The sequence below is a fragment of the Bos indicus x Bos taurus genome, chromosome 6, assembly GCF_003369695.1.
Source record: "Bos indicus x Bos taurus breed Angus x Brahman F1 hybrid chromosome 6, Bos_hybrid_MaternalHap_v2.0, whole genome shotgun sequence".
Lineage (NCBI taxonomy): Eukaryota > Metazoa > Chordata > Mammalia > Artiodactyla > Bovidae > Bos > Bos indicus x Bos taurus.
The window spans coordinates 75479626-75551714 of record NC_040081.1 but is presented as its reverse complement, the minus strand read 5'-3'; positions in this window follow the sequence as shown (position 1 = coordinate 75551714).

Here is a 72089-nt window from a genome sequence, read left to right as displayed (position 1 = left end):
TATGCCCCACCTCCCAGAGTAATGGAAATAAAAGCAAAAACAAACAAATGGGACCTAATTAAAATTAAAAACTTTTGCACAATGAAGGAAAGTATAAGCAAGGTGAAAAGACAGTCTTAAGAATGGGAGAAAATAATAGTGAATGAGGCAATTGACAAAGAATTAATCTCAAAAATATACATGCAACTCCTGCAGCTCAATTCCAGAAAAATAAGTGACACAATAAAAAAAATGGGCCAAAGAACTTAATAGACATTTCTCCAAAGAAGACATAAAAATGGCTAACAAACATGAAAAGAGCCTCAACATCACTTATTATTAGAGAAATTCAAATCAAAACCACAACGAGGTATCATCTCATGTCAGTCAGAATGACTCTTATCAAAAAGTCTACAAACAATAAATGCTGGAAGAGGGTGTGGAGAAAATGGAACCCTCTTACACTGTTTGTGGGAATGCAATTAGTACAGCCACTATGGAGAACAGTGTGGAGATTCCTTAAAAAGCTGGAACTAGAACTGACATACAACCCAGAAATCCCACACAGAGGAAACCAGAATTGAAAGAGACATGTGTACCCCAGTGTTCATTGCAGCACTGTTTACAATAGCCAGGACATGGAAGCAACCTAAATGTCCATCAGCAGACAAATGGATAAGAAAGCTGTGGTACATTTACACAATGGAATATTACTCAGCTATTAAAAAGAATGCATTTGAATCAGTTCTAATGAGGTGGATGAAGCTGGAGCCTATCATACAGAGCAAAGTAAGTCAGAAACAAAAACACCAATACAGTATATTAATACATATATACAAAATTTAGAAAGATGGTAGTGATGACCCTCGGAAAGGCAATGGCACCCCACTTCAGTACTTTTGCCTAGAAAATCCCACGGACGGAGGAGCCTGGTAGGCTGCAGTCCATGGGGTCGCTAGAGTAGGACACGACTGAGCGACTTCCCTTTCACTTTTCACTTTCATGTATTGGAGAAGGTAATGTCAACCCACTCCAGTGTTCTTGCCTGGAGAATCCCAGGGACGGGGGATCCTGGTGGGCTGCCGTCTATGGGGTCGCACAGAGTCAGACACGACTGAAGCGACTTAGCAGCAGCAGCAGCAGCGATGACCCTATATGCAAGACAGCAAAAGAGACACAGATGTAAAGAACAGGCTGTTGTACTCTGTGGGAGAAGGCGAGGGTGGGATGATTTGAGAGAATAGCACTGAAACATGTATATTAACATGCTTAATATTAACAGATCACCAATCCAGGTTCGATGCATGAGGCAGGGAGCTCAGGGCTGGTGCACTGGGATTACCCTGAGTGATGGGATGGGGAGGGAAGGAGGGTCAGAATGGGGAACACATGTACACCCATGACTGATTCATGTAAATGTATGGAAAAACCACCACAATATTGTAAGGTAATTAGCCTCCAATTAAAATAGAAAAAAAAAAAAAAAAAAAGAGGAAAAAGAAAAAAGAGAGGAGAGTGAGCAAAGAAGGATTCAGCAGGTAAATCATCATTTCAGTCCAGGAACCAAAATAGAGGCACTGACATATTACAAAACCCAAATGTCAAGAATCTGCATGTTATCTTGAGAATCATTAGAAATGTATTAATACTTGGAGAACTCTCCACTGAAAGCAAGGTTATTTGCCCAGACAGGGCCACCTGCAGCTCTGCCTTGTAATGTTTTCTCACAGAAGCCAGAAACTTGGGTTCTGAACCAGTGCAGAGGCTCACAGGCCTCTTTCTGAGCCACTGCTTTGTAAGACAACACTGTGATTTTCTCTGGAACATGTCCACTGGGGCACTGACCAGGATGTAACCTGTTTAGCTCATAAGTCCTGACAGTTTCGTAGCCAAAAGGTGGGTTAAAATGCAGTTCATCAAAGTTCAAATCATGGTAAGAGCCCTAGCATGGGAGGCTGGACTTGCCATAAAGAGAGGTATTATTTTGGGAAAGGTTGGCATGTTTATGATTCTTGAGGCTATGTGAGCTCAACTTTCCCCCTTAAACGTCTGCCACAGGTGCTGGGGAAACACTGCTTGTATTTTGGTATGAACATGGTGTAAATAATGCCCACTTTCAATAAACCTTTAAATCCCCACCCAAATAAATAAATAAAAAACTGTATAATAAACCCATATCAATAAGAAAATATACTATTATGACTCATAAACCATATTGTTAAAGTATTTTACCAATGTTCTTGATGAAATTTAATATAACAATATGTCTTACATAAAATGCCCAAATATGATTTGCTCACAAAAACAAAGGTGATATTATGCAAATCATTTATGATATGAATCCAAGTTTCTTAGTTTTGTAAACTCTCTTCATTTTTTTGCACAATTTTTGGTGGATGTGAGAATTTGATTAGAGGAAAGCTTACTTATAAATTTCCCATTGTATTGTTCAGTTAATTTGGCAACATGATCTCAAGGGAAAAGAATGAAAAAGAAAAGGAAGAAAAGGCAAGACTCCAGAGAGTTACCCAGCTGGCCCCCATCAGCCAGAGGGCCACAGAAATACCTGCTGGAAAGAGAAAAGGGAAGCAGTTATCCCCTGGTTCCTGTTCTTTTTGATCCAGTGGTAGACCATGGAGTGTTTACTCTTTAGAACTTACCAGTGCATGAGTGACTATCGAGTGGTTTTTCAGGTGTCCAAAGGCCTGCCATTGGAAATAGCCTTAGATAGAAATCAAGTGACTGATAGTATACAGTTTAGTATACTAGATGGTATACTATCTAGTAAATCTGTGTGAAGGTGTTTACTGCACCATTGGCTGGTTGTGAGCTGAGCGGCAGGTGCAAACAATGTCTCACGGAAGTGCCCATTCCATGAGATGTACAGGGTACCGATGTTTAAAAATCTGCATGGCTTCATAAAAATTAAGATCCTTAGCACAGCATTCAAGAGTTTTCTGGGAAACTGTATATATTCTGAATACAAACAAATCTGAATCAGGTTTCTTTTTAAATGATCCTGTGGCTTCTATAATCTTTGGAGTAGACACACACGAGAATTCCTTATTATCAAAGAATGATTAGGACAGGAAAAAGACACTTAAAATAATCTATTTAAAATTGGAATACATATTTTATAGAAAATGGAGGCAATAATATAGTGGGATGGGGCATAGCTGATAGAATTATAATGAAACTAAAAAATACAAACTTGGTTTGTTTCCTATTATATATTATCAAGTTTTACCATATACAGACACTGTATTCTCATTCTCAAATATATTTTCAAAGTGTGACTTTTTAGAATATAATTTTTCTGATATTTTATAATATAGAGAAGTTATACTCTTTATCACATAAGTTTTACAGAAAGATCATAAAGAATGTCACTTTTACTGAAATGTTTTTATCCATTTCACTAATGGGGAAACAGTGGAAAGAGTGTCAGACTTTATTTTTTGGGCTCCAAAATCACTGCAGATGATGACTGCAGCCATGAAATTAAAAGACGCTTACTCCTTGGAAGGAAATTTATGACCAATCTGGATAGCATATTCAAAAGCAGAGACGTTACTTTGCCAACAAAGATTCGTCTAGTCAAGGCTGTGGTTTTTCCTGTGGTCATGTATGGATGTGAGAGTTGGACTGTGAAGAAGGCTGAGGGCCGAAGAATTGATGCTTTTGAACTGTGGTGTTGGAGAAGACTCTTGAGAGTTCCTTTGACTGCAAGGAGATCCAACCAGTCCATTCTGAAGGAGATCAGCCCTGGGATTTCTTTGGAAGGAATGATGCTAAAGCTGAAACCCCAGTTAGTACTTTGGCCACGTCATGCGAAGAGTTGACTCATTGGAAAAGACTCTGATGCTGGGAGGGATTGGGGGCAGGAGGAGAAGGGGACGACAGAGGATGAGATGGCTGGATGGTATCACTGACTTGATGGACATGAGTCTGAGTGAACTCCGGGAGTTGGTGATGGACAGGGAGGCCTGGCGTGCTGTGATTCATGGGGTCTCAAAGAGTCGGACACGACTGAGTGACTGAACTGAACTGAACTAAAAGTCTATCTTAAATCTTGATTTCTAAAACATTTATAAAAATAAGGAACATAACTTTTATCAATATTTCCTTCATTTTGTTGCTAAACTTTTTAAGGTCTCCATTTGGCAATGGCTTTGTATGTGAAAGGAATAGTCAACAAACACAATTTTATTGATGTATTGAAAATGTGATTTTTACAAGATGTGCACTTTCACTTTCTAATTAATTTCAGTATGTTTTAATTTCATTGACTAATATTTACAGGACACTATTATTAGCAAACAGAATTACTGATAAAGAACTTGAGGAGAGGAGCAGGGATAGTCAGTAATGTTAAGTGGTCAACAAGGGAGCAATGGAAAAAATTTACTAGAGAATAATTTTATAAACTGTCAGTTCTTGATTGATTATTTTCATGTCATAGCAAATTTGTTTATCTCTGCAACCTCATAACCATGGGAATTCAGAGAATGAATGGACAATAAGAATACACTGTATATTTATTTTTTATTCATTTATTATTTTCATAGGAGCTTTTCTAGTCTATTAAAATTGTTAGTACACCACTTCTCCTTCTCCAATTAGGGTCTAAATTCTGTAAGGTTAGCTGACTTTTAATATCAAAAAAAGCATTAACAATAGCAGATAATTATTGATTATAAGATTTACTTTTGAGCAACCGTTTTGTTGAGATCTCTACGTGAGTTATCTCATTGACCTTTTCATGACAACCCTAAAAGACACTGTGCATTTGAGTTGCTAATTATTATCCCATTTTACATGTTATGAAACCAAAGTACAGAAAGTTAAATGCAAAAAGCAAAGTCATTTTTTCAAGCTCATGCATAAAAGTGGTATAGTGGAATTAAAATTTATATTGGGCATCAGAGTCCCTATATTCCTTTTAAACTGGCAATAAAACACAAAGACCCTGAGCCGAGTTGAAAGAAGTCGCCCCTTTTTCTTTTTTTTAAGAATTTCCCATTGGTGATTCTCTGTACTTTTTTTTTTTTTTTTTAAGCATATTGAGGGACTCAAAATGTCTGGTCGTCTCTTTCTTATTGATGTTCACTTTGACCGGTATGTTGAGTATATTCACCTCAGTTGCTCTCTTATATTCTTTCACCTAATGATTTGTGCAACTGTTACTGTCAGATCCATTATTCCATCAGTGACTCCAAAATAGTGAACGTCTAATTCTGTTACTATTTATGCATGTATTAGATAAAATTCTTTTGTGGCATTGAAACATGTAAAATATCATGTATGAAACGAGATGCCAGTCCAGGTTCGATGCACGATACTGGACGCTTGGGGCTAGTGCACTGGGATGACCCAGAGGGATGGTATGGGGAGGGAGGAGGGAGGAGGGTTCAGGATGGGGAACACATGTATACCTGTGGTGGATTCATTTTGATATTTGGCAAAACTAATACAATTATGTAAAGTTTAAAAATTAAATAAAATTAAAAAAAAAAACAAATTAAAAGAAAAAAAAAACAACCTCATGAACTACAAGAATAATAGGACAAATATTAAACTATGTCCCTTATTTAGTGAGTTTTAACTTTTTACATACTCCTTTCTTCCTTATGTTCATATAACTCCTCATGGAAGAGAATACTAAGTTGATGTCTCTCCTAGGAAGCTTCCTCTGACTTCTCATCTAACCCCCATTTAGTAATTTTTCTCTATATTCCATTTTATCCTCATCCCATGTATCTTATAATATGATAGTTTCTGAGTGATAATTTTCCTGTCTCACTTCCTAAATGACATACTACCTAAAGACAGGGTAGTATATCATAGGCCTATTTTCTTCTAAGTCTTGATACCCTGCTTTCTAAGTGGTAGATGAAGGAAAAATTGACAAAAATAATGAAATTAAAAGGAAAAACTCAGATCATGCATTGTAATTTCCACCAATTCTTAACAACACGTTTTACAAGTATTGAATGAAAGAATGAATTAATATTGAAATAATAAAATTAGAGGTAAGTATTCGGTTACATAATCTGAGGCAATACCTGTAGTCCTGGTCCTCAGAACATAAAGTAGATGCAATTTGCTTGTATAAATTACCATCTGTCTTTAAAATATTGCAGTGAGGAAAGACATTTACCTGAAATTAAACTTATGTCAGTTCTCTCTAACTCTATAAAGTGTATGCAAGAAAATTTTTATTATAACAGTACTCGCATGTATGATATAAAAGTGAATATTGTGTTTCATGTAGCTCAATCAGTAAAGCATCTGCCTGCAAAGCAGCAGATCTGGGTTCACTTCCTGCGATGAGAAATTCCCTGGAGTAGGAAATGGCAACCCACTCCCGTATTCTTGTCTAGAGAATCCCATGGACAGAGGAGCCTGGCGGGCTACAGTTCATAGGATTGCAAGAGTGGGACATGACTTAATGCTATGTTTCTTTTCTTTACTCCTGGATCTAATCAACTGAAACTGTTAAAGAACTCAACTATGAATTAATTCAGTACACCAAACTATTATTGCATCTGTCTTGAGACATTTTCCTGATCAATAAACAATAGGATTTGTTTTAATCAACTGGATACATATCTGTGGACCTATTTTGTCCTTTCTGAATGCTAGTTTCCAATCCTTAATTAGCATTACCACCCTGACTACTGTGTCCCTTTCTAGCACTTAAGGAAACAAAACCTTACCTTTCCCTGACAATGGGCTACTTAGTGTATTGCTTCACTAGAGGTGAGTCAATAAACTTGGCTTTGCATTTTTCTTTTTGCTTTTTATTCTTTGACATCAGAAATGTGATAGAAACAATGGAGTATAGCTAACTTACTTGATAGAAGTCATATTCTTCACTCTACCCCTCTTAATTCCTTTTTTTTTTTTTTAAGGTTTGGAATAGTAAGTCAGATCACTCTCTTTTATTTTTAGTATTGAATTATGTCTTCAAGGTTCTGACTTAAGATTTGGGAAGTGCTTTGGGAAGTTCTTATTTTTTTGTGTGGGTTCAGCTTAGATTGGTGTTAACTTTGAAATAGTACACCAAGGCTTTTGACTGATTTCTGAGGAATGAGTAGAATATAGCATAGTTTATGATCTCAAATTCTGAAGACAAACTTTTGAATCTTGGTTCTGCCACTTTCTGGATTAGTGGACATGTAATGTAAACTCTCTGTTTCAGTTAACTAATATAGCTATTGTAAGAAATAAGTTAATAGATGTTAAGTACCTACAGTCATGCTGGACACATAGTAAGCACTTAACAAAATGGTTAGCTAATTACTATTATCTTCTTGAATGAATGCACCCTACTATATTTACAATGCTGCCACATTTCCTACTGGATATGACTAGTCTTTCTTCATGAACAGTTGCAGTTCAAGCAAAATGAGAAACACAGACAGAAAATAAATATTTGAGGAAGCAAAGGATATAAATTGAAGAAATTTGCAATTGTTCACAGTTAGGATAATCTCAAAGAAATGATGGCAATGTGATGTTCCTTTCAAAGAGTAAGGTCCTAAAGAAACTGAAAGTTTTAGTTGCCCAGTCGTGTCTGACTCTGTGGTCCCATGGACTGCAGCCAGGCTCCTCTGTCCATGAAGTTCTCCAGGCAGAATACTGAAGTAGGTAGCCATTCCCTTTTCCAGGCTATCTTCCTGACCCAGGAATTGAATCTGGGTCTCCTGCATTGCAGGCAGGTTCTTTGTCCTCTGAGGCACCAGGGAAACCCTGAGGCCCTAAAGTGTGTCTCAAAGATTTTGTACACAAATCCATTGCTAGCTAAATTGTGTTTTGAGGTATTTGATAGTAGTGTTAGGGTTTGATGTAACAGATGATGTAATTTAAACAGTAATACCTTGGAGATTGGAAAATTAACACCCAAGGGATATACCACATTATGTTCACTAGCATAATGTAAGGAAATATAACCTTGTATCTACTATAACTTAAATAATAACATTCACTTTTAATTGTTATAAATTCCCTAATATAAAATAAGGCATAGCCAAAATAAGTATAAAGTCTTGTATGTACTAAATACATGTTATTTATTTTACTATATATTTTTAGTTTAGTACATTTTTTTGGAAAAGGAAATGGCAACCCACTCCAGTATTCTTGCCTGGAAAAGCCCATGGACAGAGGAGCCTGGTGAGCTATAGTCCATGAGGATTGCAAAGAACTGGACACAACTTAGCAACTAAACCACCACCACATATTTTTAGCTTTATTTAATATGTCTGTAATCTTTAGTTCAGTTCAGTTCAGTTGCTCAGTCATGTCTGACTCTTTGCTACCCAATGAACCGCAGCATACCAGTCTTCCCTGTCCAGCACCAACTCCTGGAGTCTACCCAAACCCATGTGCATTGACTCAGTGATGCCATCCAACCATCTCATCCTCTATCATCCATTTCTCCTCCTGTCCTCAGTCTTTCCCAGCATCAGGGTCTTTTCAAATGAGACAGCTCTTTTCATCAGGTGGCCAAAGTATTGGAGTTTCACCTTTTAGCATCAGTCCTTCCAATGAACACCGAGGACTGATCTCCCTTAGGATGGAGTGGCTGGATCTCCTTGCAGTCCAAGGGACCCTCAAGAGTCTTTCCAACACTGAGTCCAAAAGCATCAATTCTTCAGTACTAAGCTTTCTTTATAGTCCAACTCTCACATCCATACATGACTACTGGGAAAACCATAGCCTTGACTAGACAGAATTTTGTTGACAAAGTAATGTCTCTGCTTTTTAATATGCTGTCTAGGTTGGTCATAACTTTCCTTCCAAGGAATAAGCGTCTTTTAATTTCATGGCTGCAATCACCATCTCCAGTGATTTTGGAGTCCCAAAATATAAAGTTAGCCATTGTTTCCACTGTTTCCCTGTCTGTTTGCCATGAAGTGATGGGACTGAATGCCATGATCTTAGTTTTCTGAATGTTGAGCTTTAAGCCAACTTTTTCACTCTCCTCTTTCACTTTCATCAAGAGGCTCTTTAGTTCTTCTTCACTTTCTGCCATAAGGGTGGTGTAACCTTAAAATTTCTTTTATAGCTTTTGCTTTAGAAAGCCTTTGATTGTGTGGATCACAATAAACTGTGGAAAATTCTGAAAGAGATGGGAATACCAGACCACCTGACCTGCCTCTTGAGAAACCTATATGCAGGTCAGGAAGCAACAGCTAGAATTGGACATGGAACAGACTGGTTCCAAATATGAAAAGGAGTACATCAAGGCTGTATATTGTCACCTTGCTTATTTAACTTATATGCAGAGTACATCATAAGAAACCATGGTCTGGAAGAAGCACAAGCTGGAATCAAGATTGCTGGGAGAAATATCAATAACCTCAGGTATGCAGATGACACCACCCTTATGGCAGAAAGTGAAGAGGAACTAAAGAACCTGTTGATGAAAGTGAAAGAGCAGAGTGAAAAAGTTGGCTTAAAGCTCAACATTCAGAAAACTAAGATCATGGCATCCGGTCCCATCACTTCATGGGAAATAGATGGGGAAACAGTGGAAACAGTGTCAGACTTTATTTTGGGGGGCTCCAGAATCACTGCAGATGGTGACTGCAGCCATGAAATCAAAAGATGCTTACTCCTTGGAAGGAAAGTTATGAGCGACCTAGACAGCATATTAAAAAGCAGAGACATTACTTTGTCGACAAAGTTCCATCTAGTCAAGTCTGTGGTTTTTCTAGTGGTCATGTATGGATGTGAGAGTTGGACTGTGAAGAAAGCTGAGCACCGAAGAATTCATTCTTTGAACTGTGGTGTTGGAGAAGACTCTTGAGAGTCCCTTGGACTGCAAGGACATCCAACCAGTCCATTCTAAAGGAGATCAGTCCTGGGTGTTCTTTGGAAGGGCTGATGCTAAAGGTGAAACTCCAATACTTTGGCCACCTCATATGAAGAGTTGACTCATTTCAATAGACTCTGATGCTGGGAGGGATTAAGAAGGGGACAACAGAAGATGAAATGGCTGGATGGCATCACCGACTTGAGGCACATGAATTTGGGTGAACTCCGGGAGTTGGTGATGGACAGAGAGGCCTGGAGTTTTGCAATTCATGGGGTCACAAAGAGTCCGGACAGGACTGAGATACTGAACTGAACTGAACTTAGAAACAAAGTAACACAAATTCCATTGTTGAAATGAAACAACTTCCTTATGCCTAGGGTATCTCTTTCCTAGGAAAGCAGCTTGAGGGACTTCCCTGACAGTCCTGTAATTAAGACTCTGCACTTCCACTGAAAGTAGCATGGGTTCAATCTCTAGTCTAGAATGTAAGATCCCACATGCCATGCTGTGTGGGCAAAAAATAAAATAAAATAAAAAGAGAGAAGAATTTCAAATGCACTTGGTCCCATGCTTACTTGTTTTTATAACAACAGTCCCATCTACATTTAAGACTAAACTATCCTGTCTGGAATTCACTTTCTTCTTTAGATCAACCTCTTTTCTAAACTAATCTCATTTGTTTTTTGCTTTTCTAGTAGTGGCATATGATGATTATATGTCTGCCCAGCTGTTTCTAATTTAATGATTGGTTGTCTTTGGGAAATGACTTGGCAAATTTACTCTTTTGATTAAATAGAGACAGAATGTGTTACTATATGATCACTATATATTAAACAAAGTTTCCCCATCCTACATTATATGGTAAGACAAATACACACATATTTTCACAGTTGGATAATGAGATGAGAGAAGCATTACAATGTAAAACTCTGTTCTATTGTGTGAAAGAGAATAAGTTTTATAATTACATACATCCAATGAAAACACAAAGAGATTTTTTCTTTCTATCTAAAAATTTTTAAGAACATGCATAAGTTGCTCAGTCATGTCCTACTGTTTGTGACTCCATGAACTGTAGCCCGCCAGGCTCATCTGCCCATGGGATTTTCCTGGCAAGAATCCTGGAGTGGTTGCCATTTTCTTCTCCAGGGGACCTTCCTGACCCAGAGATTGAGCCCCCATCTCTTGCATCTTCTGAGTTGGCAGGTGGATTCTTTACCACTGAGCCACTGGGGAAGCCCAGTTTTTGGGTAGTTTTATCTATTAATATATTAACACTTGTAAATAATATCAAATACTAAAGTCATGTGCTTTCAAGATATGTGATCATTTCTCTTATCTAAAATATTAATTGATATATGACACAAATTCAATCCCTGGTTTGGGAAGATCCTATGGAGAAGGAAGGCAACTCACTTCAGTATTCTTGCCTGGGAAATCTCTTGGACAGAGGAGCCTGGTGAGCTACAGTACATAAAATCACAAAAGAGTTGGACATGACTTAGTGAGTAAATAACCACAAAGTGTCATTCCAGTTAGTTTTATTTAATTAAGAAGTTAAGGCACTCGTTAGTTCCTAAAATTACCATTGGGTTATAGAGACTGTATATGTGTTATAAAGTGATTAAAGCAGTGGATCCATTTAAAAATAACATATTTTTATCACTGTTGTTCAGTCACTAAGTGTCTTGTCTGACTCTGCCACCCCGTGGACTGCAGCAGGTCAGGGTCCTCTCTCCTCCATAGTTTCCCAGAATTTGCTCTAATTCATGTCAGTTGAATCTGTAATGCTATCCAACCATCTCATCCTCTTCTGCTCCCTTCTCCTTTTGCCTTCAAACTTTCTCAGTATTTAGGTTTTCCCCAATGAGTTAGCTCTTCACACGGGCGGCCAAAGTATTATAGCTGCAGCATCAATCCTTCCAATGAATATTCAGAGTTGATTTCCTGTAGGATTGACTGGTTTGATCTCCTTGCTCTCCAAGGGACTCTCAAGAGTTTTCTCGAAAGAATCCGTTCTCTGGGCCTCAGCCTTCTTTAATGGACCAACCCTCACATCCATATGACTACTGGAAAAACCATAGATTTGACTATACAGATATTTGTTGGGAAAGTGATGTCTCTGATTTTGAATATGCTGTCTAGGTTTATCATAGCTTTCATTCAAAGGGGCAAGCATCTTTTAATTTCATGGCTGTAGTCACTGTCCGCAGTTGATTTTGTAGCTCTAGAAAATGAAATCTGTCATTGCTTCAAATTTTCCTTTTTTATTTGCCAGGAAGTGATGGGACCGGATACCATGATCTTAGTTATTTTACTTGAGTTCAATCCAGCTTTTTCACTCTCCTCTTTCAACTTAATCAAGAAGCTGCTATTTCCTCTTCAGTTTCTTCCATTAAGGTGGTGTTATCTGCATATTTGAGGTTATTTGTATTTCTCCCAGCAATCTTGATTCCAGCTTGTGCTTCATCCAGCCTGGTATTTTGCATGATGTACTCTGCATATAAATTAAATAAGCAAGGTGAAAATATGTAGTGTTGTCGTACTCCTTTCCTGATTATGAACCAGTCCATTGTGCCGTGTTTGGTTCTAATTCTTGCTCCGTGACTTGCATACAGGTTTCTTCAGACACGTAAGGTGATCTGGTCTTGCCATCTCTTTAATAACTTTCCACAGTTTGTTGTCATCTACACAATCAAAGAATTTAGCATAGTCAATGAAGCAGAAGTAGATTTTTTTTTTTCTGAAATTCCCTTGCTATCTCCATGATCCAACAAATGTTGACAATTTGATCTCTGGTTCCTCTGCCTTTTCTAAAACCAACTTGTACATTTGGAAGTTCTCAATTCATGTACTGCTGAAGCCTAACTTTAAGGATTTTGAGCATTACCTTGTTAGTATGTGAAATGAGTGGAATTCTGTAGTATTTAATTGTCATTCTTTCAGTTTGGGTTGAAAACTGACCTTTTCCAGTCCTGTGGCCACTGCTGGGTTTTCTAAATTTGCTAACATATTGACTGCAGCACTTTACCAGCATCATCTTTTAGTATTTGAAACAGCTTAGCTGGAATTTCATCACCTCCACTAGCTTTGTTTCTAGTAATGCTTGCTTCCTAAGGCCCACTTGACTTCAAACTCTAGGATATCTGGCTGTGGGTGAGTGAACACACCATTATGGTTATTGAGGCAATTAACACCTTTTTTATATAGTTCTGTGTATTTTTATCATATCTTCTTAATCTCTTCTGCTTCTGTTAGGTCTACCATTTCTTTCCTTTATGGTGCCTATCCTTGCATGAAATGTTTCATTGATAGGTCCAATTTTCTTGAAGAGATCTCTAATCTTTCCCATTCTACTGCTTTCTTCTGTATAAAAGGAAAGCAATATGAATTACAAATCATCAACACTAGATGCTAAAACTCCATAAAGCAATGTTTTTAAAGTTGGGTTCAGTGATTTGAATCTAGAATGTACAGCCAGTCTCACTTAAGAATGAATGAAAATACTACAATTTCAGATTTGCTAACTTTACTGAAAAACATTTCCTTTTTTTTTCAAATTTAATTAGACATATCTTGTAAAATATGCAAAAATGAAAGTGAAAGTGTTAGTTGATCAGTCATGTCCAACTCTTTGTGACCCAGTGGACTATATATCCCTCCAGGCACCTCTGTCCATGGGATTCTCCAAGCAAGAATACTGGAGTGGGTTGCCATGCCCTTCTCCAAGGTATCTTCTCGACCTAGGGATCAAACCTGGGTCTCCCATATTGCAGGCAGATTCTTTACCATCAGAACCACAAAAAATAGTAAATTAGAAATACAGAACTAAGAAAGCAATAAAACAAAATTAGAACAGGATATCAGGGAGTTTTTTGAAAAATGATTTCAGAAAAAATTATATTGATAAATCATCTCATGAGCTAAATGAACAACAATGTGGAAGTACAAATAAGTAATATATTAATGAAATTAGGGTACATGAATCTTCTGATGTATTAAAGTGTATACTTAAGAAGGAAATAAAAATCTTGGGAAGAAATGCAGAATAGTCATGGTGACTGATAGTGCTATTTAGGTCAACTATACTTTATTGATAGCTTTCCTACTTCATCTGTCAATTACCGAAAAAAGGGGCACTGAAGAATCCATATATAATAATGGATTCATTTATTTCTCTTTGACGTTTTTCAGTTTTGATCACAGATTTTAATACTCTGTTGTTTAATGCATATATGTTTAGGATTATTATTCTTGTTGGAGAATTGATGTCTTAATCATTTTGTAATGCTCCTTTTTATCCCTGAAGGTTTTTTCTTGCTCCTAAGTCTACTTTATCTAAAACTGATATAGCTACTCTAGATTATTTTTGATTGTTAGCTTAATATAGTTTTCTTTATCCCTTTTACTTTAATGTATCTGAATCTTGATAATTAAAGTGGATTTCAGTTGTCTTATTTCTTTATCCACTGTGACAATATGTCTTTATTTGTGTATGTAGGCCATTTTTTTTCTCCTCTTGTTTTTTCCCTTCTCTGGTTTTCATTGAGCATTATATTAGTTGGATTAGTTGGGTTACTATAATAAAATCACAAAGGCTATGTTGTTTAAATGACAGAAATTAATTTTCTCACATTTTGGAGGCTAGAAGTCCCAAGGTTAAGATGTGGACAATATTGGTTTGTTCTGATGGTCTCCGTGGTCTGCATATGGACACCTTAATGCTGTTGTCTTCACATTCTTTCCATAGCACAGCATCCCTAGTATCTCTTTCTGTGTCCAAATATTCTCTTCTTAGAAGGACGTCATCAGATTGGAAGACAATCTACCCTAACAATGTCACTTTAAGTTAATCATCTCTTTAAAAGCACTATCTTCAAATGCGATCACATTCTGAGTTATTGGGGTTTGTACTTCAATAAATGTATGCATTTTGGGAGAATAACAATTCAGCCCATAAGAAACATATGTTTATATTTTCTTCTCTCTCTCTCTATTTTATATATATATATATATATATATTTATTTATTATTATTATTAGAACATATTTTAGTAGTTGCTTTGGAGTTTGAAACATATATATATATGTATGTAAATTATTATTTAAAATATTTTAGTAGTTGCTCTGGAGTTCGATATATATATATATACACATATACAAATTTTAAATAAGCGAATCTCACCTTCAAATAACACTATACCACTTCACTTAAGTGCAAGTAGCTGATAACAAAGTTATTATGACTTTAAATGAACCATTACATTTAATATCAATTGTGTGCATGCTAAATCTCTTCAGTTGTGTCCAACTCTTTGTGACCCTATGGACTGTAGCCCACCAGTCTCCTCTGTCCATGGGATTCTCCATTCAAGAATACTGTAGTGGGTTGCCATTCCTTCCTCCAGGGGATCTTCCCAACTGAAGGATGGAACTCGAGTCTATTATGTTTCCTGCATTGACAGGCAGGTTCTTTACCCCTAGCACCACTTGGGAAGCCCTAATATCACTTAATAATAATAAATCAAATAGATTTTATTTTACCTTCAGTTATTCCTACTTTATATTACTCCTTTCTTTTTTTTTTTCTTCCCCCAGGAACCAATGCAAAACTCTCCCTTAAATTCCATTTTTCTAGAATCACTCCTTATAATAGTGGACTCATGACATTATTCAATATTCCTAACATGAATTCTTATACAGCAATGTCAATGAGTGCTGTACAACATTATGCAAACTTTAAATTCACAAACAACATAAGAAGTGTAAAAAGTCTATACAAAACAGTATATGTACCTAATTTCTTTTTCTTAAAGATTTCTTATGTGGACCATTTTTAAAGTATTTATTGCTTCTGTTACAATATTGCTTCTGTTTCACATTTTGCTTTTTGTCCACAAGGGATGTGGGATCTTGGCTCCCTTTCCAGGGATCAAACTGCACCGCTTGCACTAGGAGGCGAAGTCTTAACCACAGCACCACCAGGGAAGTTCCAGGTTCTCTCTCTCTCTCTCTCTCTCTCTCTCTCTCTTTTTTTAAATGAACCCCAGCTAAAGGCTTATCAGTTGTATGTATCTTTTCAAAAAACCACCTCTTGGTTTCATTGACTTGTTCTGTTGGTGTTTTAATCTCTGATTTTTAAAATACTCTTTGATTTATATCATTTCCTCTGTCTCCTATCTTGGACATTTTATGTAATTCCTTTTATAATTTCTTTAGATGGTGGGTTAGGTTGTTTATTTGAAATTTTTCTTGTTTCTTCAGGTAGGCTTTTATCTTTCTCAGTTTCTCTTAGAATTGCCTTTTCTATTTCTTGATTTTTAAAGTTTCTGTTTTATTTTTATTTGCTTCAAGGTAATTTCTGATTTTCTTTTTATTTCCCATTGATCCACTGGTTTTTAGCAGTATTTTATTTAGTCTCTAGGTTTGATCCTCCTGAATTAATTGCTCAGACTATTGAGCCACCAGATCTAGATGATTTTATTTAAGAACTACTCTTTTTGAACCCTCTCTTTGTTTCTATACATTTGTTCTGCATCCCATTCTTATCACCAACAGAATTAAATAAGAATAAAGTGTATTTTCTGACAAGATTTCCTTCATAATTGCCATGAAATTATGAAAATGAGTCTAAATCAATTGATTTTATTTGTGCTAATGATTCATATAATGAGTTCTCCCATGTTCCTCCTTTCCCTTTTATCTCTTTGAATATACCTCCCAGGTAATTGGACTCATTCCATTTCTCCACCAATATTTTAATTGATGGTTCAGATTAGTGGAATGTAGAGAAACATCTCATGGAAGTGAAGAATCCAGAGAGACCCAAATAGTTACCTCAATCATGTGTGTATTTCAGTATTTCTTACACTCTTCCATGTGAGACCCTGTCTGCCATTAGTGGTCAGGGAAAATAAGAAGGCTCTTGGAAACATTCCTTTAGTCTCCTAAAGGTACTAACTAGAAACTTGTAATTGTTTCCAGTAATTAACAACTGAGAGAAATTTTTCCAGAAATGTTCTCAGATCCCAGGCCTGCACTCCCATTGCTGCTGCAGGTGAAATGATAATTGCAGCTCTGATGGGAGGAGTGGGGAAGACACAGCATCTCAAACCTATATATCAGGGTCTGGCTGCCTCCCTCCTACACACATACTGGGTATAATGACCATCAGGGAGCCCACTCTACTGGGAGCAGGAAGGTGCCAGGTAACAATGTTCTGTTTCAATCTGAGAGTCAGAGTCTGTACAAGAAAGGCAGATCAGGACGCTGAGTAAGCGATTATATCGGAAAGGCACAGTCTTCTGTGTAGTAACTGGATTCAGAGCCAACTCCAGGTGGGAACATGGGAATATTGTGAAGCATGAGCTACTCCTTTCTTAATGAAAATCAAAGTTTCTAATGATTTTTCCTTTCCTTTAAGACATCTTTGATCTTTGCTTGTAGGAAAGATCTGCCTATGAAACCTCAGCTTTTTTTTCTCTGAGAAAGATTTTTTTGTTTTGTTTTGTTTTGTTTTGTTTTCTGAGAAAGTCTTTATTTCTCCTTCAGCACTGAAGAAAACTTCTGTTGTAAATAAGATTCTAGGTCAATAGTATTTTTCAACATTTTCAATATTTTCAGTATTTCACTCCACTTTCTTCTTGCTTGCATGATTTGTGATGAAAAGTCTACTATAATTCTTATTTTTGTTCATCTGTAGGTGACCTTGTTTTTTGTGCTTTCGGATACAACACCAAAGCACTTTCTGAAAAGAAAAAACAAATGTAGTACTTATTAAAATTTAAAAGTTCTACTATGTGAAATACTGTTGAAAGAATCAAAAGACAAGCCATAGAATAGAAGAAAGTATTTGAAAAACAGAAATTTAATACTTGTCTCCAAAGTACACAAAGAACTCTTAAAGCTCAATAGTATAAAAACAGACAACATAATTTAAAAAAATTTTAAAAAGTCTGAACAGACATATTACTAAAGAAGATACATGGGTGGTAAGTAGAAATACAAAAACATATTCAACATTATTTTTAATTAGAGAATCACAAATTAAAACAACATGACATAACCAATAGGATGGTTAATATCAAACAAACTGATGATACTTATTGCTGGTGAGAATGCAGTGTAACAGAAACTTTCATTCATTAGTGATAATTTGAAATGTTAAGTCCAATTTGAAAGACATTAAAAGTTTCTTATAAACCTAAAATGTCTTACCACATGACCCAGAAAATTTATGTACACATGAAAATCTACTTGTGAATATCAGTATCAACTGTAATGCAACTGCTGAAAACTAGAAGCAAATAATAAGTCCTTCAATAAGTGAATGGGTAAAAACAATCTCACTTAAATTGCATTCTACTTTGCCAACTAAGGTCCGTCTAGTCAAGGCTATGGTTTTTCCTGTGGCCACATATGGATGTGAGAGTTGGACTGTGAAGAAGGCTGAGCGCCGAAGAACTGATGCTTTTGAACTGTGGTGTTGGAGAAGACTCTTGAGAGTCCCTTGGATTTCAAGGAGATCCAACCATTCCATTCTGAAGGAGATCAGCCCTGGGATTTCTTTGGAAGGAATGATGCTAAAGCTGAAACTCCAGTACTTTGGCCACCTCATGTGAAGAGTTGATTCATTGGAAAAGACTCTGATGCTGGGAGGGATTGGGGGCAGGAGGAGAAGGGGACGACAGAGGATGAAATGGCTGGATGGCATCACTGACTCGATGGACGTGAGTCTGAGTGAAATCCTGGAGTTGGTGATGGACAGGGAGGCCTGGCGTGCTGCGATTCATGGGGTCACAGTGAGTCGGACACGACTGAGTGACTGAACTGAACTGACCTGACTGACAAAACTACAGGTGGTAAACAAATTACTAATTGTCGGTGGAAAGAGGTAAGGGTTAGAAATGGAGCACAGGAGATTATTTAGGGCAACGAAATTATTCTGAATAATACTGATTGATGGTCAATGAGTGACATTGTCAAAAATTATGCAACTTTAGGTCATGAATAGAAACAATGCATAGAAAATTTGAAATTATTGTATTAAGATTTTGGGATATCCCAGTTTGGAAGAAAGTGACAAATATATAACCATTTTTTTAATTAATTTTTTTTTTTGGTACATTTATTTATTCTTTTCACATTTAGGTTATTATAGACTATGGAGAAAAGTTCCCTGATATAAATGATTGAATAAAACATGGATAGGGTTAAATAAATCTCTCATTCAGGAAATTTCAAAAAAATCTTATATGGCTTTTCTTCCCTCAACTTGGAAATTATGATATCTCTATGAACTAGTCTCCTTAGAGAATGGGGTGGGGTGTTAGGTACAGAAGCAAATTTAGACAAGAAGTTTCCTGCTGGAGACATGGGTTTAATCCCTCAGTTGGGAAGATCCCCTGGAGAAGAAAATGACAACCCACTCCAGTATTCTTGCCTGGAGAATCCTATGGACAGAGGAGCTTTAAAGGATACAGTCCATGGGGTCACAAAGAGTCGAGCATGACTGAGAATGCACACAAGCTTTACAAATGGCTCCTCAATGGAAAATAATTTTACTCAATAAAAGATAAGTTAGAAAATTAACCATCAGGTATTTTAAAGTGTCTATTTCAATTTTGTTTAGTACAGTCACAATGTTTGCAATCACCATCTCTATAGAGCTCCAAGATATTTTTGAACACTTCATGAGGAAACCCTGTGTCTGTTGAGCAGTCATTCCCATTCTTCTCTTACCCTAGCCCCTGACAACCACTAATCGGCTTTCTGCCTCCATCAGTTTACTATCCTAGATACTTTATATAAATAAAACCATACAGTATGTGAACTTTTGTGCCGGACTTCTTTCACTGACTTTATTGTTTTCAGGGTTTGTTGATATTGCAACATGTATCTGTATTTAATTCTGTTTTATGTCTGAATAGTATTCCATTGTGTGGATATACAACATTTTGTTTATCCACTTATCTGTTGAAGAACTTTTAGGTTGTTTCCACTTTTTGACTATTGTAAATAGTGCTGCTATAAACACTTGTGCACAAGTATTTGTTGGAATACTTGTTTTCAATCCCCTTGGATATAAACCTAGGACTGGAATTTTTGAGTCCTATGGTCATTCTATGTTTACCTTTTGCAAAGCTGCCAAAGTGTTTTCTATTGCAATTACACCATTTTACATACCCATCAGCAGTATACAAATGTTCCAATTTTGGTACATCCTAACATTTATTTTCCATTTTTGCTTGGTTTTTGATTATAGCCATCCTACTGCTACTGCTACTGCTACTGCTAAGTTGCTTCAGTTGTGTCCGATTCTGTGCGACCCCATAGACGGAAGCCCACTAGGCTCCCCTGTCCCTGGGATTCTCCAGGCAAGAACACTGGAGTGGGTTGCCATTTCCTTCTCCAATGCATGAAAGTGAAAAGTGAAAGGGAAGTCAGTCGTGTCTGACTCCCATGGACTACATAGCCAGTGTGAAATGGTATCTCAGTGAGGTTTTGATTGTATTTTCCAAATGGCTAATGAAGTTGAACATCTTTCATGTGCTTGTTTGCAATTTGTACATCTTTGGGGTGCTGTCTATTCAAGTATTTTGCCTGTTTTTAATTGGGTTGCTTGTTTTGCTGTTATAAGTGTTCTTTATATATGTTTTGGATATTAGATTTTTATCAGATTTGTAACTTGCTAATATCTTGGTTGTCTTCAAATTTTCTTAATAGTGTCATTTGAAACACACTCGCTTTCCTTTTTTATGAAGTCCAGTTCATCTGTTTTTTTCTCTTGTTGTGTGCTTTGGTGTCTTGTCTAAAAATATTTTGCTAAATTCTAGGTCATGAAGATATACCTCTACATTTCCCTTTACAGACTTTACAGATTTTGGTTCTTGCATTTATGTCTTTGTTCTATTTTTAATAAATTCTTATGTGCAGCATAAGGTAGCCATCCGACTCCATTCCTTTTAAGCTTTGAATTTATCTTTTTTTTCCCCTATTTCCTTAAGGTGTACATTTAAGTTATTAGTTTGGATTCTTTTTTTAATATAAGCATTTATCATTCTAAATTTCCTAATGAACAATGCTTTCACTGCATCTGAAGAGTTTTTGTGTGTTGTGTTTTTATTTTTATTTGTATTAATGTATTTTCTAATCTCTCTTATAATTTCTTCTTTGATCCATTGGTTGTTTAATATTATGTCCCTAGTGTATCCCCAACTTGTTCCAAGTGTTATTCCTTGCTCAAGGCTGCTGTAGCCAATATTAGATTAAATGCTTCTGGAAAAAAAAAAGAAAACACGGTGGAAGTCATCCCAACCCTGGGAATGACTCAACTCAGGCAAAACAAATGCTATGTATACTGATCTTTGAGGGAGATGCCAGATGTGTGGAGACCCACGCCAGTTTTTTGAGAATAAGGTTCACACTGCTTTCTCTGGTTATACTAAATCTGCACTGGAAGTGCAGCTGCTGGTTTTTGATTTTTGAGGAACTCCATACTGTTTTCCACAGTGGCCTTACCAGTTTATTAACAGTGCATAAGTTTTTCTTTTCTCTACATCTTTGCTAACACTTGTCAGGTCTTGCCTTTTTTTTTTTAATTGGAGTATAATTGCTTTACAATATTGTGTTAATTTCTGTTCTACAGCCATGTAAATCAGCTCTATATATCTCTCCTTCTATTTGAGTCTCCCTCTAACCCAGGCTTCTATGTCGTCACAGAGCACCAAGCTGAGCTCCTACCTATGCATTTTATACATGATAGTCTATATTTGTTAATGTTACTCCCTCCACTCACCCCACCCTCTCTTTCCCTCATTACTTTTTTTTTTTTTCCAATATGTGTGATATCTCATTGTGGTTTTGGTTTACATTTCTCAGGTGATTAATGACGATGAGCATCTCTTTATATCTATTGGCCATCTGTGTCTTCTTTGGAAAAATATCTACTCAGATCTTCAGACCATTTTTATTAAGATTAATTAGTTTTGGCTATTGAGTTGTATGAGTTCCTTATATATCTTGGATATTAACCTCTTGTCAAAGACATGATTTGCAAATATTTTCTCTCATTCCATTAGTTGCCTTGTCATCGCATTTGTAGCATTTGGGGAGAAATGAGTGACATTTGCCACTTGGTTATTTTCAGTGATGTCATTCATAACATGCTACTTTTATAGCAGTTCTCCATCTTGAATCTAAATTCCCAGTTTTCTTGGTTTCCACTCATTTGTCTCATCTCTATTTCCTTGTTTCTTTCATTCAGTTACAGGCCTGTGAAGCAGATAAGAACACATTATTCTAGTTCATTGACAATGGAACTATTCAAAGTCAAAATGCAAAACAGTTGGGAAAGAAATATTTGAGAGCTGTATTTATATTTTGAGGAATATGACCTAGTCACAAATTAATAAATGCACAGGATAAGCCAGATGAAGCTTGTGAAAGTAAATTACTTCTAAAATTATTTAACAGTCTGCAGTGTAACTTAGTCTCTCTCCTTGAAAATGGGAATATAAGATAGTTAATTTTTGAAGCAAACAAATCACCTTAATTGAACACAGTTTTCACTTTAAAAGAAGTTGTAGAGCTTAAGGCTGAAGTCCTCCAGAGAAAATAGCCCTATGATTTATATTAGTACTGCTGGAACTCAAAGCAATTTGTGAGGTTGCATATGAATAATGCAGGGTGAGAATAGCGTAGGAAGAAACCATTGAAAGAAAGTAAATGAAGTTCCTTTAAAATGGAATATATAGGGAACTATTTAATTTGAATTATTCACCAACACTAGTGATATTACAGGAATAACCATAGATCAGTGAATATTTCAATTTTTAAGACGGGGTCATGCTGTTCCTTTTAGACATCAAAAAAAGAAAATTCCAGAGACCAAGAATGATGTCCATTAGAGCCTATGAATATGCAGAGATGTGCTAGAGTTCCTGTGAAAAAAAGGGAAGGAGCAGCCAGTTGAACTCTGTGACACACAGTGATAGCTGTTGACTCAAGATCCACAGGGGCAGTTTATGACAACTTGAGAGGATGTCAAATGATCAGCAGAAAATGTACCTTTGAGATTGGATTTAACTATCAATATTTCTAATGATAGGAATTCCCTGTAGCTCAGATGCTAAAGAATCTGCCTGCCATGCAGGAGATCTGGGTTTGATCCCTAGGCCAGGAATATCCCCTGGAGAAGGGAATGGCAACCCATTGCAGTATTCTTGCTGAAGAATCACATGGACAGTGGAGCCCGGTGAGCTATAGTCTATGGGGTCAGAAAGAGTTCGACACAACTGAGTGACTAACAGTACTACTTCTAATGATAAGCTGTATGTTTTGGAGAAATTCCAAGCAAAAAGTAGTCTCTGTTCTTTTACATGTGAAAAAAGAGTTCACGCTGTTTCTTTTTTTCTTTTACATAAACATAAATGCTACAGTGTAGAGTAGTTTATCAATATAATATTACTGCAAGACAGTCAAATGGGAAAGTAAAAAGGTAGATTTTTCCATAATGTGATTATAAACTATACACTTAACGTATAAAGTATTTGCTGTTTATTCCATTGAAATCAAATACAAATATAAAACAACTTCAATCTTAATGACTCTTTTTAAATGTTGCACATTGTTTTAGCCTTAGTTCCTTACTTATATACCTACTATGTGTATTACTTTAGAATCACTGAATTGAAAAGCCATCTTGTCTATAAGAGTTTGAAATCAATAGTCATTTAAAGTTAATAGTATAGGAGTTCTAAATGATCTGGGAAAACAGCCAGCTGATCAATATGAAAGTAAATGACTGGACTCGATATTTATATGGAATGTATCTAACTAGAACTCAAGCAGGCATGACTAAAATCATTTTATCCAAAGAGATGCTAGACAGTGTTTTGTAAGGAGTTTTGGAGACAGTCTCAAACCATCCACTTTTTCTGAATACTTCTAAAATTCAATCACCACTGAGAGGCCATAATGCCACATGGTTGAACAATATAACTGTAAAAAACTATATTCCTTTGAGGAGTGTCATAGAGATAACATGAATTTGTATAATGGAAGTTAAATGACAGAGTGAAATGAACATTATTCAACTCCTTCAACTAAATGGTGCCTTAATATTCAGACCAAACCAATATTTGATTTAAGATTCCAGTGCCCACTCCTGATCAATAAAAATAAACAAAATTCTTTCACTTTTAATGTACAAGTTTGGTGTGTTAGTATAACTAATTTGATTTGGCTGCTTTCAGCATCAACTTCAACTTTTGACTTCAGACCTGTCTTGGGATCGGCTATTGTTTTGTTAGCATTCTGTATGAGAACTTCTTTCTCCTGTTCATATTTTCAGGTCTCCTTGTATGTCATGGTTCACCCCACAAATTCTCTAGAAGCTGTGTTATGTTAACCTGGACCTGGATATTTAGAGGTGGTGGTGAGTAGGGATAAGTTGTTGGAGGGAATTTTTAGAAACCAAAAGGACTATCATATTTCAGGGCTTCCCAGAATGATTTCTAACGACTTGAGAGGATTAAGTATTCTTTTAGACCCAAGTATAAACACCTTTTCAAATGTTATAAAAGTTCTTTAAGCACCCAGTTTTTCTGAAGGTAACTTCCGTGTTCTGATAATTCACACTACCAGGAATGCTTTACATCTTTCTTTGTCCAGTAAAATTTCTTGAATAGACCACCTGTGAGATATGGAGAAGGCTATAGAGAACATTTTAACTCAATTTTCATCAGTTTAGTTTTAGCATTAAGGCAAAACTCTGGTAATTCAATTAGTTTTAGTACAGCTGTTTATCCTGGCAATTTCTATTAGTTCTGTTTCCTATTATGTTGAGAGGCAAGTAATATGTTTAATGATAAGAATCTGAGAGTGTATTTATAAATACTTTTTATACTTAGCCATAAATGAGAGATTTTTAAATAGAAAAGATTATCCATGTATGATAGGATGTATAATAAATAGTAGTCTTCAGCCTGTATAGTTGGAAAATATATCTTTATATACAAAACATTTTTAGTGCATGCTAAATCACTTCAGTCGTGTCTGATCTTTGCAACCCTATGGACTATAGTCCACCAGGCTCCTCTGTCCATAGAATTTTCCAGGAAAGAATACTGGAGTAGGTTGCCATTCCCTTTTCCAGGTGATCTTTCTGACCCAGATGTCAAACCCAGGTCTCCCACTTTGCAGGCAGATTCTTTACCATCTGAGACACCAGGGAACACCCTTTTATCTATTAGAGTGGCAATTAAATTTATATAATAACCTTCAAATAATATATAATCAATGATATTTCAGTATACTTTAAAATTAAGAATCCAGACATAGAAGGCAGATTGCCACAGTTTACATTCCAACACCAAAACATATTAGATTTATAATCCTTAATATCTGTAAAATGTGATGATCATTATACATAACCTTGGGGTTTTCATTGAGATGAAATGATCAGACATTTTCACTGTTCCCAAAACAGAAATGCTCAAGAAACAGTAGATTTTAGCAGTAGCTTCTATCATTTTTGGTATTGAAAATATGATATTTTAAATTAAATTTTCAGCAAGAATATGATTTCCTAAATATTCTGTTGTAAATTACTGAGAAGTTCTACCTATGTTGTAATCAAGCTTCTTTCTTTTCTTGATTACAGCCATGACTCTGTTATGAACCCTGGCCTCCCTAATGCTGCAAGGCACACCTCCTCAATATGTGTCTTAGTTGCTCAGTCATGTCAAACTCTTTGAGACCATGGACCATAGCCCCCCAGGCTCCTCTGTCCATGGGATTCTCCAGGTAAGAATACTGGAGTAGGTTGCCATTCCCTTCTCCAGAGGATCTTCCCAGCCCAGGGATCGAACCCGGGTCTGCTGCATTGCAAGCAGATTCTTTACTGTATAAGTATAGGGTACTCCTCAATGTTATGACTTAAAACAGTTGTCACTTGTTCTGTCTCACACATCTGCAGTTCACCTGTACATAAGCTCATCTTGGTTGGATTCAGCTTGGCAACCTTTATGCTGAGAGTCAACTGGCCTTGGCTCTTCACTGTAAGTTTGTCTTAGGTCTGTTCCACATGAATATATTCTATGGCCCAAGAAAGGGGGAAGTATTCCCTTGACCAAAACAGAGTCACAGGTGCCCCACTACACAAATAGAGCTCAAACTTTTTTTCATCACGTTTGTTAATATGGCCCTGACTAAAGGAAACATGCTGCCAAGCCCAATATAAGGCAGCAGAGAATTATACTTCTATGAAGCTAAGGTGGGCAGTAACAGCACTAATGGTAAAGAACCTACCTGCCAGTGCAGGAGATGGAAGAGATATGGGTTTGATCCCTGGGTCAGGAAGATCCCATGGAGAAGGAAGTGGCAACCCACTTCAGTATTCTTGCCTGGAAAATCCCATGGACAGCAGATCCTTGTGAGCCACAGTCCACATGTTAGCAAAGAGTTGGACATGACTGAGCACACACACACACACACACACACACACACAAAAGGAGGGCAGGAATATCTTTGAACAATGCTCTAATCTACTATACTCTCTTAATTTGAAAAGTATATAATCCATAAAAATTTGAACGTTTAAAAAATAGATGTACATAATTAGTTATGTTACTTAAATATTTATGGATTGCTAATTTTTACAATCATTATCCTATAACTGTTTTCCCCCCCAGGGGCAGAGTTTATTTATTTTATTTTATTTATTTATTTTTAATATAGATTCATTTATTTTAATTGGAGGCTAATCACTTTACAATATTGTAGTGATTTTGCCATACATTGACATGGATCCACCACGGGTATATATGTATTCCACATCTTGAACACCCCTCCCACCTTCCTCCCCATCCCATCCCTCTGAGTCATCCCAATGCACCAGCCCCGACACCTTGTCTCATGCATCAAACCTGGACTGGTGATCCTTTTCACATATGATAATATACATGTTTCAATACCATTCTCCCAAATCATGCCACTCTTGCCCTCTCCCACAGAGTCCAAAAGACTGTTCTATACATCTGTATTTCTTTTGCTGTCTTGCATGTGGAGTTATCATTACCACCTTTCTAAATTCCATATATATGCGGTAGTATACTGTATTGGTGTTTTTATTTCTGGCTTACTTTACTCTGTATAATAGGCTCCAGTTTCATCCACCTCATTAAGACTGATTCAGATGTATTCTTTTTAATGCCTGAGTAATATTCCATTGTGTATGTACCACAGCTTTCTTATCCATTCATCTGCTGATGGACATCTAGGTTTTTTCCATGTCCTGGCTATTATAAACAGTGCTGCGATGAACACTGGGGTACACGTGTCTCTTTCAATTCTGGTTTCCTCAGTGTGTATGCCTAGCAGTGGGATTGCTGGGTCATAAGGCAGTTCTATTTCCAGTTTTTTAAGGAATCTCCACACTGTTCTCCAAAGTGGCTGTACTAGTTTGCATTCCCATCAACAATGTAAGAGGGTTCCCTTTTCTCCACACCCTCTCCAGCACTTATTGCTTGTAGATTTTTGGATAGCAGCCATTCTGACTGGTGTGAAACGATACCTCATTGTGGTTTTGATTTGCATTTCTCTGATAATGAGTGATGCTGAACATCTTTTCATATGTTTGTTAGCCATCTGTATGTCTTCTTTGGAGAAATGTCTGTTAAGTTCTTTGGCCCATTTTTTGATTGGGTCATTTATTTTTCTGGAATTGAGCTGCAGGAGTTGCTTGTATATTTTTGAGATTAATTCTTTGCCAGTTGATTCGTTTGCTATTATTTTCTCCCATTCTGAAGCCTGTCTTTTCACCTTCCTTATAGTTTCTTTTGTTGTGCAAACCTATAACTATGGTGACTGTAGACATGAAATTAAAAGATGCTTACTCCTTGGAAGGAAAATTATGACCAACCTAGATAGCATATTCAAAAGCAGAGACATTACTTTGCCAACCAAGGTCCGTCTAGTCAAGGCTATGGTTTTTCCAGTGGTCATGTATGGATGTGAGTTGGACAGTGAAGAAGGCTGAGCACTGAAGAATTGATGCTTTTGAACTGTGGTGTTGGAGAAGACTCTTGAGAGTCCCTTGGACTGCAAGGAGATCCAACCAATCCATTCTGAAGGAGATCAACCCTGGGATTTCTTTGGAAGGAATGATGCTAAAGCTGAAACTCCAGTACTTTGGCCACCTCATGCGAAGAGTTGACTCATTGGAAAAGACTCTGATGCTGGGAGGGATTGGGGGCAGGAGGAGAAGGGGACGACAGAGGATGAGATGGCTGGATGGCATCACTGACTCAATGGACATGAGTCTCAGTGAACTCCGGGAGTTGGTGTTGGACAGGGAGGCCTGGTGTGCTGCGATTCACGGGATCGAAAATAGTCGGACACGACTGAGCGACTGATCTGATCTGATAACTGTTTATATCAGTCCTTTTGTGAAAGTGAGGTAAAGTTGTATACTTTTTCTTTACAATATTTAGTAGTTATTAGGAAAGAAAACTTAGGATCTGTATTATCCTGCTCAGTTTTCCATAGCAAAATACCAAAAACTAGGTGGTTTATACAAAAAAGATTTGTTTTCTTAGAGTTCTAAAGGCTGGAAGTCAAAGATTAAGAAATTGGCAGAGATGATTTCTTATGAGACCTCTTTCCTTGATTTTAGATGGTTATTTCTGCAAGTGTGCATGGGTAACTGGTATCTGTGTGTGTTCCCAAGCTGATTCTTTTTATGAAGATACCAATCATACTGGATTAGAATCCACCTAAAACAAACAAACCTTCATTTTAACTTAATCACCTCTTTAAAGACCTTGTCTCCAAATACAGTTACATTCTGAGTTACTGGGGGTTATAGTTTCAGTTTATGAGGGGTCACAAAGAGTGAGACACAACTGAGCGACTTTCAAGTCATTCATTGAGAGAGTTTAACAAAATGGATTTAAGATGTCAGGAAATTTATGTATTTATTTTGAATTGTTTTAATTTTATTTTTTAACAAAAGTAAATGTGATTTACAAAGTTGTATTTGTTTCTGGTATATAGCAAAGTGATTCAGTCATATATGTGTGTGTGTATGCATTTTTTTCATAATGGTTTATTATAAGATATTAAATATAGTTCCCTGCTTTATGCAATAGGACCATTCTTTATCCATTCTATATGTAATTATATCTGCTAACCCCAAACTCCAGAGAAGGCAATGGCACCCCACTCCAGTACTCTTCCCTGGAAAATCCTATGGACTGAGGAGCCTGGTAGGCTGCAGTCCATGGGGTCGCTAGGAGTCAGACACGACTGAGCGACTTCACTTTCACTTTCCACTTTCATGCATTGGAGAAGGCAATGGTAACCCACTCCAGTGTTCTTGCCTGGAGAATCCCAGGGACGGGGGAGCCTGGTAGACTGCCGTCTATATGACTGAAGTGACTTAGCAGCAGCAGCAGCAGCAGCAACCCCAAACTCTCAACCCAACCCTTCCCACTCCCTCTCCTAAGATGTCAGGAAATTTAAAAGGAGTATATTTTTAGTTTGACAATAAACAGACTGAGACAAAGACAAAGATATATATCCTAAAATGTCAGAACAGTGAAAACCCATGATGGTGTTGAGATTGGAATTCAGAGCTATGTTTTCATTAAAATCCTATCACTAATTAGCAGATTTGTGATGATTTGTCTAATAATAATCAGATTTTTTTACAGTATAAATGAATGCCATTAAAATGATTTAGAAAAGTTGGGAGGGTCTTTCTTATTAGAGTTCTGACATTTTTGTCTAATACTTGTTAGGAAAAAAAAAGTTCTTAATATTAGGGAATTACCTAAATGTCATCCTTGAGATAGGTTGTTTACATCACTGATAATTGTTTTCAAAGTTTATTAACCTAACTTTTCCTAGTTCCCAAAGACTTCTGAACAATACAGTTGTTGCTAAGTCACTTCAGTCATGTCCGACTCTGTGTGACCCCATAGATGGCAGCCCACCAGGCTCCCACATCCTTGGGATTCTCCAGGCAAGAACACTGGAGTGGGTTGCCATTTCCTTCTCCAATACATGAAAGTGAAAAGTCAAAGGGAAGTCGCTCAGTCGTGTCCGACTCTTAGTGACCCTATGGATTGCAGCCTACCAGGCTCCTCCTTCCATGGGATTTTCCAGGCAAGAGTACTGGAGTGGGGTGCCATCGCCTTCTCCATTTTTTAAACAAAAGAAATAAATGAAAGTAAAATAGAATTGTTTTCAGGGTTTTGTCTTTTTACTTAGAGTGATAAAGTTTTTTGCCCCCCTGCTGTTTGACAGCCTCATTTACTATCCATTTTTTTTCTTTTTTTTTTAAATTTCATTTAATTTTTAAAATTTACATAATTGTATTAGTTTTGCCAAATATCAAAATGAATCCACCACAGGTATACATGTGTTCCCCATCCTGAACCCTCCTCCCTCCTCCCTCCCCATACCATCCCTCTGGGTCGTCCCAGTGCACTAGCCCCAAGCATCCAGTATCGTGCATCGAACCTGGACTGGCATCTCATTTCATATATGATATTTTACATGTTTCAATGCCATTCTCCCAAATCTTCCCACCCTCTCCCTCTCCCACAGAGTCCATAAGACTGTTCTATACAACACTGTCTCTTTTGCTGTCTCGTACACAGGGTTATTGTTACCATCTTTCTAAATTCCATATATATGCGTTAGTATACTGTATTGGTGTTTTTCCTTCTGGCTTACTTCACTCTGTATAATAGGCTCCAGTTTCATCCACCTCATTAGAACTGATTCAAATGTATTCTTTTTAATGGCTGAGTAATACTCCATTATGTATATGTACCACTGCTTTCTTATCAATTCATCTGCTGATGGACATCTAGGTTGCTTCCATGTCCTGGCTATTATAAACAGTGCTGCGATGAACATTGGGGTACATGTGTCTCTTTCCCTTCTGGTTTCCTCAGTGTGTATGCCCAGCAGTGGGATTGCTGGATCATAAGGCAGTTTTATTTCCAGTTTTTTAAGGAATCTCCACACTGTTTTCCATAGTGGCTGTACTACTTTGCATTCCCACCAAGAGTGTAAGACGGTTCCCTTTTCTCCACACCCTCTCCAGCATTTATTGCATGTAGACTTTTGGATCGCAGCCATTCTGACTGGTGTGAAATGGTACCTCATAGTGGTTTTGATTTGCATTTCTTTGATAATGAGTGATATTGAGCATCTTTTCATGTATTTGTTAGCCATTTGCATGTCTTCTTTGGAGAAATGTCTATTTAGTTCTTTGGCCCATTTTTTGATTGGGTCATTTATTTTTCTGGAGTTGAGCTGGAGGAGTTGCTTGTATATTTTTGAGATTAGTTGTTTGTCCGTTGCTTCATTTGCTATTATTTTCTCCCATTCTGAAGGCTGTCTTTTCACCTTGCTAATAGTTTCCTTTGATGTGCAGAAGCTTTTAAGGTTAATTAGGTCCCATTTGTTTATTTTTGCTTTTATTTCCAGTATTCTGGGAGGTGGGTCATAGAGGATCCTGCTGTGATGTATGTCAGAGAGTGTTTTGCCTATGTTCTCCTTTGGAGTTTTATAGTTTCTGGTCTTACATTTAGATCTTTAATCCATTTTGAGTTTATTTTTGTGTATGGTGTTAGAAAGTGTTCTAGTTTCATTCTTTTACAAGTGGTTGACCAGATTTCCCAGCACCACTTGTTAAAGAGATTGTCTTTAATCCATTGTATATTCTTGCCTCCTTTGTCAAAGATAAGGTGTCCATATGTGCGTGGATTTATCTCTGGGCTTTCTATTTTATTCCATTGATCTATATTTCTGTCTTTGTGCCAGTACCATACTGTCTTGATGACTGTGGCTTTGTAGTAGAGTCTGAAGTCAGGTAGGTTGATTCCTCCAGTTCCATTCTTCTTTCTCAGGATCACTTTGGCTATTCGAGGTTTTTTGTATTTCCATACAAATTGTGAAATTATTTGTTCTAGCTCTGTGAAGAATACTGTTGGTAGCTTGATAGGGATTGCATTGAATCTATAAATTGCTTTGGGTAGTATACTCATTTTCACTATATTGATTCTTCCAATCCATGAACATGGTATATTTCTCCATCTATTAGTGTCCTCTTTGATTTCTTTCACCAGTGTTTTATAGTTTTCTATATATAGGTCTTCAGCTTATGATCAGATAGTGATCTCTAGGGCTGACCTGAAATGTCTCATCACACAACATATACCTAACTCTTTGTCTTCTGAGTTTTTTTCCCCAAGATTTTGCATATTTTTGCATTTAACTCATGAAACCTGTTGAATTTTCACTCTCGTTTTCTTTTTCTGAATGGAAAATGATATTCTAGATTTTTTTCATACACACATTACAAAAATAGTAGATTTTCTCTCCCTTTATCCATTCTTCTTTCCTATCTTTGGTTCACCCTGTCTTTCTCTCCCTCCCTCTCTTCATCTCCCTCTTTCTCTTTACTCTCTCTTTTCCCTCTCTCTTTCTATCTCTTCCTCTCTCTTTCTTGTCTTCTCTGTCTCTACAGATCCAGTAAACCCATTTTAAGCTCAAAATATCAGGTTGAAAGTGCATTTAATACACCTAACCTACTGAACATCATAGCTGAGCCTTGAACATGCTCAGAAATTAAATTAGCTTACAATTAGGCAAAATCATCTAACATAAAGCCAATTTTATAATGAAATGTTGAAAATCTCATGTAATATATTGAATAATATACTAAAAGTGAAAAACAGAATGTCTGTATACAAAATGACTATGAGTGTATCTGTTGTTTATGCTGTGATTATGTGGCTCACACAGAGCTGCAGCTGCCTTTGTCCAGTGTCATAAGGAGAGAATTTCATACTATGTATTGTTAGCCTGGGAAAAGGTCAATGTTTAACATTTGTAGCACAGTTTTTACTGAATGAGTATCACTTTCACACCATCATAAAGTAAAAAAATCATAAAACACTATAAATTGGAGACTATCTGTATACATTCTAATGGACAAATCAAGAGGTCTCTGAAATGTTAGGAGCAGAAAAAGGAATAAAGATATTTAAGACCAGAAATTAGATGTTAAAGTCATTCAGTTCAGTTGAGTCGCTCAGTTGTGCCTGACTCTTAGTGATCCCATGGACTCCAGCACGCCAGGCTTCCCTGTCCATCACAACTCCAGGAGCTTGCTCAAACTCACCTTCATCAAGTCGGTGATACCATCCAACCATCTCATCCTCTGTCACCCCCTTCTCCTGCATTCAATCTTTCCCAGCTTCAGGGTCTTTTTCAGTGATCCTGGCATCAGGCGGCCTAAGGATTGCAGTTTCAGCTTCAGCATCAGTCCTTCCAATGAATATGCAAGACTGAATATTCAAGTTAATATCATTACTTACTGAGATTATTCATGGGGTCTCAAAGAATCAGACACGACTGAGCGACTGATCTGATCACATCTGACTGAGATTATAAGGATGGGATAACTTCTTTCTTATAAGTTCTATTTGAAATGAACATTCCTGTAAAGTTAATTCAATGTAATATTTTAAATACGCAAAAGTCAACATTAAGTACTTTAGCAAATGATTTAAGATATAATTGACCTAAAGTAGCCTTGTTTTAGGGCCTCCCTGGTGGCTCAGACAGTAAAGAATCTGCCTGCAATGATCCCTGGATTGAGAAGATCCCCTGGAGAAGGAATGGCTACTTACCCCAGTATTCTTGCCTGGAGAATTCCATGGACAGAGCAGCCTGGTGGGCTACAGTCCATGGGGTCACAAAGGGTGGACACGACTGAGTGACTGACACTTCCAACCCTGTTTTAGAAACTCTTTTGTGGAATTATAATAATCAACCATATATATTTTTTCTCTCTCTCTGATATATATATATATATATATATATATATATATATATATATATCTCTTCCTATATTTCAAGAGGTTAAAACCTTAAGCTCTAAGATGATGAAGTATTTCAAACTTTGTAGAATATTTGATCTTGGAGACAATAACTTAACATAAATGAAATAGTTTTAGTGTCATCTCCCTCCCACATATTCTATATTCTTAGTTTTACATCATCTATTCTTAACAAAGCAAAACCGAAAAAGCAGGGAGAGAAGAAACACATTTGATATACACTTATATAGCACTAGTCGAGAGATAGCCTCCTAAATGCTAAATTTTTTTTGCTCGTTTATTTGGTATGTCTATAAAATGGCTGCCATATATTTGGGTGTTGGTGCTTCCCAGGTGACTCACTGGTAAAAGAATCCCCTACCAATGCCAGAGAAGCCAGTTTGATTTCTAGGTCAGGAAAATCCCCTGGAGTAGGAAATGAAAATTCATTCCAATATTCTTGCCTGTAAAATTCATGGACAAGAAAGCCTGACAGGCAAGGTCCATGGGGTTTCAAAGAGTCAGGCAAAACTGAGCATGCACACACACTCCTGATTATAAAAGTATCTATTGTCAGTTTGTGGAGAAGGAAATGGCAACCCATTCCAGTACTCTTGCCTGGAAAATCCCATGGATGGAGGAGCCTGGTAGGCTAAAATCCATGGGGTCGAAAAGAGTTGGACATGACTGAGTGACTTCACTTCACTCACTTCATACTTTATCACTGAAGAAGGAAATGGCAACCCACTCCAGTATTCTTGCCTGGAGAATCCCAGGGACAGAGGAGCAGGTGGGCCGTGGTCCATGGGGTCACAGAGAGTTGGACACGACTGAAGTGACTGAACACGCACGTATTGTCAGTTTGAAACTTTGTTGACTGATTCCACTTCCTCATTAGTAATGACTCCACCCAGACTGCTCAAATTCTTGTCCATTGAGTCAGTGAGGCCTTCCAACCATCTCATCCTCTGTCATCCCCTTATCTTCCTGCCTTCAATCTTTCTCAGCATCAGGGTCTTTTCCAAGGAGTCAGTTCTTTTCATCAGGTGGCCAAAGTATTGGAGTTTCAGCTTCAGCATCAGTCCTTCCAATGAATATTCAGGACTGATTTCCTTTAGGATCGACTGGTTGGATCTCCTTACAGTCCAAGGGACTCTCAGGAGTCTTCTCCAACACCAGAGTTCAAAAGCATCAATTCTTCTGCATTCAGATTTCTATATAGTCCAACTCTAACATCCATACACGACTACTGTAAAAACCACAGCTTTGACTAGAAGGATTTTGGTTAGCAAAATAATATCTCTGCTTTTTAATATGCCATATAGTTTGGTCATAATTTTTCTTCCAAGGAGTAAGCATCTTTTAATATATTGGCTACAGTCACCATCTGCAGTGATTTGGTAGCTAAAAATAAATAAATAAATAAAGTCCTTCACTCTTTCCACTGTTTCCCAATCTATTTGCCATGAATTGATGGGACCAGAGGCCATTATCTTCACTTTTTAATGTTGAGTTTCAAGTCAACTTTTTCACTTTCCTCTTTCACTTTCATCAAGAGCTTTTTAGTTCTTCTTCACTTTTTACCATAAGGGTGATGTCATCTGTGAATCTGAGGTTATTCATATTACTCCTGGCAATCTTGAATCCAGCTTGTGCTTCATCCAGCCCAGGATTTCTCATGATGTACTCTACATATAAGTTAAATAATCAGGGTGACAATATACAGCCTTGACATAGTCTTTTCCCAACTTGGAACCAGTCTGTTGTTCCATGTCTGGTTCTAACTGCTGCTTCCTGATCTGCATACAGATTTCTCAAGAGGCAGGTCAAGTCGCTGATATTCCCATCTCTTTCAGAATTTTCCACAGTTTGTTGTTCTCCACATAGTCAAAGGATTTTGCAGTCAATAAAGCAGAATGAGATGTTTTTCTGGAACTCTCTTGCTTTTTCAATGATCCAACGATGTTGGCAATTTGATCTCTGGTTCCTCTCCCTTTTCTAAATCCAGCTTGAACATCTGGAAGTTCACAGTTCATGTACTATTGAAGCCTGGCTTGGAGAATTTTGAGCATTACTTTACTAGCGTGTAAGATAACTGCAACTGTGCAGTGGTTGGATCATTCTTTGGCATTGCCTTTCTTTGGGATTGGAATGAAAACTGACCTTTTCCAGTCCTGTGTCCACTGCTGAGTTTTCCAAATTTGCTGGCATATTGAGTGCAGCACTTTAACATCATCATATTTTAGGATTTGAAATAGCTCAAGTGGAATTCCATCATCTCCACTAGCTTTGTTCATAGTGATGCTTCCAAAGGCACACTTGACTTTGCATTCCAGGATGTCTGGCTCTAGGTTAGTGATCACACCATCGTGGTTATCTGGGTCATGATATCTTTTTTGTACAGTTCTTAAGAAGGGGACAACAGAGGATAAGATGGATGGATGGCATCACTGACTCAACGGACATGAGTTTGAGTGAACTCTGGGAGTTGGTGATGGACAGGGAGTCCTGGCGTGCTGCAATTCATGGGGTCGCAGAGTCAGACACGACTGAGCAACTGAACTGAACTGAACTCTCTGTATTCTTGCCACCTCTTCTTAATATCTTCGGCTTCTGTTAGTTCCATATCGTTTCTGTCCTTTATTGTGCCCATCTTCAGATGAAATATTCCCTTGGTATTTTTAATTTTCTTGAAGAGAACTCTAGGCTTTCCCATTCTATTGTTTTTCTCTATTTCTTTGCATTGGTCACTGAGGAAGCTTTTTTTTTTTTTTTTTTTTGGCTCTCCTTGCTATTTTTTGGAATTCTGCATTCAAATAGGTATATCTTTCCTTTTCTCCTTTGCTTTTCACTTCTCTTCTTTCATAGCTATTTGTAAGGTCTCCTCAGACAACCATTTTCCTTCTTTGCATTTTTTTTCTTGGAGATGGTCTTGATCCCTGTCTCCTGTACAATGTCATGAACATCTGTCCATAGTTCTTCAGGCACTCTGTCATCAGATCTAATCCCCTGAGTCCTTTTGTCACTTCCACTGTATAATCATAAGGGAATTGATTTAGGTCATACCTCAGTGGTCTAGTGGTTTTCCCTACTTTCTTTAAGTCTGTATTTGGCAATAAGGAGTTCATGATCTGAGCCACAGTCAGCTCCTGGTCTTTCTTTCACTGATTGTGTAGAGCTTCTCTATCTTTGACTGCAAAGAATATAATCAATCTGATTTGGGTATTGACCAGCTGATGATGTCCATGTGTAGAGTCTTCTCTTGTGTTGTTGGAAGAGGGTGACCAGTGTGTTTTGTCAAAACTCTACTAGTCTTTGCCCTGATTCATTCTTTACTCCAAGGCTAAATTTGCCTTTTACTCCAGGGGTTTCTTGACTTCCTACTTTTTCATTCCAGTCCCCTACAATGAAAAAGACATCTTTTTGGGGTGTTAATTCTTGGAGGTCTTCATAGAACCATTCAACTTCAGCTTCTTTAGCATTCCTGGTTGGAGCATTGACTTGGATTACTGTGGTATTGAATGGTTTGCCTTGGAAATGATCAGAGCTCATTCTGTCATTCTTTTTTTTTTTTTTTTAATTAATTTTATTTTATTTTTAAACCTTACATAATTGTATTAGTTTTGCCAAATATCAAAATGAATCCACCACAGGTATACATGTGTTCCCCATCCTGAACCCTCCTCCCTCCTCCCTCCCCATACCATCCCTCTGGGTCGTCCCAGTGCACCAGCCCCAAGCATCCAGCATCGTGCATTGAACCTGGACTGGCATCTCGTTTCATACATGACATTTCACATGTTTCAATGCCATTCTCCCAAATCTTCCCACCCTCTCCCTCTCCCACAGAGTCCATAAGACTGTTCTATACATCAGTGTCTCTTTTGCTGTCTCGTATACAGGGTTATCGTTACCATCTTTCTAAATTCCATATATATGCATTAGTATACTGTATTGGTGTTTTTCTTTCTGCTTACTTCACTCTGTATAATAGGCTCCAGTTTCATCCACCTCATTAGAACTGATTCAAATGTATTCTTTTTAATGGCTGAGTAATACTCCATTGTGTATATGTACCACAGCTTTCTTATCCATTTAGTACTCCTTTGTTGACTATGATGGCTACTCCATTTCTTCTAAGGGATTCTTGCCCACAGTAGTAGATATAATGGTTATCTGATTTAAATTCACCCATTTCAGTCCATTTTAGTTTGCTGACTCCTAAAGTGTCAATGTTCACTCTTGCCATCTCCTGTTTGACCACTTCCAATTTACCTTGATTCATGGACCTAACATTCTAGATTCCTGTGCAGCGTTGCTCTTTATAGCATCAGATTTTGCTTTTATCACCAGTCATATCCACAACTGAGTGTTGTTTTTGCTTTTGCTCTGTCCCTTCATTCTTTCTGGAGTTATTTCTCCACTACTATCCAGTACCATATTGGGCACCTACCGACCTGGGAGTTCACCTTTCAGTGTCCTATCTTTTTGCCTTTTCATACTTCTCATAGGGTTCTCAAGGCAAGAATACTGATGTGGTTTGACATTCCCTTCTCCAGTGGACATTTCGTCAGAACTTTCCACCATGATCCGTCCATCTTGGGTGAGCCTACACGACATGGTTCATAATTTCATTGAGTTAGACAAGGCTGTGGTCCATGTGATCAGATTGGTTAGTTTTCTGTGATTGCGGTTTTCAGTCTGTCTGCTCTCTGACGGGGAAGCATAAGAGGCTTATAGAATCTTCTTGATGGGAGAGACTGACTGAGGGGGAAACTGAGTCTTGTTCTGATGGGCAGGGCCATGCTCAGTAAATCTTTAATCCAATTTTCTGTTGACAAGGAGCTATGTTCCCTCCCTGTTATTTACCTGGGGTGAAACTATGATGGAGGTAATGAAGATAATGGTGATCTCCTTTAAAATGTCCCAAGCATGTACTGGTACACTCAGTGCCCCGAACCCTGCAGCAGGCCACCACTGACCCACGCCTCTGCTGGAGACTCCTGGACACACCCAGGCAAGTCTGGGTCAGTCTCTTGTTGGATCACTGCTCCTTTCTCCTGGGTCCTAGTGAACACAAGATTTTATTTGTGCCCTCTAGGAGTCTATTTCCCAGTTCTGTGTAAGTTCTGGCAGCTCTGTTGTGGGGTTAATGGTGACCTCCTCCAAGAGGGGTTATGCCATACTGAAGTCTGCTGCACCCAACCATACCAAAGTGTACTGCTCCCACACTGCTGCCCCTGTGGCAGTCCACTGCTGACCTGTACCTCCATAGGAGACCCTCAAACAGTTTTATCTCAGTCTCTGCTGGGTCTCTGGGTCCTGGTGGGCACAAGGTTTGTTCGGGTCCTCTGAGTGTCTGTGGCAGGAATGGGGTTTGATTCTAAAGATGAGGTATTGTACTTCCCATAATTTTAAAAGAATTTTTAAAACTATCAAGTAACTGTACGATAAGATAAAATACACTTTCACTTAAAGTTGAAAAATATGCCATAGTGTAATTGTTTTGCAATTCCTTTAAAAACTTTTTAATCAGAGAATGCTCTAAGAAAAGATACTTAGAAATCTAATATTTAGCACAAATGAAAACAGTGCTGCTCACATCAAAAATGATGGGGTGTTCCAATGTCATCTCACTGGTTCTTCCTTTACACTCTTTCTACAGGAGGAATGCTGGGGGAATTGGGTCTTTGGAACAGCTAGGGTACAGACTGAAAACTACTTATACAGAGTAGAGGTGTGTTGTGAGAGGCCTATTGTCTAACGGTGGACCTCTCTATTGAAATTTGGAAACAAAGTGAGAATGGCCTTAATAATTTTTATTTACTTTTTGAGAGTGATTTCATCTGTTTCTATTTTCAATAAAGACTTTTTAAGGTGTATACACTCAGATAAAGATATAAGATGTGAAAACGTTTAAGTATTGTACCAGTTTAAAAAGCTATTATTGATTGCTCATTCACTATAAATGGAGCTGTACTCTATTTTGATAATTCAGAAGTAAATATGCTGACCCTGCAGCTCAATAACAAAACAACAGCAAAAGAAAAAGAAAAATCATTTAATGTCAGACTATACTCTGATAAACTTGATGATGCTGAAACTTGCACTACTCTTGAATTGAAGGATAGTATTAATTCTTTGAAGCCTTAAAGGCAAAAGCCATTAGAGACTGAATAGATAGTGATATGCTCTTAAAAATATTAGTTGCAATGCCTCTATATCCAGAATATTTATTTTTTAATAAGTACTTTTAGTTGTGAGATTCCCTTGTAAACAATAATCAATATATGTTAACACTAAAAATTATTTTTACTGAATCATTATTTTTCATTGGTATATTTTATGCTACATGCATTAGTTCTTTTCCTTCTGTCTGCAATTTGAGATAATGATGTCATTTTGCAGTTAATCCCCCCTCCCCCGGGGGGATTTCTTTTATTTTTTATTAATTTATTTATTTTAATTGGAGGCTAATTATTTTACAATATTGTAGTGGGTTTTGCCATACATTCACATGAATCAGCCATGGGTGTACATGTGTCCCCCATCCTGGCCCCCTTCCCACCTCCCCCACATCCCATCCCTCAGGCTTGTCCCAGGGCACCAACCCTGCGTACCCTGTCTCGTGCATCAAACCTGGACTGGCAATCTATTTTACTTATGGTAATATACATGTTTCTGTGTTATTCTCTCAAATCAGGCCACCCTCACCTTCGCCCACAGAGTCCAAAAGTCTGTTCTTTACATCTGTGTCTCTTGCTGTCTCGCATATAGGGTCATCATTACCATCTTCCTAAATTCCATATATATTCATTAATATACTGTATTGGTGTTTTTCTTTCTGATTCACTTCAGTCTGTAAAATAGGCTCCAGTTTCATCCACATCATTAGAACTGATTCAAATACATTCTTTTTAGTAGCTGAGTAATATTCCATTGTGTATATGTACCACAGCTTTCTTATCCATTCATCTGGTGATGAACATCTAGGTTGTTTCCATGTCCTACGATGAATATTGGGGTACACGTGTCTCTTTCTATTCTGGTTTCCTCGGTGTGTATGACCAGCAGTGGGATTGCTGAAAACTCTCACTGTTTGAAGATGACATGATCCTCTACATAGAAAACCCTAAAGACACCACTTGAAAATTACTAGAACTAATCAATGAATATAGTAAAGTTGCAGGATACAAAATTAACACAGAGAAATCCCCTGCATTCCTCAGTTCAGTTCAGTTCAGTTCAGTCACTCAGTCCTGTCTGACTCTTTGCGACCCCATGAATTGCAGCATGCCAAGCCTCCCTGTCCATCACCAACTCCTGGAGTTCACTCAAACTCATGTCCAACGAGTTGGTGATGCCAACCAGCCATCTCATCCTCTATTATCCCCTTCTCCTCCTGCCCCCAATCCCTCCCAGCATCAGAGTCTTTTCCAATAAGTCAACTCTTCACATGAGGTGGCCAAAGTATTGGAGTTTCAGCTTTAGCATCAGTCCTTCCAAAGAACACCCAGGACTGATCTCCTTTAGAATGGACTGGTTGGATCTCCTTGCAGTCAAAGGGACTCTCAAGAGTCTTCTCCAACACCACAGTTCAAAAGCATCAATTCTTCGGCACTCAGCTTTCTTCACAGTCCAACTCTCACATCCGTACATGACCATTGGAAAAACCATAGCCTTGACTAGATGGAACTTTGTTGGCAAAGTAATGTCTCTGCTTTTAAATATGCTATATAGGTTGGTCATAACTTTCCTTCCAAGGAGTAAGCATCTTTTAATTTCATGACTGCAATCACCATCTGCAGTGATTTTGGAGTCCAGAAAAATAAAGTCTGACACTGTTTCCACTGTTTCCCCATCTATTTCCCATGAAGTGATGGGACTGGATGCCATGATCTTCATTTTCTGAATGTTGAGCTTTAAGCCAACTTTTTCACTCTCCTCTTTCACTTTCCTCAAGAGGCTTTTTAGTTCCTCTTCACTTTCTGCCATAAGGGTGGTGTCATCTGCATATCTGAGGTTATTGATATTTCTCCTCACAATCTTGATTCCAGCTAATGCTCCCTCCAGTCCAGCGTTTCTCATTAGGGAAATAAAAAGTCAAAACCATGACAATATGAGATGTTTCTTTGTATATTTTTCCCTTCCTATTATCCCTAATGCCATAATAATTTATGTATTTTAAGTTATGATGACAAAGTATTGTTTCACAATATACCTTCCAACCATAGAAACATAGTCTCTTGTCTATTTTGACATAGGCTTAGAATTTTAAATTTCCTGGACCTTTAACATTGCTGCCAAGTCATTTTCTTAACAGTGGTTAGCACAAAATATTTAAGACTCAAACTGAAAGTTTAATTTTTGTACATACAATTATTTCTCTGATATAACAATGGTTGTCAAATATTTTAGCTGAAGAATCATTTATAATCATAATAATATCATCTTATTAAGCACACAGGTGTAAAAATACACTTTTTTTTTTTTGCAGCCAAAAAAAATTTTTTTAATGTTTAAACCTAATTCCCACATTTCTTTTTTTTTTCTTTTATTTTTTTAAATTTTATTTTATTTTTAAACTTTACATAATTGTATTAGTTTTGCCAAATATCAAAATGAATCCCCCACAGGTATACATGTGTTCCCCATCCTGAACCCTCCTCCCTCCTCCCTCCCCATACCATCCCTCTGGGTCATCCCAGTGCACTAGCCCCAAGCATCCAGTATCGTGCATTGAACCTGGACTTTGTACTCTATACAGCTATGAGTTAAAACATAACAAAGATTATTTAACATCATCCATTGAGAATACAAGTTTATTGGCAGACCTGAAACTGATACCATGGTTTTGGAGAAAAATTCCAGTTATATCTCTATTTTTATTCAATTTATTGCAACCAATAAAATGTTTATGTTCACAAACTATTTATGAATGATAACAGATTGTTTTTAAATGTTGTAATATGTTATCTCATCCTGTAGCAGACTGTCACTTCCAAATAACATCCACAGATATATTTCTGGTCTAAAACATCCCCACTCCCCAGCAAGTAGTAGAATTTATTTTCCTTTCATTTGAAAATGAACATGACTTTGAGACTGCCTTGATGAATAGATTGCAATGAAAATTACATTATATGACTTTGAAAATAGTTCAGAAAAAGCAGTGTGGCTTCTGTGTTCATGCAGTTTATTTCTGATGTCTTACTCTTGAAACCCAGTGATTCTATAAGGAAGCCAACCTAGTCCATACAGAGTCCCACTAGAGAGAAACTGAGATGACTAGATTATATTCAATGTCTACCATACATGAGCAAATAAGACTACAGATCATTTTAGCCCCTAGGTTTCAGTTCTTCTTTCTGAGGCTTGTAGATCATGACCCCAAAAACCATTTTTATTATTTGTCTTTTAAATCCTGATCCATAGACATACTGAGACAAAAGCAAATACATAGACATAAAAGCACATACATAGATCAAAAGAAGTTATTTAATACTACTAAATTTGGGGTGATATAGTAATGTGTTACACAGAGAAACTGAAATAGAATTTGGTGACCAGAGTGGGCAGTGCCAAAATCTTGGTGGGCCTGAGAACTTAGTCCTAAAGAAATAATTAAGTGAATCATGATAAATTTTGAGGAGACTGTCAGTGAGGACTTAAAGAAAAGTGAAGAAAATACTGTCAGAAATTAGGTAAAAGTGTTCTTTGCATGTAGTGGCTGAAAATTTAACAATATCATTGATTGCAGTAACATGGAAAGTAGAAAATGAGTCAAATGAACCTAGTGATCAACAATAGACACTAGGTTGAATAGACAGAGTGGGTCAGGCTTGTAGTTTTACTCATTTAGAGGGAAAGCTTTCAGTTTTCATGACTGAGTTTCATGTTAGCTGTCATGTTTGTTATAAATGGCCTTTATGATGTGAGATATATACCCTCTACAGCAACTTTATCACACATTTTGTGATTCAGATGGTATAGAATCTGCCTGCAATGTGGGAGACCCAGGTTCCATCACTGGCTGGGGAAGATCCTTTGGAGAAGGAATGACTACCCACTCCAATATTCTTGCCTGAAGAGTCCAATGGACAGAGAAGCCTGGCATGCTAGAGTCCATGGGATTACAAAGAGTCAGACACAATTGAGTGACAAACACTTCCATGTTCATATCAACTCTGGAAGAGAATTTTTATCATGAATGGATGTTGAATTTTGTCAAACACTTTTTCTTCATCTATTAAGCTGATCATGTGATTTTGTCATTTGTCACTGTTTTATGTCACGTTTATTGATTCATAGATATTGAATCATTCTTTCATCCCTGGAATAAACCCCGCTTGATCATTGTCTAGGAATAGTTTTATATATTATGGAGTTTCTCTTGCTAATATTTCTTGGGGATTTTTGAGTCTATTTTCATTAGTGATATTGGCCTATAATGTTATTGTAGCATTTTGTCATCATGATAAAGATGGCCTTGTACAAAGAATTAGGGAGTGTTCCCTCCTCTTCAGCATTTTGGAACAATTTGAGAGGATGGGTATTAACTCTTCTTTTAATGTTTGGTAGAATTCTGCTATAAAGTCATGCAGTCCTAGATTTTTGTTTATTAGGAGTGTTTTGATCACTGGTTCAATGCTAGTAATTGTTTTCTTCAGATTATCTATTTCTACCTAACTTATTCTTGAAAGAATGTATGTTTCTAGGAATTTATCCATTTATTTTAATTTATCAAATTTGTTAACATATTACTGTAGTGTTCCTTTATGATTTTTTGTATCTACGTTGTATCAATATTTTTTTTTCCTCTTTCATGTACTATTTCCTTGAGTCCTCTTCTTTTTTTCTTAATGAACCTGACTAGAGGTTTGTCAGTTTTATTAATCTTTTTAGAAAACAACTCTAGATTTCATTGATCTTTTCTTTTTTTTTTTGTCTCTAATTTATTTCCTCCCTGATCTTTATTATACCCTTCTTTCTGATAACTTTAGACTCTCTTTGTGCTTATTTTTCTGATTCCTTAAGTTGGTAGGTTAGTTTATTTTCTTGAAATATGCCATATTTCTTGAGGTGTCTCTGTATTTGTATAAATTTCCCTTGTAGAACAGCTTTTGCTGCACCTTGATAGGTTTAGGGAAGTTGCAATTTTATTTTCATTTATCCCAAAGTATTTTCTGATTTCCTTTTTAATTTCTTCATTGACCCATTTTTTCCACAAATGCTGTTTAGTTTTCATATGTTTGCTTTTTTCCCAAAATGTCTTCCTCTACCTAATGTCTAATACCATATCATTGTGGCCAGAAAAATGCTTTATATAATTTCTATACTCTTGAATTTGTTGATACATGCTTGTGACCTAACGTAATTTATCCTAGAGGATCTTTCATGTGCATTTGAAAACAATGTGTATTCTGATGTTTTTTGATGGAATGTCCTTTGAAAGTGAAAGTATAAAAGTCCTTTAGACATATATTAAGTTCATTTGGTTTAATGTGTCATATAAGACTACTATTTCCTTATTAATTTTCTACCCATCGATATTAGTGCGGCATTAAAGTTCCGTATTATTATTGTATTACTGTCAGTTTTTCCATTTATGTCTATTATATTTGCTTTATATATTTATGTGCTCCTATATTAGGCACATATATGTTTAAGAACATTATCTCTTCTTGTTTTGTTCCCTTTATTATTATATAATTCCTCTCTTTGCATGTAATTTTAGATTTTGTTTTAATGTATACTTTGTCTGGTATGAATATATACTCCAGTTTTCTTTTAATTTGTATTTGTATGGAATATCTTTTTCTGTACCTTCGCTTTCAGTTTGTGTGCATCTTTAGTTCTGAAATGAGTCTCCTCTCTCCTTTTCTTCTTAGTTTAGTTTGTTCCACTGTGATTTTATAATTTGATTAAGTGGTATGCTTGTGTTCCTTTCTCTCTAGTGTTTGTGAACCTATTATAGGCTTTTTGATTTCTGATTCCAATGGGGTTTATATATATTGTGTGCATGTGTGTGATTGTGTGAACTCACTTCAGTCATGTCTGATTCTTTGTGACCCTGTGGACTGTAGCCCACCTGTGGGGCTCCTCTGTCCATGGGATTCTCCAGGCAAGAATACTGGAGCGAATTGCCATGCCCTTCTCCAGGAAATCTTCCTGACCCAGGGATCAAACCCGCATCTCTTATGTCTCCTGCATTGGCAAGTAGGTTCTTTACCAGTAGTGCCAACTGAGAAGCCCTTTTTATACATTGACCTATAAATATATCTATTTATTTTAAATTGTTAGTAGTGTAAGTTCAAACACATTCTAAAAGATCTACATGTTTTAACTCCCTTCCCCCAATATTTGTGTTTTTGATGTCATATTTTACATCTTCATATTTATCCCTTAACTGTTTGTTATAGTTATATTTGATTTCATATTTTTTTTTCTTTTAACCTTTGCACTAGCTTATTTAAACAGTGGATCCATAGATTTCACTATGTATTTTCCTATAACAATGGAACTTTTCCCTTTGCATAATTTCTTTATTGTAGCCTTTTATTTTTTATTTAAAGAAGACTCTAGCAACTCTTATAAAGTCTCTTTAGCATTCAGTTTTTAAGTATTTCAATGTTTGCTTGTGTGAAAAGTTCTTTATTTTCCCTTCAATTATGAATGATAAAATTGCTGGGTACGGTGATCAGAGTTTTTAGCACTTTAAACGTATCATGCCACTCTCTTCTGGCCTACAGAGTTCTGCTAAAAAATAATCATAGCATTATTGTTCTTTTGCTGCTTTTAGAATTTTCTTTTTATCTTTAATATCTGCCATTTTAATTATATGTCTTGGTGTGTGTCTCTTCGGGTTCATCTGGTATGGTACTGTCTGTGCTTTGTGCCTGAATATCTCGTTTCCTTCTTCAGATTCAGGAAGCTTTCAGTCATAGTTTTATCAAATATATTTACACCCCTTTCTCTTTTCTCCTTTTGGGATTCTGATAATTCAAGTGTGAGTATGCCTGATGTTGTCCTAAAAGTCCTTTAAACGGTTCTCATTTTTATCTTTTGCTGTTCTGATAGAATGACTTTCATTATTCTATCTTCTAGACTGTTTATGCATTTGTGTGTGTGTCATCTAATTTGCTGTTAATTTCCAACTGTGTATTTTTTCATTTCAATTATTGTGTTTTTCACACTTATATTTTTTAGTTCTTTGTTAAAATTCTTGCTGTTTTCCTCTACTCTTTTCCTCAGTTTAGTTAGCATTCTTTTTTTTTTTTTGTATATACATTTTTATTTTTATTTTTTTACCCATGGCGGATTCATGTTGATGTATGGCAAAACCAATAAAATATTTTTTTTTAGTTTTTATTTTTTTAATTTTATTTTATTCAATACAATATTGTAAAGTAATTAGCCTCCAATTAAAATAGTTAGCATTCCAGTTTTTAAAGGAATCTCCACACTGTTCTCCATAGTGGCTGTACTAGTTTGCATTCCCACCAAAAGTATAAGAGGATTCCCTTTTCTCCTCATTCTCTCCAGCATTTATTGCTTGTAGACTTCTGGATCACAGCCATTCTGACTGGCATGAAATGGTACCTCATTGTGGTTTTGATTTGCCATATGACCCAGCAATCCCACTGCTGAGCATACACACTGAGGAAACCAGAATTGAAAGAGACACGTGTACCTCAATGATCATCGCAGCACTGTTTACAATAGCCAGGACATGGAAGCAACCTAGATGTCCATCAGCAGATGAATGGATAAAAAATCTGTGGTACATATACACAATGGAGTATTATTACTCAGCCGTTAAAAAGAATACATTTGAATCAGTTCTGATGAGGTAGATGAAACTGGAGCCTATTATACAGAGTGAAGTAAGCCGGAAAGAAAAACACCATTACAGTATACTAACACATATATATGGAATTTAGAAAGATGGTAACGATAACCCTGTATGCAAGACAGCAAAAGCGACACAGATGTATAGAACAGTATTTTGGACTCTGTGGGGGGGGGGGGTGATTTGGGAGAATGGCATTGAAACATGTATAATACCATATAAGAAATGAATCGCCAGTTCAGGTTTGATGCAGGATACAGGAAGCGTGGGGCTTGTGCACTGGGATGACCCAGAGGGATGGTATGGGGAGGAAGGTGGGAGGGGAGTTCAGGATTGGGAACACGTGTACACCCGTGGTGGATTCATGTTGATCTATGACAAAACCAATACAATATTGTAAAGTAATTAGCCTCTAATTAAAATAAATAAATTTAAATTTAAAAAATAAAATAGTTAGCATTCTTATTACTATTGCTTTGAAATAAATAAGGCAAATTATCTGTGTTTCATCAAGGTTTTCTCTCAGTCTTTTTTTGAAACCTATTTCACTATCATCTCATTCTGTTTAATTTTTTCTGTACTTATAAAATTAGAGGAAATATTTATCTTTCCTGATCTTGAAGTGATGTCCTGCACGTGAGTGTCCTTCTGCCATCTGTGTGCACAATGGCTTCAGTGGGAAACCTGGATCTGAAGTGAGCATAGGCTAACTGCCTTGGTGGGGGGTAGGACTTGATTTGGAGGGGACAGAACCGGGTGCAAGCCAGGGCTTCTGCAATGTTCAGTACCCATCACAATCCTATCAGGGGTTAGTTCAGAGTCTGAGAGGCTAGAACAGGAGCCGTGGTGTCGTTGTCTCTCCTGGGTATGATGGCAGTTTCTGCCTTGATTTGAGTGATATTTAGGGCTTGAGGGCTTGGGGCTGCACTTTTTTTTTTTTTGCTGGTTTTATTTTCTCTTGTTGTGTGTCCCCTGTTTATAGGATGGGTCAGGGCCAGAGGGACTGGGGCCACACCACTGAACTGGCCTCATTCCATTCCTAGTGTGCACATGGATATACACTTCAGTGATGGCAGAGTCTGCCCTAGAACTAGCTTCTACTCCTTGGAAGTGTGTGCAGGGACATGAGAGCTGACAATGGCTACTTCCACCTTGGTCAGAGGCAGGGCTGATTCTAAGTTGGCTCTATTTCTTCAATGAATACATACTTACATTGGAAAAGGCAGCCTCCTCCTTAGTGGGGAGCCATGCCAGAGTAAGAGTGGCTACAGCTGGAGGCTGCGGAGGTCCTAGTAAGCCAACCAGATCCCACATAGTTTTGAATCGGCTGCCTCCACACTGTAACAGGGAGTAATATGCATATATATGGAATTTAGAAAGATGGTAATGATAATGTTCTTTGCAAGACAGCAAAAGAGACACAGATGTATAGAACAGTCTTTTGGACTCTGTGAGAGAGGGACAGGGTGGGATGATTTGGGGGAATGTCATGGAAACATGTATAATATCATATAAGAAACGAATCACCAATCCAGGTTTGATACAGGATGCTTGGGGCTGGTGCACTGGGATGACCTGGAGGGATGGTACCAGGACGGAGGTGGGAGGGGTGTTCAGGATGGGGAACACATGTACGCTCGTGATGGATTCATGTTGAAGTGTGGCAGAACCAATACGATATTGTAAAGTGAAAAAAATAATAATAATAACAAAGAAATAGGCAAAAAAAAAAATATAACTTATTGGACTTCTCTAGAGCAGACTGTTGGTCTCTTATAACCTTCCTCTAAGTCCCACTGGTTTTCAAATCAGTTAAGAGAGCTCATCTTCCCAGCATTGGATCTAGAATTTAGGTGCTTCATATGCAGCTCATCTCCAGATGGTCAACACCAAAATCAGATTGATTATGTTCTTTGCAGCCAAAGATGGAGAAGCTCTATACCATCAACAAAAACAAGACCAGGAGCTGACTGTGGTTCAGACCATGAACTTCTTATTACAAAATTCAGACTAAAATTGAAGAAAGTAGGGAAAACCACTAGACCATTCAGGTATGACCTAAATCAAATCCCTTATGATTATACAGTGGAAGTGAGAAATAGATTTAATGGCCTAGATCTGATAGATAGAGTGCCTGATGAACTATGTACAGAGGTTCGTGACATTGTACAGGAGACAGGGATCAAGACCATCCCCATGGAGAAGAAATGCAAAAAAGCAAAATGGCTGTGTGGGAAGCCTTACAAATACCTGTGAAAAGAAGAGAAAAGAAAGCAAAGGAGAAAAGGAAAGATATAAGCATCTGAATGCAGAGTTCCAAAGAATAGATAAGAGATAAGAAAGCCTTCCTCAGTGATCACTGCAAAGAAATAGAGGAAAACAACAGAATAGGAAAACTAGAGATCTCTTCAGGAAAATTAGAGATACCAAGGGAACATTTCACAAATATGAGCTCTATAAAGGACAGAAATGGTATGGACCTAACAGAAGCAGAAGACATTAAGAAGAGGTGGCAAGAATACACAGAAGAACTGTAAAAAAAAAGATCTTCATGACCCAGATAATCACGATGATGTGATCACTGACCTAGAGTCAGACATCCTGGAATGTGAAGTCAAGTGGGCCTTAGAAAGCATCACTACGAACAAAGCTAGTGGAGGTGATGGAATTCCAGTTGAGCTATCTCAAATCCTGAAAGATGATGCTGTAAAAGTACTGCACTCAATATGCCAGCAAATTTGGAAAGCTCTGCAGTGGCCACAGGACTGGGAAAGGTCAGTTTTCATTCAAATCCCAAAGAAAGGCAATGCCAAAGAATGCTCAAACTACCACACAGTTGCACTCATCTCACATGCTAGTAAAGTAATGCTCAAAATTCTCCAAGCCAGGCTTCAGCAATACGTGAACCGTGAACTCCCTGATGTTCAAGCTGGTTTTAGAAAAGGCAGAGGAACCAGAAGTCAAATTGCCAACATCCGCTGGATCATCGAAAAAGCAAGAGAGTTCCAGAAAAACATCTATTTCTGCTTTATTGACTCTGCCAAAGCCTTTGACTGTGTGGATCACAGTAAACTGTGGAAAATTCTGAAAGAGATGGGAATACCAGACCACCTGGCCTGCCTCTTGAGAAACCTGTATGCAGGTCAGGATGGAAGAGTTAGAACTGGACATGGAACAACAGACTGGTTCCAAATAGGAAAAGGAGTACATCAAGGCTGTATATTCTCACCTTGCTTATTTAACTTATATGCAGAGTACATCATGAGAAACGCTAGCCTGGAAGAAGCACAAGCTGGAATCAAGATTGCCGGGAGAAATATCAATAACCTCAAATATGCAGATGACACCAACCTTATGGCAGAAAGTGAAGAGGAACTCAAAAGCCTCTTATGAAAGAGGAGAGTGAAAAAGTTGGCTAAAGCTCAACATTCAGAAAACAAATATCATGGCATCCGGTCCCAGCACTTCATGGGAAATAGATGGGGAAACAGTGGAAACAGTGTCAGACTTTATTTTTTGGGGCTCCAAAATCACTGCAGATGGTGACTGCAGCCATGAAATTAAAAGATGTTTACTCCTTGGAAGGAAAGTTATGACCAACCTAGATAGCATATTCAAAAACAGAGACATTACTTTGCCAACAAAGTTCGTCTAGTCAAGGCTATGGTTTTTCCTGTGGTCATGTATGGACGTGAGAGTTGGACTGTGAAGAAGGCTGAGTGCCGAAGAATTGATGCTTTTGAACTGTGGTGTTGGGGAAGACTCTTGAGAGTCCCTTGGGCTGCAAGGAGATCCAACCAGTCCATTCGGAAGGAGATCGGTCTTGGGATTTCTTCGGAAGGAATGATGCTAAAGCTGAAACTCCAGTACTTTGGCCACCTCATGTGAAGAGTCGACTCATTGGAAAAGACTCTGATGCTGGGAGGGATTGGGGGCAGTAGGAGAAGGGGACGACAGCGGATGAGATTTCTGGATGGCATCACTGACTCGATGGACATGAGTCTGAGTGAACTCAAGCAGTTGGTTATGAACAGGGAGGCCTTGCATGCTGCGATTCATGGGGTCGCAAAGAGTCAGACACAGCTGAGCTACTGAACTGAACTGATGCAGCTCAAACCTATTACCCAGGATGATTCCCAAGCTTTTGGTATCCCTCCATTTTCTGTGTCCGCTGCTAGGGATGCATATTCTAACCTGATCACTTCTCTTCCCTTCTTACCAGACTTCATTTGGATACAGCTTTGACTGAAGAAGAATTCTGCTAATTCTGAGGTTGATTCTGGTATTAATCACTCTATGTATTATATTATATGCTATTATATCTATTAAATCAATTGTTTTGATGTGCTTGTGAGCAGAAGCAAGTCCAGCATCCCCCTACTCCACTATCTTATCTCCTCTCCAAAAATAACATTTTTAAAGGGAAAACAACACAATTAACTACTATTTTAAGTTACTCTACTGTATATAGTGTTAGATTCAAACATATTTAGGATAAGTTTGATTCCTTCCCAATATTTGACTTAACTTTTTAAACCACAGGCCATACACAAATTTAGTATGTCAAGTTTTAAGATTAAGCAGCTAATCAACTTTTCAGTTATTTCAAAACATTTCCTTCCTAGAATAGTGAGATGGTGTCAGATCTAAATCTTTTAAAATGTATGTATAAGAGATGAATTGTATCCAGTTTCATGAACAGAATATTTTCTTCAAGAGAGGGTAGATATATTACAGGTAGGAGATTTCAATGCATAAATGCTTCACAGAGATAAAGTGAATTCCAGAAAATCCATTCACTATAGAGGTATTCTGGGAATTTGTCCAAAGATTCTGCAGAATGAGGTATGATCACAAAACGGGACATGCCTCAAGTCTAGGTAATGTGAGAATAAGTTTAGAAATTGTTTCCTTATTATTCAGACACAGATATGCCCAACATATCCTAGAAACTTACTCCTCCCAAAATTGGAAATGGTAGACTTATGCTTGTTAGATGCTTGGATTAATAGTTTCCCAGCACTGGCTAGATCAACTTGATATTTGATGACTGTATTCTCAGTTTCAAATCCACAGAGTATGCTCATGCATTTTTTATATATCCATGTTCTTTGAATGATTCAGCATTGCCCTGCAATAGCTCTTATATTAAATGTGATGCATGCTATTAATGTATGTAAATTTCAGCTTTTAAATTTAAGCTGTCTTATTGTTCAGAAGTGTGTGCCTATATGATGAACAAGAGGGGAAGTCTAAATAAATGTCTTTCTTACATGGAGGTTTGAGGATATCCTGAAAGAATTCACTGGAAAATAAAAATAAAAAAATGAAAAAACAACAACAACAAAAAAGCAGTTAAGTCCTGGTTATAGGAGAGAAGAAATAATACGGATTTGAAAAAATAGTCATTTGAACCTCTCTCCTAAATCCAAAGAAAAGAAGGGCTGTCAGCAAATAGAGAAAAGTATTTCAACAAAATTATGTGTTTCAGGACCTGAGCATAAGGATTTGGTAGGTTTTAAACAGACTCCAACACTTGAAGAAGTGGTAAGACATTCTCCCATTTTATTCTACCAAAAATCTTGTGGATATTGCAAGGTCATCCATTGTGGACTCTGGGATACAGTGAATGGAGTGGTGTCTAGTGAAAAAATCATCATATCTAGAAGGAAGAAGTGCCTTTGGAGGTCTTTCTCTAGTGGACCCGACCTCAAGGAGTAATAGCAGTTGAACGATACCCAACAGAAGTGGCAGAGGATGCCATTGTCTAGATTTGGTCTCCGTGTGAGACAGTCAGGGAAATCCAAGATATTTAGATGGAAAGAGCAGGGACCAGGAGGGAGGCTGCTGTTCTAAATAACCAGTGGGGAAAATGCCCTGAGAAATGTGTTATCCCTGTTAGTGGTGCCCCATAGATTGGTGAGGCCTGTGGAAACTCCACTCACAGCAGTGCTGCTAGTCTTAATCTGTTTAGACAAATGTGAATTAAACATGTATACTTTGATCTCCTCTGAGAATTACACATTGCATTTGGATATTTTTTGTCCATACCTAACTTGATTTTTTGGGGTCGTACATCTGTATTTTATCAGTTTACACATACTAAGCAGGGCTTATTCCATGTCCCTGTTTAATCTCTCCCTTCACATTTCCATGTTACGTTTCTGTCAACAGTAGAGTCTTTCTTTACCCCTAAACCATAACCTCAAAAACTGCATGTTGTAACTCATAGTTTCTGCCAAATTTAAATCACCTGAAGATTTAGTTGAGTTCAGTTCAGTTCAGTTGCTCAGTCATGTCCGACTCTGCAATCCCATGAATTGCAGCACGCCAGACCTCTCTGTCCATCACCAGCTCACGAGGTTCACTCAAACTCACGTCCATCGAGTCAGCGATGCCATCCAGCCATCTCATCTGCTGTCGTCCCCTTCTCCTCCTTCCCCTAATCCCTCCCAGCATCAGAGTCTTTTCCAATGAGTCAACACTTCTCATGAGGTGGCCAAAGTACTGGAGTTTCAGCTTTAGCATCAGTCCTTCCAAAGAACATCCAGGACTGATCTCCTTCTGAATGGACTGGTTGGATCTCCTTGCAGTCCAAGGGACTCTCAAGAGTCTTCTCCAACACCACAGTTCAAAAGCATCAATTCTTTGGCACTCAGCTTTCTTCACAGTCCAACTCTCACATCCATACATGACTACTGGAAAAACCATAGCCTTGACTAGACGGACCCTTGTTGGCAAAGTAATGTCTCTGCTTTTGAATATGCTATCTAGGTTGGTCATAACTTTCCTTCCAAGGTGTAAGCATCTTTTAATTTCATGGCTGCAATCACCATCTGCAGTGATTTTGGATCCCCAAAAAATAAAATCTGACACTGTTTGCACTGTTTCCCATTTATTTCCCATGAAGTGATGGGACCAGATTCCATGACTTTAGTTTTCCAAATGTTGAGCTTTACGCCAAGTTTTTCACTCTCCTCTTTCACTTTCATCAAGAGGCTTTTTAGTTCCTCTTCATTTTTCTGCCATAAGGGTGGTGTCATCTGCATATCTGAGGTTATTGATATTTCTCCTGGCAATCTTGATTCCAGCTTGTGCTTCTTCCAGCCCAGCGTTTCTCATGATGTACTCTGCATATAAGTTAAATAACCAGGGTGACAATATACAGCCTTGATGTATTCCTTTTCCTATTTGGAACCAGTCTGCTTTTCCATGTCCAGTTCTAACTGTTACTTCTTGATCTGCATACAGGTTTTCAAGAGGCTGGTCAGGTGGTCTGGTATTCCCATCTCTTTCAGAATTTTCCACAGTTTATTGTGATCCATACAGTCAAAGGCTTTGGCATAGTCAATAAAGCAGAAATAGATGTTCTTCTGGAACTCTCTTGCTTTTTGTATGATCCAGTGGATGTTGGCAGTTTGATCTCTGGTTCCTCTGCCTTTTCTAAAACCAGCTTGAACATCAGTAAGTTCACAGTTCATGTACTATTGAAGCCTGGCTTGGAGAATCTTGAGCATTACTTTACTAGCATGTGAGATGAGTGCAATTGTGTGGTAGTTTGAGCATTCTTTGGCATTGCCTTTACCTGAAGATTAGTTTCTTCTAAATCAGTATCCTCAAACAGACAGAACATTACTGACACAGAAAATAGGCACATTTCTAAATAATTTGTAGCAGTGGTATTCTATATTAGAGGTAGTGAATAAGTAGATCCAAGTCTTAGTTTAATCTCAGTTGAATGATAGAAAATAGTTTAGGCATTCAGAAGTTCCCTGAAACAGTTTTCATAGCATATAAGCAAACTGATCTTTGTTAATAAAATCATTTAAAAGTAAAATATTTTTTCACATGGAATTATTACTGTGAAGTGAATTTTCTTTTTGCATGTTCCAACTAGATTGATTAAACTGCACATATTTGATTTAAAAAAAAAGGGATATGGCCTTTCAGATATTTTCAAAGGTTATATTAAAATATATCCCTTTTATCAAACGTGTAATGAGATATATAAAATGACACTAAGTTAGATATCACAATGAAGAGCTTCTCTTTGCATAAGAAATTTCATTTTTGCTGTTGTTACTCTTAGCAGATGTGGTAGACAGATAATGAGTGCCCCCAAACGCCCATGTCTTAATTTTCAGAACCTATGATTATGCTTCTTTACTTAGCAAAAGGAACTTTGCAACTATGATTATGGATCTGGACTATATAATGTGGACGTCCTCCTGGATTCTCCAGGTGGAACCAATATTACCATGATTGTTATTAAAATGGAAGAGAAAGGCGGAATAGACAGACATGTAACTAGAGAAAAGCAAAGTCAGAGAGAACTGCAAAATTATTGTCTTTGATAGAAGAGGAAGTGGCCCGAATAACTTTGGAAACCTTGAGAAGTTGGAAGCCACAAGAAACAGATTCTTTTCTAGAGCTTCTTGGGAGAAGGCAGTGCAGGCCTGTTTTCACCTTCAGTTTATCTCAATGAGACCTGTGTCAGACTTCTAGCCTATCAAACTGTAAGACAGTAGATTTGTATTGTGTTAATTTGGACCATAAAGAAAATTGAGTACAGAATTAATGCTTTCGAACTATGGTGCTGGAGAAAGCTCTTGAGAGTCCCTTTGGACTGCAAGGAGATCAAACCAGTCAATCCTAAAGGAAATCAATCCTGAATAGTCATTGGAAGGACTAATGCTGAAGCTGAAGCTCAAGTATTTGGCCACCTGATATGAAGGACTGACACATTAGAAAATACCCTGATGCTGGGAAAGATTGAAGGCAGGAGGAGAAGGGGACGACAGGTGATGAGATGGTTGGATGATACCACCAACTCAATTGACATGTTTGTGCAAACTCTGGGAGATAGTGAAGGACAGGGAAGTATGGCATGCTGCAGTCCATGGGGTCATGACTGAGTGACTGAACTGAACTGACCGAAGTCACTAAGTTTTTGATAATTTATAACAGAGGCAATAGAAAACTAATATAGCAGATACAATTATTTCCACTGAAAAATTTATTTTTTAAAGGCTCAGTGTATGATATTATCCCTAGAATAGGAAATGGCAGCCCACTCTAGTATTCTTGCATGGAAAATTCCAAGGACAGAGGAACCTGATGGGCTAGAATCCATGGAGTCACAAAGAACCAGACATGAGTGAGTGACTGAGCATGTATGTATGCAATCTTATAGAAAATACATATAAGATTGAAAATATAAAAAATTAAGTTCATGTATTTTGAGCTTAATTAATGGTGTCTAATGTGCTTCACTGAATCGATGGACGTGACTCTGAGTGAACTCTAGGAGTTGGTGATGGACAGGAAGGCCTGGCATGCTGAGATTCATGGGGTCGCAAAGAGTTGGACACGACTGAGCAAGTGAACTGAACTGAACTGAATGTGCTTCTCTTGTGACTCAGTGGTGATGAATCTGCCTGCCAATGCAGGAGACATGGGTTCCATCCCTGATCCAGGAAGATCCCTTGGAGAAAGAAATGGCAACTCACTCCAGTGTTCTTGCCTGGGAGATCCCATGGATAGAGTAGTCTGGCAGACTACAGTTCATGGATCCGTAAAGAGTTGGACAGGACTTAATGAATGAACAACAACGTTACTATCAAATAGTCAATATCTAGTTAAAATGTGCCCTCCTCCACCTCCATATATGTCCACTACCTTCTACATTTGAGTAGGTGAACATTTAGGAAATTATCTTTAATCCTGAGTGGTCTGAGTTTGACTTTTGATTTTCACATGATCACCAGTTGCCACTGATCTCAAAATACACTGACTTTATCAAACTCTATGAGAATCTTTTTGGATATTCTTGTGTTGTCTTCTATTTTAACGTCTCTTAGCTAAATTTATTCCGTTTCTTTACTTGAGAAATAAATTTTTATTTTTCTACCGGAATAGTTTTTCTTGCCAGAACAGAATGCTCTGCAATTTTAGATATATCTTAAATATTCATGGAGCAAATATTAGTATAATAGGATGTTACAGTATATTTGAAACATTCACATGTAGAGATTATGCCGGTATGTGTAACTCACATTAGGCATCCAATTCATTGTCCTCTCTAAACCTTTATTTACTACAAAATGTACATTTCCCAAAACCCCTTTCAGCTAAGGTCCTGAATGCAAATTAATTTCCACCATTTGGTTACCAAGTATGTATTATGGCAAGGTCTGAAAGGGACAAATTAATCAGAAACCATCTTCCTGTGGTTTTGACCTTTAATGTCAAACAATGCTCAGGAGATATGATGATTTCCAACAGTGATTCTGAAGGGTCCCAACTCCAACTTCCTAGATGTTGACAAGCAAAGGGTACAGAACCTTGGCCTGGTGTAGCAGGCTGCAGCAATACGAGCACATTTTGCAGCCTCCTAAGTGTTGGGCTGTGTTGGCAAAGTCAGAGAATCTTGTTTCTGGCATATTCCCAGCTGTGACCTCAGAGGTAGTGCTCTTTTAGTAAGTCAGTTCTGTACAGGACCAGGAGTTACTCCAGGAGACTCAGCTTAGAAACTGTTGCTTCAGTCTTGGCAATGTTTTTGTAAGCACAGAATTTCCTGTATGTTTAAGAATACCTATGGTGGTTTCTGTTTCCTGCTTTGAACTGTAGTAGAAAAGTCCATTCTGGAAATATAAAAATACATTATCCATAAGAAATTGCTGTGCTGTTTGTGACAAAAATTTGATATATTTTCTGTTATTAAATGGAGAATTAATTGAAAGGCAATTATAGCACCTTAATTACAAAATATCTGCATCTCTAAATTCATAAATATATTTTCCAAGAATTTGAATGTATATATGCATTCATTTCAGTGGCAAAGATTATACGTATGCCAATCATCATTCTAAAACATATATTAAATGAAAAATAGTAATCGTTCAAACTCATTTCAAGTGTCATTCAAGTATAATTCTGTTTATAGAAAGGGAAAAATCACAAAATTAATACATAAACATGTATTGGGAGTATGTACACATATAGTAATATAAATGTATGTATATCTCTATATCTTATTTCTATATATCCTTCATTTTCTGAGTTAAGGACCAAATAATAGATATCTCTCTAAATACTAAGAGAAAAATTACTTGGCGTGGATGAATGTGAATATTATGGTTCAATTTATTTATAATCAGTTCTGCCAGCTCTTCCCAACTGTAATGCCACTTCCTTCTAGGAGTTAGTCTTTTATTTTAGTGGAGATTTATGAAACCTCTTGAATACAGTCATTAAAACTGTGACCACCTCTCACTGCAGCCCTGTCATTTAGTTTTCTTGCATTATTAACTGGGCAAGGCACTGTATATAGTAATTATGTTCTCAATAATGGAACCTACTCAGCACTCATTAAGATTTCATTCAGAGTCACTCTTTTTGAATTTCAACATGAAGGAGCTTGTGAATAGGTGTGCACAGTGATTTGAATCTGTAAAAGGAAGCTTTATTACATTAATGATGTTTTTAAATCTTAAAAAAATACATTTAAGTAATAACTTTTAAAGTGTATCTTCAGTCATATATAGTTTATAATTTAGCTTTCAAATCAAAGAAAAACTTATTAGTTTCTAGAAAAGATATTTTTCTGCTCTGAACCTACTTGCTAATATTAAGGAATTTATAAAACTATCTCTGTGTTGAATTTGAAAAATTTATATTTCTACTAAGTACTGGAGAAATTTCAAACAAGAAGATTCTTGCAATTTTGAGAAATCCAGCAATAAGAAGGGAAAGTTGCTCTGTAACATAATTACTGAGGCCCAGAAAAAGTGTTTTTCATTTTGTGAGTACTGTGTTATACTTTAAAAAAGAATCTTTGGTGAATGAAATTTATAAAATTAAAAAAAATCTGTTGATTGATTCATTATATCCTTGGACATCTGCTTTAAGATGTAATAACTTAAACATCTGAGAATTATTCTGATGCTTCCAGGGCTATTTTATTATTTTTGAATTATTTATTATGAAAAAAAATTGCTGTTACTTTTTTTCTGCTGTTGTTTTTAACAGTCAACACCAAATTTTTTTAGTCACATTGGTAATGCATTGTTGAAATGAAGGCTTATTTCTATTACTCAGTTCCTTTATGATCCCTAAATTTCAGTGTTAATTAAACAAAGACAATCTTGTTTGGTGACACATGAATTTAAGGAAGACAAATACATGAGCATAGCATTTACTAGCTTGGTTTCTGTCAGCTACAGTTGTTCCTTTGTATCCACGGGGGATTGGTTACAGCACCCCACCCACTTCAGGGATACCAAAATCTGTGGGCAATCAAGTCATTTATCTAAAATGCTACAGTATTTTTATATAGTTTGCTCGTATCCTCACATAGGCTTCAAATCATCTCTATATTACTTATGTCTAATAAAATGTATATATTTTGAAAATTATTGCAAATATAATGTAAATATTATGTAAACAGTTGCCAGTACATTGCAAATTCAAATTTTGCTTTTTCCACCTATGAGATATAGTTGACATATGTTATATAAGGTTTAGTTCAGTTGCTCAGTTGTGTCTGACTCTTTGTGACCCCCACTCTTTGTGACTGCAGCAAGTCAGGCTTCCCTGTGCACCAACAACTCCCGGAGCTTGCTCAAACTCAAAGCCATAGAGTTGGTGATGCTATCAAACCATCTCATCCTCTGGATGAGAGGTCACCTTCTCCTCCTACCTTCAATCGTTTCCAGAATCAGGGTCTTTTCCAGTGAGTCAGTTTTTCACACCAGGTGGCCAAAGTACTGGAGGTTTTTTTTTTTTTTTTTTAATTTTTATTTAATTTTAAAACTTTACATAATTGTATTAGTTTTGCCAAATATCAAAATGAATCCACCACAGGTATACATGTGTTCCCCATCCTGAACCCTCCTCCCTCCTCCCTCCCCATACCATCCTTCTGGGTCATCCCAGTGCACTAGCCCCAAGCGTCCAGTATCGTGCATCGAACCTGGACTGGCATCTTGTTTCATACATGATATTTTATATGTTTCAATGCCATTCAACTTCAGCATCAGTCCTTCCAATGAATATTCAGGGCTGATTTCCTTTAGGATGGACTGGTTGGATCTCCTTCCAGTCCAAGGGACTCTCAAGAGTCTTCTCCAACATCACAGTTCAAAAGCATCAATTATTTGATGCTTTGCTTTCTTTATAGTCCAACTTTCACATCCATACATGACTACTGGAAAAACCATAGCTTTGACCAGACGGACCTTTGTCAGCAAAGTAATGTCTCTGCTTTTTAATATGTTGCCTTGGTTGGTCATAGCTTTTCTTTCAAGGAGCAAATGTCTTTTAATTTTATGGTTGCAGTCACAGTCTGCAGTGATTTTGGAGACCAAGAAAATAAAGTCTGTCACTGTTTCCACTGTTTCCCCATCTATTTGCCATGAAGTGATAGGACCAGATGCCATGATCTTAGTTTTTTGAAAGTTGAATTTTAAGCCAGCATTTTCATACTTCCTCTTTCACTTTGATCAAGAGGCTGTTCAATTCCTCTTCACTTTCTGCCATAAGGGTGTTAATGATTTGATTTACTTCATGAAGTTATTATCACAATAAGTTTATAGAATATTACTCATTTCTTAGGTACAATATTCAACAAAGAGAAAAGAATGCTATTCTTATGATGGCAAACCTTAAGTGCTGCTCTGTTAAAAATATCATATATAATATATGACAGGGTTAATTAATTATACTTATCACATTGTAAATTTCAGCACTTATTTACCTTATAACTGGAAGTTTGTACCTTTTGACTGCCTTCATAAGATTTTCCCCACCGCTACATCACCCAATCAAGTTTTGCTTTTTAAAACTTTCTGGAAACTTTTTCAAATATTTTTGATCCACAGTTAGTTGAATTTGTGGATATGAAACCTGTGGATTTGGAGGGCTGACTATGGATTCCTTTGTTTCTCCTAAATATGATCACTGACAAAACATGATCCACTGGAAAAGAGAATGGAAAAACACTTCCGTATTCATGCCTTGAGAACCCCATGAATAGCATGAAAAGACAAAAAGATAGGACACTGAAAGATGAACTCCCTAGGTCAGTAGGTGCCCGATATGCTACTAGAGAAGAGTGGAGAAATAACTCCAGAAAGAATGAAGAGACAGAGCCAAAGCAAAAACAACACTCAGCTGTGGATGTGACTGATGATGGAAGTAAATTCCAAAGCTCTAAAGAGCATTATTGCATAGGAACCTGGAATATTAAGTCCATGAATCAAGGAAAATTGGAAATGATCAAACAGGAGATGGCAAGAGTGAACATCAACATTGTAGGAATCAGCGAATTAAAATGGACTGGGATGGGTGAATTTAAATCAGATGACCATTATATTTACTAATGTGGGCAAGAGTAGAAAGAAGAAATGGAGTAGCCCTCATAGTCAACAAAAGAGTCTGAAATGCAGTACTTGGTTGCAATCTTAAAAACGACAGAATGATTTGTTCATTTCCAAGGAAAACCTTTCTTTCACAGTACTTTCACAGTAATCCAAGTCTATACCCTGACCAGTATGCTAAAGTAGCTGAAGTTGAATGGTTCTAGGAAGATGTACAACACCTTCCAGAACTAACACCCCACCCCCCACCATAAAAAAGTGTCCTTTTCATTATAGGGGACTACAATGCAAAGTAGGAAGTCAGGAGATACCTGGAGTAGCAGGCAAATTGGCTTGGAGAACAAAATGAAGCGGGGCAAATGCAAACACTGTTTTGCCAAGAGACTGTTTTGGTCATAGCAAACACCCACTTACAACAACACAAAAGAAGACACTACACATGACATCATCAAATGGTCAATACTGAAATCAGATTGATTATGTTATTTGCAGCCAAAGATGGAGAAGCTCTACACAGTCAGCCAAAATAAGACCAGGAGCTGACTGTGGCTCAAATCATGAACTCCTTATTGCCAAATTCAGACTTAAAGAAAGTAGGGAAAACCGCTAAACCATTCAGGTATGACATAAATCAATTCCTTTAGGATTATACAGTGAAAGTGACAAATAGATTCAAGGGATTAGATCAGATAGACAGAGTGTCTGAAGAACTATGGACAGAGGTTTTTGACATTGTACAGAAGGCAGTGATCAAGAACATTCCCAATTAAAAGAAATGCAAAAAGGCAAAGTGGTTGTCTGAGGAGGCCTTACAAATAGCTGAGAAAATAAGAGAAGCAAAAGGCAAAGGAGAAAAGAAAAGATATACCCTTTTGAATACAGACTTCCCAAGAATAGCAAGCAGAGATAAGAAAGCCTGCCTCAGTGATCAGTGCAAAGAAATAGAGCAAAGCAATAGAACGGGAAAGACTAGAGATCTCTTCAAGAAAATCAGAGATACCAATGAAACATTTCATGTAAAGATGGGCACAATAAAACAGAAATCATATGGACCTAACAAGAGCAAAAAATATAAAGAAGTGGCAAGAATACACAGAAGAACTATACAAAAAAGTTCTTCAAGACCCAGATAATCACGATGGTGAAATTACTCACCTAGAGCCAGACATCCTGGAATGAGAAGTCAAGTGGGCCTTAGGAAGTATCACTATGAACAAAGCTAGTGGAGGTGATGGAATGCCAGTTGAGCTATTCCAAATCCTGAAAGATGATGATGTGAAAGTGCTGCACTCAATATGCCAACAAATTTGGAAAACTCAGCAGTGGCCACAGGCCTGGAAAAGGTCAGTTTTCATTCCAATCCCTAAGAAAGGCAATGCCAAAGAATGCTCAAACTACTGCACAATTGCACTCATCTCACACACTAGCAAATTAATGCTCAAAATTCTCCAAGTCAGGCTTCAACAGTACATGAACCATGAACTTTCAGATATTCAAGCTAGATTTAGAAAAGGCAGAAGAACCAGAGATCAAATTGCCAACATCTGCTGGATTATCAGAAAAGCAAGAGAGTTCCAGAAAAACATATATTTCTGCTTTACTGGTTATGCAAAAGCTTTTGACTGTGTTGATCACAACAAACTGTGGAAAATTCTTCAAGAAATAGGAATACCAGACCATCTGACCTGCCTCCTGAGAAATCTGTATGCAGGTCAAGAAGCAACCGTTAGAACTGAACGTTGAACTTTAACCATCTCCTGAGAAACCTATATGTGGGTGAAGAAGCAACAACTAGAAGCAACAATTAGAACCTTACATGAAACAAGTGACTGATTCAACATTGAGAAAGGAGTATGACATGGCTGCATATTGTTACCCTGCTTATTTAACTTATATATAGTGTAGCAGTGGTGGTTTAGTCGCTAAGTTGTGCCCAACTCATAGGACCCCATGGACTGTAGCTGGTGAGGCTCCTCTGTCTAGGGGATTTCCCAGGCAAGAATACTGGAGTGTCTTGCCATTTCCTTCTGCAGAGATCTTCCCAGCCCAGGGGTTGAACCCATGTCTACTGCATTGCAGGAAGTCTGCATTGCAGACAGATTCCTTATCACTGAGCCACCAAGGAAGCCCCATATACAGAGTACAGCATACAAAACACCAGGCTGGATGACTCACAAGATGGAATCAAGATTGCCTAGAGAATATAAATAATGTCAGATACACAGATGATACCACTCTAATGCCAGAAAGTGAAAAGGACCTCAACAGCATCTTGATGAAAGTGAGAGATAAGAGTGAAAAACCTGGCTTGAAACTCAACATTCAAAACACCAAGATCATGCCATCTGGTCCCATAAAAGGAAAGGAAAGTGAAGTCGCTTAGTAGTGTCCAACTTTTTGTGACCCCATAGACTGCAGCCCACCAGGCTCCTCTGTCCATGGGATCCTCCAGGCAAGAATACTGGAGTGGGTTGCCATTTCCTTCTCCAGGGCATCTTCCTAACCCAGGGATTGAATCCGGGTCTCCCACATTGCATGTAGAGGCTTTATCGTCTGAGCCACCAGGGAAGATCTGGTCCCATAACTTCATGGTAAATAGATTGGGAAAAATTGGAAACAGTAACAGATTTTATTTTCTTGGTCTCCAAAATCCCTGATAATATTGACTGCAACCATGGAATTAAAAAACACTTGCTCATCGGAAGGAAATCTATAACCAACCTAGACCACATATTAAAAATCAGAGACATCACTTTGCTGACAGAAGTTTGTATAGTCAAAGCTAAGGTTTTTCTAGTAGTCATGTACAGATGTGAGAGTTGGACTGTAAAGAAGACTGAGCAGCAAAGAACTGATTCATTTGAACAGAGGTTTTGGAGAAGACTCTTGGGAGTCCCTTGGACAGCAAGATCAAACCAGTCAATCCTAAAGGAAATGAGTCCTGAATATTCATTGGAAGGACAGATGCTGAAGCTGAAGCTCCAGTATCTTGGTTACCTCATGCAAAGAGCCAACTCTTTGGAAAAGTCCTTGATGCTGAGAAAGATTGAAGGCAAAAGGAGAAGGGGACAGCAGAGGATGAAATGGTTAGATATCATCACCAACTCAATGGTCATGAATTTGAGAAAACCCTGGGAGATAGTGAAGGACAGGGGAGACTGGTGTGCTGTAGCTCATGGGATTGCAGAGTTGAACATGACTTAGTGACTGAACAACAACAGCGAATCTGACTGAGCATGTCCAGTGGAATGTGAGTGAAAGGAAGTTGCACCACCTTCATGCATTGGCCGTAGAATTCTCTCACATTGGGTTCTCCTGCTCTATTCCTTCGACATCTTGAAGCATAGGAGCTTGGATAACCTGGAAGCCATATTTTGAAGACACTGTAGTCATGGATTGAAGTAACATGGTTCCTTGTAATCATTTATATTAGTCGTTCTCTACTGGGGCTAATTTTGTTCCTTAGGGGGCATTTGTCAAGTTATGAAGATATTTTTGGTCATCATAACTAGGAAGGTGCTGTTGGAATTTAGTTGGTAGAGACTATAGATGTGGTTATACAACCTATAGAAACAGTCTACCATAACAAAAAGTTATATAGGTCAAAAATGTTAACAGAGCCAGGGTTGAGGAACTGTAACTTCCATGAGGCTACATGGCAACCAGGGACACATGTTTCATCCTTTATGAATGAGAAATAATCCATTATATTAAACCACAGATATTTTTAGGATTTATATTTTATTCCAGCTAGCATTAAGAATACATGATTCAAATGTTTTCCTACTTAGTATGATGTGGAACATACTCTAAAACAGTCACTAAGAAAGTGTAATATTAAATTAATCTTTAATTCACATATTTTTAAAATAGTTACTGAGCACTCATTGTGAATTTGACACTTTTCTAGTAGTAAAATATTGGTAGTAAAATATTATTGAAACATGTTCTCAACCCTTAAAGGGCATTGGTCTATAAGCAGAACACAATATGAAGATCCAATTAAAAATTGTCAGGGACACCATGATGATATCATATTCAGAGTTCTGTAGCAGAACAAGAATACTTATCATGCAAAAAAAGAAAAAAAGAAAAGAAAAAGGTCTTAGTAAAGCAGTACTGAGTATAAACATTTTTGAAAAGCACAATTTTTTTTTTAGCTGGATTCTAAAGAAGAGGTAAAAATTATAAAATAAAGTTAGGACTATTTCATACTGAGGGAAAAACACAGTTGAAGGTCTGACATGAAGTCAAATAGAGGTTATTGAATATTGTAGACAGGGCTATGCCTGTTTGGTGTGTATCTAGAATGAGTGTATATAGATGAGGTTAGCAAGAAATTAGCAAAGTGATTTTCAAAAAAGTTCTATTCTAACTCCAAGTTGAGTAAAACAGGAATGTGTTCTAACATCCCTTGTTTTTTTTTTTTTTTTCTTAACAATTTTATATCATCCACAATACATATTCTCCTAAATAAGGAAAGGAAAATACAAAAAACAAGAGAGGAAAACAGTCTTCTAAATTATGTAATAGTTGCATGGCCTTATATCATCAATTACTCAAAATCGTTTAATACTCAATGGAAAAATATTCAATGCAAAATATTTCCTTTTCACTGTTGGAAAAAACATGTATCAGTTAGCCATTGCTATGTAACAAATCATCCCCAAATACTCAGCAGATTTCAATAGTAAACATGTATTCTTGCTCATGGGCTTCCAGGTGGCTCAGCTGGTAAAGAATCTGCTTGCCAATGCAGGAGACAGAGTACGATCCTGGGTCAAGAATATACCCTGGAGGAGGAAATGACAACCAACTCTAATACTCTTATCTGAAAAATTCCATGGACAGAAAAGCCTGGTGGGCTACACTACATGTGATCACAAAGAGTCAGACGTGATTGAGCTCACACACACACACATTATTGCTTGAAAGAGTATAGGCCAGTTGCTTGACTTTTCTGCTCTTGGCTAAGCTTGACTGATTTCTCATGTGTCTGTGGTCAACTGGTAAGCTGGTAGGCAGCCTGAATATGATTTGTTAAGGAAGGCCTCAGTCATGTCTGGTGTATAACTAGCTATCTTCTGGAATAACAGAAATAAGCAGGCCACCCTTATTTCATCATCCAGGAGTCTAGTGCAGGCTTCTTTACATGGCAGTGCAGGTTACAAAGATAAAACAGAATCTATAGGACCTCTTGAGGCCTATGCTCAGAAATGGAATTGAAACTTTTACTGCCTCCTATTTAAGTAAATCGAAAGGCCAACCAAGTTGAAAAGATGGGAAGAATAAACATATCAAGATGAGAAGTTTTGTGAAGTCATATTGGGTGAATTTTAGCAAACTCACACAGGAAAGTTACCATAATCAACTCTTACTGATAATCAACTTTTCTAACTCAAGGTTATCATGCCCATCTCACTGTAACTTTTAATTGCTGGTAGTTAATAATGCTATGTAATGATTTCTTTTCTGTGACCAGGCATAGATTTTTAAACAAATAACATTGTGGGGATCATTAGAAAGTTTTATTTTTGCAAAAGACATTTTCTTACTGTGATTTAAATATGTGAATTTAGTGTAAAGATGGGCATTTATTCTTGTCTGTTTATTTTACTTTCTGAAACAATTTTTTTTGCATTTACATTGCATATCTCATTATTTGAGATAATCTTAGACTTTCCTATGGCTATTTTATTTATTCACATCTTAGAAAAGGCAATGTGAGCTTTTAAGTCGCAAGTTCTCATTCAACAGGTCAATTTTATAAGTGAATGGCAAATTATTTTTCAACTTAGTTCACTTTTAAGACATGTGGTGATAACATTTATTAGGAACTGATATTTTGTGAATTTTAGGAGTCTTTCAGATGTACAATTTCAAATTACTGTTACTTTGCATAATATAAATTTCAAGTTAGATAAACACAAAGAAATTTTCTGAATTAAATGTTATTCTGGACATTCTAAAATCTCTCAGTAGATAATACAAATTGTCAAAAAGATTAAAATCTGGTTCACTTCTTTGACATCTTTTGTTAAACCATGGCACATAGATTAAGAATTAACTTTTGGATATTTATATACTACTTCCTATATTTATATTAGCAATACCTATTGAGGATATTATTTCCACTTTATTTTTCACAGGAAAAAGCATGAGAGAATCAATCTGGTATTTATACAAGGAACAATTGCATTTTTCATTAACTGTTTATATTTAGCTTTTATAAATATTACAGATTTTGTAACTGACCTGTTTCTGTATTTGCCTTGGAAGTTAGTGAACTTAGATTCAAATTTATCATACATTACTCTAAGCCATATTTTCTGTTCTAATCTTATTTCTGGCTTCTATTTTCCTTAGACATCTCTTCCTCCATTATGCTGCAATTAATCTTTTTGTGTATATATTCTTGTGAACTTTCTTAAACTATTTTGGAATTAATGAATATTATGAATAAATACATATATAGAACATAAAAATAGGGCTATTTTAAAATTTAAATGCATCCTATATTTGATATATTCAGTATAGTATTGTCAAATGACAAGTAAATATGATTGTTTAAAATATTTACAATTTTAAAATCTAAAATTCTTTATTTCTCTTAATCTATTTTGTATTAGTGTCCTAAAGAATTAAATGTTTAAATACACTAAAACAATGAATTCTTGACAATGTTGTTCAATATATGACTGTGAATTCTTTAAAACACTTCTTTGAGAGTAAAGGTAACAATTAAATGCTGTCTTTCCCGAAATCAGAACAATTGACAGGCATATACAGAAACTGAAATAAAGGGGTAATATGATATTATCTTTGCTTATATTAATAGACTTCAGTGCTTATTTTTTATGATTTGCCTAAAGCTAAAATCATCCAAAATTTTATATTAAAATTAGAAACCAAACATTCACTTCTATAAGAATGAATAACAAAGAAATTGTAACATATATAAGAATGAATAACAAAGAAATTGTAACATATTTTCTTTCCTATTACATGTGTTTCTTAAAATGACACCAACAGCAAATGATATTTGTTATAAGGACACCTGACAGAGTTATAGCAAATTTCAGATGTAGATCAATTTTAGCTACTAACAAGTAATTGTCTTTCAGGCAAGTCACATAACCATATTTATACTTTATTTTTTTCCTCTGTAATATAAGTGAAATCAACCCTTATTTCTAACCTTAACATTCTAAGATTCTCTTATATACTGTGGTTGAGATCTTCCAATAATTCATACACAAGTAATTCTTCAGACTCAACTATAAACATTATTTTGTACTTCATTCTTTTCATAAAACCTTTTAAAGAAATGCTAATATAAAAGTGATATATTTCAACACATTAAAAAATAACTACATGAGCACAAAACACTATATGCCAATGGAAAAAAAAATTACCCATTATCCTTTGAATTTTTACATTTTTTTCCCTCATCATACATAGTTTGTATACAATTATGTCTTCTTTTGTTTAGTTATGAGTTATTTCTTATGTAATTTTCATGTTTTTAATTCTACAATAGTTAAGTAAAAGAAGCGTAAGTAGCATTCTGGCTATAGGCAGACATACCTGTGTGTATGACTTATTAATGATATTGTAATAAACATTTTTATATATGTAATTATCAGCTTTTAGTCTTGTTTTTAAGATAAATTTCAAAATAAGAATAAAGTCAATAATAGAGTAGTAGTGTCTTGTAAATGATTCATACTTTTTAACAAACTGCTTAGATTTATGATATTTCCTTATAAATTAATATTCAGACTAGTGCATTGAGAATATTATTTTGGAAGTGTTTATTCCCAAAAATCTATTTATTAATAATTTACATATCTAGGAAATACTTGGGAGAATTTCACAAAATTTACAGCTACTTTCTTTTAAATATTTTCTCAACATGCAGCTAGCAAAGGCCAACAAACTCTTATTGCAAATGAAGACCAGATGATAAATATTTCAGGCTTTGAGGGCTAGACAGTTTCTGTCACAGCTACTTATCATTGAAGCCATTGAAACTCGAAGTCAGCTGCAGATAATCAGTAAACAAATTAAACTTTTATTTATTATTAATGGGAAGACTTATAGCATAAACAAAATCAATCATGATTTTAGTGATTGTCCCCAAAATTATTTTTACTCTTTTTCTAAGTAGATGAGATTTTTATTTATTTATTGACTCAGTCATGATCTAACATTTATTAAGTTCTCATTTTGTGATAAGCCCTGTGCTAAACATTAGGATTTAACTGTGCATAACCCAAGGAGCTATGGTCTAGGGAGACATAAATGCACATTAAAAAATAATAAATGGTTAATACGTGCATGAGGGCATGCTAAGTGACTTCAGTCATGTCTGACTCTTTGTGACCTCATGGACTGTAGCACCCAAGGCTCCTCTGTCCATGGTATTCTCCACGCAAGGATACTGGAATGGGTTGCCATACCATCCTTCACCAGGGATAGAACTGACCCTGACCCAGGGATAGAACTTGCATCTCTTATGTCTCCTGCATTTGTAGGCAGGTTCTTTACCTCTATCACCACCTGAGAAGCCCCAGTTAATGCATATCACATGTTAAAAGTTCATGGAGACAAAATCTCATGAGACTAAGTAACAAAGGAGAAAAGGAAAGATATTCCCATTTGAATTCAAAGTTCCAAAGAATAGCAAGGAGAGATAAGAAAGTCTTCCTCAGCAATCAATGCAAAGAAATAGAGGAAAACAGTAGGATGGGAAAGACTAGAGATCTCTTCAAGAAAATTAGAGATACCAAGGGAACATTTCATGCAAAGATGAGCTCAATAAAGGACAGAAATGGTATGGACCTAACAGAAGTAGAAGATATTAAGAAGACGAGGCAAGAATACATGGAAGAACTGTACAAAAAAGAGCTTCATGACCCAGATAATTAAGATGGTGTGATCACTGACCTAGAGCCAGACATCCTGGAATGTGAAGTCAAGTGGGCCTTAGAAAGCATCACTACAAACAAAGCTAGTGGAGGTGATGGAATCCCAGTTGAGCTATTTTAAGTCATGAAAGATGATGCTGTGAAAGTGCTGCACTCAATATGCCAGCAAATTTGGAAAACTCAACAGTGGCCACAGGACTGGAAAAGGTCAGTTTTCATTCCAATCCCAAAGAAAGGCAATGTCAAAGAATGCTCAAACTACCGCACAATTGCACTCATCTCACACACTAGTAAAGTAATGCTCAAAATTCTCCAAGCCAGGCTTCAGCAATACATGAACCGTGAACTTCCAGATGTTCAAACTGGTTTTAGAAAAGGCAGAGGAACCAGAGATCAAATTGCCAACATTCGCTGGATCATCAAAAAAGCAAGAGAGTTCCAGAAAAACATCTATTTCTGCTTTATTGACTCTGCCAAAGCCTTTGACTGTGTGGATCACAATAAACTGTGGAAAATTCTAAAAGAGATGGGAATGCCAGACCACCTGACCAGCCTCTTGAGAAACCTCTATGCAGATCAGGAAGCAACAGTTAGAACTGGACATGGAACAGAATTGTTCCAAATAGGAAATGGAGTATGTCAAGGCTGTATACTGTCACCCTGCTTATTTAACTTCTATGCAGAGTACATCATGAGAAACGCTGGGCTGGAAGAAGCACAAGCTGGAATCAAGATTGCCGGGAGAAATATCAATAACCTCAGATATGCAGATGACACCACCCTTATGGCAGAAAGTAAAGAGGAACTAAAAAGCCTCTTGATGAAGGTGAAAATGGAAACTGAAAAAGTTGGCTTAAAGCTCAACATCCAGAAAACAGGGAGGCCTGGCGTGCTGCAATTCATGGGGTTGCAAAGAGTTGGACACGACTGAATGACTGAACTGAACTGAACTGAATTATCTGAAACACGGAACTTTCATACTTTATACACTATATTTATACTTTGTTACGTGAAAATGCATAGAGATTTTTCTACATCATAACATGGTATGCATTAGGAAGTGAGAGTGATACGATATGATCATTGTTTTGAGGAAGCCCATTAATTTATTTAAGCCACCACTAATTCATCAGAATGGAATTCTTCCTGATCATCTAATTTAATACCACATATACAACACACATGTTGGGAAACTATAAAAGGCAAGATAAATATGTACCCA